Source organism: Rhamphochromis sp. 'chilingali' (genome assembly GCF_963969265.1).
Source record: "Rhamphochromis sp. 'chilingali' genome assembly, chromosome: 5".
Taxonomy (NCBI): Eukaryota; Metazoa; Chordata; class Actinopteri; order Cichliformes; family Cichlidae; genus Rhamphochromis; species Rhamphochromis sp. 'chilingali'.
The window spans coordinates 19,126,149-19,198,237 of NC_137932.1; the positions used below are offsets into that span (position 1 = coordinate 19,126,149).

The window sequence follows — 72,089 nt, forward strand, 5'->3', positions numbered from 1 at the left end:
TGTGTTAGCGCACTTGACAGATCCGGTCTTTGTTATCAGCGTGTGGGTGGCTTTTGTATATATATGAATAAAAGGTCCTGAAAATCAGTTATTTTTCCATTTTGTTTCCTGCTTTTTCTGGTAAGTTTTCAGAGCTGCCCTTGTCATTAGAGAACACCCTTCACTACAAACATCTGTGATCACCTACTTATTGCAGCAGGACATGCAGTGGGTGCGCTGGGAGGTTAAATCGAGGTTGTTCCTTTGGAAAAAGCCTGCATTTTAGTTAAAAGAACTAAAGCAGCAAGCCTTGGGTTCAACTCAGCACTTTCACAGCTCAGTTATTCCTCCTACCTTCATCACACAGGTTGAGTTTGGACAAGTTGTGTCCATCATAGGCCTCTTCATAAAGCGAGACGTTCTCTCTCTCTTCATTTGTGCTCAGATACATGGCCTTGTTCTCCATCTCCTCCTGAGAGAACAGAGAAAATACATATGCTTATTTTAGGATTGTAATCTGTCTAAAACCAAAATAAATATTTGAAAGTTTAATCTAATGTTGAGTGAGTTTACACGCACATGGAAACCAAAATCTGGATCAGTCCGCTTCCTGTATATTAGCTACATTTCAGTATTTTATTTTGGTTAGCCTCAAATGCTAATATTTAAAATGATCTGCTCAGAAACCATGCTGTTATACAATGTTCAAGCAGAGACACAGCTTCTTCATCCTAAAAACAGCATGTGATGTTAACTGAAGATTAAATGTACAGTTTTCACTACTTACGTTGTGACTGCAATGGTTGCAGTTATTGAATGTACTTTTTCAGTGACTGTCAACCACTGTCTATATGCAAAATATGGGCACAGCCACCTTAGAGTCACCTTTTGGTTATTGAAGTCCCAGTGGGAAGCTTTTTCTGTTGCCACCTTTGTGTGTTGAAACCAGAGTGCATTTCTGCTAGTAGGAAACTAAAAGAGCCATGCTCATACAGGATTGATTTGTCAATCACAAGGTAGGCATGCACAAAACCAGACCATTCTTTATCATACCTTTTGACTACAAGTAAACAGCAAACTGTCTACTGAGGGCATGAATCAAAGGAGTCGACATTTTTCCCCCCATAGATTTCCACAATCTGACTTTAACTTCCATCTTTCTTTCTACACAGTCCACACTGTCAGCATCTCACAAGTACAGGTGGTCCTTAAAAAGTAAGTGTGAGCTACTGCCTTCTATTATGGGCAGGGATAGCTCAGTAGGTAAAGTGGTCGCCCCATGATCGGAAGGTCGGCGGTTCGAATCCACTTAACGGCTACCCTGAGGTACCCCTGAGCAAGGTACCGTCCCTACACACTGCTCCCCGGGCGCCTGCTTAGTGGGCTGCCCACTGCTTCACTGAGTGAATGGGTCAAATGCAGAGAAAAACAAGTAATTTCCCCATGGGGATCAATAAAGTATCCATTATTATTATTATTACTGCGAATGAGGTAGAGCAGCTGTGGGAGCGCTGATCAGCTTTAAACAACAATAAACACACATTTCCAAGCTAAACAGAAGGAAACGCTTATGATATGGCAGTCTTTAAGCCAGTGTTATGCGATTTGTTTCCTCAGCCAGCAGAGATGGAGAGAAGTCATGTTTCAGCCCAATTACATTAGTCTTTTTGCTTTTAGAAAGCAACATTTAGAAAAGGTATGAATGAAAACACATAAAACATTATGAAAGGTCAGTCATAGGCCATGAGAAAAGGAGTTATTCACCTTTCATACCAACTGGCAGTGAGCAGTGTGTGGAAGTGGCTTCTGCTTCTCAAGCAATTTGGTTTAACTTCTGTGCCAGTTTTCCAAAACATGGTGGAGTATTTGAATGTCAGCCCAAGTGGAAATGGTAAGTGAGTAAATATAGAGCTGGTAGCCATACTCAATTTTATAAATTATCTGATGAACAGTGTATCTAATTAACAACCACTTTCTGAAATATATTGAGTCTGCAGTGGCAGCAGAATAAGAAATTTTGCCCACAAAAATAAAAAGCAGTTTTTGCTCTGTACTTTCTGGATGTTGGATTTTTGGTTAGATGGGATACTACTGTTGAGAGATTTCCAGTTTACACATATGCTGTTTTCATATCTTTAAACATGTGACAACGCAAGTTTTAAACATGGGAATGTACTGTGTTAGATTGTATTAGCCAATTAAGTTTTCACTTACATGTTAATACTGTAACCAGTAAATAATCACTGTTTAATTACACATTTTTTCCAGACACCTAGGTAAACACAAGTACTTGGAATGAGAAGGATCCATGTTGTAATTCCAATTTAACCCTTGATTGAAAACATGACTTAATTACCAGTAACTAAGCTGGGGATTACAGCCAGTTTAGCATCATATGAACACTACCATTTCTAATTTGAGATTCCAGCAATAATTTGAAGAGTAATAACTTATGATAACATTAAAAATAAATGATTTAATTAATCATTAGCTCAAGTGTATCTTTGAGCTTGAACAACTAGAATCCGGCAGACTGCTCAATATTTCCAAATATATTGGTGGAACTAAAGAAGAAAATGCGAAGAAAAAAATTCTAACACTGTGAAATGTAAAAAATTATATTAGCAAAATTCATTACTGCATTTTGTTTGACTTTCTATTTTCTCTCAAATACCCAAGGTGAGGAATGCAGAGCATTTTAACAGATTTATTTATGGATTCCAGTAGATCCTTCTCTTGGAAGCAGTAATCCCACCTTGAGCACCAGGTTGACAGTGTCATCAAGCAGCTGAGTTACATGACCTCTTGTGTAACTCAGTTTTAATAAAAGCACACAGAGGTTTACATTTTATTTAAGTCTTAAGGACTTAAATAAAACGAGGAACTTATTAGCATGCATGTTTAGGTTCTAATAGCATGAACTCGTTCACCAGACTGTTTACTTTACGTCGAGCATGTTTACTTTTCTAGCTTGGGCAGGGTTTCCCACAGTATGCATAAGGCAAACCAAATATGAATAATATAAAAGGAAACACAGGACAAATAAGACAGGGATAGAGAGGTTATGTCAGACACCTCGGAGGGATAAAATGAAATCTGCTGTAGTACGGAGTCGTGGGTTTTAAACTTCCACAAACCCTAGTGGCAGATCTGTGAGTATTTGAGAAAGTCATTAAAAAGCGTTCAGTCAAGTCTCTCATTAAAGATAGGATAGGGGGTCAGGTTGACATTTAGACTAAGACTAGGCAGAAGCCATTAGGGTTGCTAGGTGACTCCACTAAAAACTCCACACTCCCATACATGTGTTTGTGCGTGTGGGGAGAGTTATCTTCTAATTACACTGCGTCTGGTGGGATATAACACTTTTAATCGCTCAGTGCCAACAGAGGATGGTGGGAAAGCCAAGCAGTTAGTGTTTTACCTCTCCAGCTCTGCAACTACAGACCTTTGTTTTTTCTGGATTTGATCATAAAAAATTAATTAAAATAAACACCACATGAATATTAGAGAATTTTAAGCATGAAATGAATGAGATAGCTACACACATGCCCATACTACAGTTTTGTTTACTGTGTGTGTTTTAATCGCTGATTATGTGGTTGCTAGGCAACAAAATGATGCTATAATATAAACATGCACGTTGCAGTGGATACAAATTAAGATGTTAGTGTTGTGAAATTCAAAGGCTACAATGCTTTCATAAGGTGTTCATTTATAGGTGGTTGCTAGAAAGTGTGATGACATCATATCTGATATAGATGAGAACCTTCAGTGGCCTAAAACATGCCTGTTTGCCAGTTTTGATTGGTTGATTCCTGACATTCTTGTATATGCAAACCAACAAAGATTTTGTGTATTATAGTAATATAAAAGACAAATTTTCAGAGTTCTGTGGTACACATACAAGGTAATTACAGAGAAATTAGAGCAGAGAAACAGCAATCAAAGAATCCTAAATAGAGATTTATGTGAGAATTTCCTAACGTCAAAAATGGCCGTTGTCGCGGCCCTCCTGTTGTTAGCTCCAAATTGCAGTCTGTTTGATGTCTGATGTCCATGTGAGAACAGTGCGGGTACTTGTTGGCGAATTAATACAGTAGCAAAGCACATTGGTATCCTGTCTACTTCCTGTTGCACATTCTGCTGAGGCAGGGCTCAGATCTAACCCAAAAGGAGAAAATTCAAGTAGTAACCAGGTCATGCCATGTTGTTGCTCCATGAGATTGGGATCAGGGGCACATCTACTCAATACACATACTTGATCCTCCTAACACCATCCACAATTATGAGTGAAAAGGCTTGTTTTGGGAATCATCTTACATTTAAGTAGATATATATTGGGGGAAAAGATGTTAGCTCCCACAGGATAATCATACTGCTTTTCATTTTGAACTACAAAGATCTTGTAAATCCACTTTAGACAAGCACTTTTGCATTAAAAAAAAAAATCTAAAATCCAGCAAGTTCTTTCAACCAATACCAAAAAAAATGTCTTCGTAGTGTCATAACAGTGACCAGTACCTGCTTAAGTGATTGGTTGCAGGGCAGATTCCAAAGCACATTTGTTTTGTCATAATCACTATAGTATGTCTATATTGTATTTTGGCTCTTGGTCTATAATGCACCTGGCAACAAAATGTAAAGAGACCACTAATTACATGCCTACTGGCCACAGTTTGAATGAAAAGAAAATGAAAAGCTTTGCTGTTAATAGCAAATTGTTGGGTCTGATAAAAGTAATAGAAACAAATCTAGTTACCTTGCCATCATGACTGTCTCCGCAACAGCCAGGGGATTTATTTGGACATTTATTTTGAAACAACACATAAATTATCTTTACTGTTTAATTAATTACCTTTTTTCAAGTGTTTTGTGATTTGTATTGAATCACCATTCAAATAACATGATAAGCACCACTTAAAGCATTTACTGACTTGAACCTGTGGAATTTATATTTCTTATTTTTGCTGATTTTCCATAGATTTCAATCCAGGATTCTCTGTGTGTCTCTTATAATATCTGCTCTGGTCAACTTCACTGAAGATGAATGCACAAAGAGTGAATGGGAATTCACTCAGCACAGCAGGCGGACCACTCTCAATTCTAGTAGCATAAGAGGAAGCAATTATCTTGTCATGCACTGTCGCTCTGTGAGATTTGCCCTCAGCAGAGAATCTGATCATCTGCGAGGTCAGAGGGACACGACGCGTGTGGTCTCTCCTGACAGTCTAAGTACATCGACAGAGATGAATGAGTGCATGTGTAATTGGAATAAATATATATTTTCAAAACATTACATAACACCCAATGTCAAACTGCTTTTCAATACGCAATAAATAATCACTACAATCAAAAACAATCCCTGTGATCAAAACAAAAGCTCACAGCTCAGTTTGTTCCATAAAATCTGAGCTTGGATCCCTTGAAAGCGTCACAGTAAGGCAAACACTCCACGCCATTGTTCAGTCATCCGTGTGCAACATTAACCCATTTTTCTCGGTTAATTAGCAGAGATACTTCATCCATGACCGCGGAAACACAAAGCAACAATTTTCTGAGGATGAGTTCCATTAAGTGTGGGTTTCCTGTCCTTGTGTAGCGCTGAGCTCCAATAAATTGTATGCAGCAATTCAGCCTAATAGTCTAATAGCAATAAAAGTGGAACACATGTCAATAAATCAGCAACTCTACAAAGGTCGAAACAGCCCAGTTGGTGGTTTTACAGATGAGGGACAAACGTCATTAACCTATGAACGCACTAATTAACTTACCAAGCCTTGGTAAATCTGTTACTCTTACGCAGATTTCCCGAGAGCCTACTTATGTGATTTATACTAGGGATCCTCTGTGTGTACACATTGCATGATACCCTTTTTCAAATGAATGACAGACCAGACAGATGCATATTTAAGTCAAAATTCGTTACATATTTTCTCAGATAATGCTAAGCCTGTGCGACATCCTGAAGGAGAGAAGCAGCACGAGTCCTCCTGTCTCACCTTTTCAGCTGTCAACGGGAAATAAAATTCACTGCTCCGCGTTTTTCATAATTGCCCTCAAAATTCTGCTCTCGCTTCCTTTTTTCAGTGGCTCAGCTCTCAAAAAAATAATGAAAACTACAAAACAAAAAGTAATCGGTAAAGTTTCTAATAGTACAGGGACATGCACAGCCTCTGTCAGTGCTGCGGAGACAGGCAGCAGCTCTGTAGTGGAGCGCAAACTGTGACATTTTGGGGTAATATACCCATAACAACGTCATGTGACCATCACTAAACTCCAGCTGAAGTTGCCGAGCAGCTGGGACAGAGGCTGGGAGGTGAAGATGATGACACTCACCTGTTGTACACGAGCGCCCTCTGTGGGATGGAGGTAATAAAACAAAGTGAGTTTGTGTCCCATCTTCTTCCACTTTTGGTTGCTTCCTTTAGGGGTCGCCACAGCAAATCACCTGCTTTCATCTCCTCTGTCTTCCATCTCCTGCATCCTCATCTGGCACACCAGCCTTCTGTATGTCCCCCTTCACTACATCATCGTTCATATCTGTAGTCTACCTCTTTTTTTCCTGACTAGCAGCTCCATATTCAGCATCTTTTGTATGCTGAATATGGAGCTGCTATTCACAATACCTCCTCTGTACATGTCCAAACCATTGCTGTCATGCCCCTATAACTTTGTAAACAACTCAAGCCACTCATGTTGAGTGGTTTGGAGACAGAAGTTAGCACCATGGATGAGTTGCCTCGTTTCAACACTAAATACATAAAACATTTTATGTCTGAATGAACAAATGCAGTGATAATAAAAGTGTTTGCTCACTTGATTTCACATTTTTTGTATGTTTGTCACACTTAAATGTTTCAGATCAACAAAACAATTTAAATATTAGAGAAATATAACACAAGTAAACATAAAATGCAGTTTCTAAAAGTAGTAGTAGGGGAAAAAATCCAAACCTACATGGCCCTGTGTGGAAAAGTGACCCCCCACCCCAACACCCATAATTTTAGCATAAATTAACTGGCGTATCCCATATTTGGAAATCTGAATTCAATTTCTCTAGCAACACCCAGGCCTGATTACTGGCACACCTGCTCTCAATCATAAATCTTAAACTTAAATAGAACCTGCAAGTCAGACATCATGCTGCAATCCAAGGAAATTTAGGAAGAAATGAGAACCAAAGTAAGTGACATCTCTGAGTCTGGAAAAGGTTATAAAGCTATTTCTAAAGTTGCAGGACTCCAGCGAACCACAGCGAGAGTCATTATTCACAAATGGCAAAAACATGGAACAGTGGTGAACCTTCCCAGGATTGGCTGGCTGACCAAAATTAACCAAAGAAGTCACAAAGACCTCCGAATAACATCCAAAGAACTGCAGGCCTCACTTGCCTCAGTTAAGGTTATTGTTCATGACTCCACCATAAGAAAGAGACTGGGAAAAAATGGCCTGCGTGGCAGAGTTGCAATACAAAAACCATTGCTGAGTATAAGGAACTGAAATGTAAATCTTAGGTTTGCTGAAAAAAATCTTGATGTTCCTTAAGATTTTGGGAAAAAACTGACTGACGAGACAAAGTTGAGCTTTTTGGAAGGCGTGTGTGTCATTACATCTGGCATAAGGGTAACAGCAGTCTGCTGTCTACCAAAACATCCTGAAGGAGAATGTCCAGCCATCTGCTTGTGACCTCAAGCTGAAGCGTACTTGGCCTCTGATCCAAATGATCCAAAATACACCAGAAATACACCTCTCAATGACTTAAGAAAAGCAAAATGAAGACTTTCAAGTCTAGTAAAACTCCTGACCTGAATCAGATTGAGATGCTGTGGCATGACCTTAAAAAGCTGGTTCATGCTCAAAAACCCTTGAATATGGCTGCATGAGTGGGCCAAAATTCTTCCACAGCACTGTAAAACACTCATTGCCAGTCATCACAAATGCCTGACTGCAGTTGTTACTGCTAAAGGTGGTCCAACCAGTTACTAAGTTTAGGGGGCACTCACTTTTTTTAGAAACTGCATTGTGTTTACCTGTATTCTCTTTGCTTTCAGTACTGAAACTGAGTTTGTGAACTGATGCCAGAAGTACCATCTCCAGATCAGTGCTGGGAAAAGTTGGTGGACGACTGCTGCAGGTACAAACCTTCTCCTTTACCAGAGAACATCCAGTGAAGAGACACTGAGATGAATTCTGAGAAGTGCCTGGGGGTTCTTTTAATAATAAGCTGAACTGGTCATATAATGGAAGAGAACTTTAAGAAAGGACAGAGAAAACTGCATTTGCTCAAGAGACTCCTTGTTTTAAATGCCGATAAGACTGAACTATATCCTAAAATCAGTCAGGGACTGGCTTCTTTTTCTTCAACTGCTACATCAAGCATTCAAAATCAGAGTAATATTGGATTCGTCTCTGGGGTTTGACTCACATGCATCAAACATTTTGCGACACAGGGTTTCCTTAGCTGAACTTAAGAATATTATTCATACATTACATTGTTACATTGTTAGGTCTTTCTCAGTTTTTAACACATGAACAACAGTGTTATACACACAATTACCATTTGAGTTTGTGTCTTAAAGTGTTATAGATATTAAAAAGTGACTGCATGTATACTAACACGATATAGACAAAACAAAAAACTGTGTAATTTTAGCTGCAAACAAGCTTTTTTAAAGTTTCTCCAGTTTGGTATTTTATTTTCTGCCTCACTTCCATCTATGTCGGTCAATTTTGGAATCCAAACCAAATTCAGTTTCTGTTTTAGAGTTAGAGGGTCTGCGAGTGCTGAATTAGTTTAAATAGTTTTGTAAAGACATGCATAGTTTGCTGAGAAATGTTAATATTGAACAATTCTCCAATAAACACAATTTGTATCCCTTGCTAACACTCGGAGGGCTAAAACAATGTATTTTCTTTCCCTCTTGTTTTCTAATATATGTGAAGTATATAATCATAGATTATAGGATTTTCCATTGTCCATAATATTGCTTTTCTTTTACATAAGTTACATTTCTGTGTAGCTAAATTGTTTTTGCAATATTAATTAAACTTTTAAAATGAATTAAATCCTGTATTGATGAACTGCATCAGAGTCAGCTAGTTGGTGTGGATGCTGGACATAAAAAGCATTCAGCTCCAATGCCAGAGACACACATTCTGGCTTTCAATCTGTGTATGTTTCAGTCTATGTATGTTCTGTTCACTGAGAAATGACTGAGATTTTTCTTATTTTTGGCGTGAGGATGGTGGAAGACTAATAGCACCTGCACCTCTCAAGGCCATACTGGTGGAGGGCACGAAAGCCTGCAGGAATCTCTGGCAGCCTGTGAGAGTCAAAACTTTGATAAGTCATAGGTAATAAGTAAATATTCAGTAACAGCACATATATGTTGTTGTTCACAAATTACAGACCCATTTCTCTACTCCCACAATTATTCAAAAATACTTAAATGATACAATGGAAAGACCTCGTATTAGAGGGGTGGCGCTAGACTGGGTGAAAAGCATTTAGAGAGCAGGGACTCTTCAACATTCAGACTCTTCATCTTATATGCAAATGATACATGCAGATATGTCGAAGTTCATTTTTATTTGCGGATGATACATATATTCTTTGTCATGGAGAGAATTTGCAACAGCTTTTGCAGGTCACGACACAAGAAATGACAAAACTAAAAAGATGGTCTGAAAAAAACAAATGATCACTTTTTAAGAAAAACTCAAATTATGATATATGGAAACCTCAGAAAAATATGTACACTCAAAAAAACCATCAAAGTCCTGAAGAAAACAAAGCTTCTGCTCAATCATAAATCACTTCATACACTTTATTGTTCTCTCATATTGCTATATTTAAATTGCTGTGTAGAGGTGTGGGGTAACACATGCAAAGGTGCACTGCAATAGTTATGTACACTTCAAGAATGAGCAATAAGACTAGCTTCTTCCCAGGAGAAATAAAGACGTGAATATCTGGCTTATACATGAATAAGATATGTGTAATTAATGGAGATGCTATAAGGATTTAAAAGACAAATTTTAAAGGATTTGAAATCATGGGAGACTACGGAAAAAGGATTAAACTAGCACAATGTGCTCACTTGTCACTTGGTCTGCTGGCTGCACAGTCTGGAGCTGATTTATAGATTTTAAGCTGAGTCAGGTGAAACCGCTGCTGAAATAGTGAAAGGAAAAAGCATGTAAGTACAAAATACTCTTCAATAGAAAATACTTTCCAAACAGTTGATATTAAATGCATTTCTAAAATGTGTCTAAGACAGGAAAGAAGGAGACAGTCTTAAAATGCCACTCTTTTCTCCTCCTCAAGTCTTATTCTCCTAGATTGAATTCAAACTCTAAAACACGAAAACATGTATAAACATGCTTATTTATCCCAATATTATCTCAATAATTAACACGTGTTTAGAGCACTTGGAGCTGATCAGCATCTTTAAATGGAGCAGCAGAGAGAGAAAACAAAATCCCCATTCCATACTAAATGCAATGTTTTGAGCAAAAATAAAGAGCTTTAATGAAACCCACTGACTGGATTGGCACCCATTTGTGTCAGTAACATAGTTCTGCAACTGATCTGCTCAAATAACTGGATGTCAGCCTTGTAGACGTGATCGTGATTCAGGAAATGCAACCATGTTAAATGACCTGAGACAGCTGATTGTTATTGTGTAAACAAAATCTGTCAAAGGGGGTCAAACTGAACTCTTGACACAAACACATCAGATAACAAAGAGACAAGAATGGAAGGGCAGAATAGGAAATACAAAAGGGGATTAAATATAACAAAGTGGAAGCAACTGAAAATGACAGCAACTCAACAGTGAAATTGTAGGCTATGTAAAATCACAGAGTGGGTTCAGCAGATGCTTAGTGCACAGAGTCATTAACTTTCTGCAGTCAATTGCTATAGCCCCTTAAACTTCATGTAACCATCAAATTAGCTCAAAAACAATACGTAGAGAGCTTCATGGAATGGGTTTCAATGTCCGAGCAGCTGTATCCAAACCTTAAACTATCAAGTGCAGTGCAAAGCCTTGGATGGAGGGATGTAAAGCATGCCACCTCTATGCATTTGCATGAACTGGAGAACTGGAACCTTTTTCTCTAAGGGTCTTTAATCTGGTCAAATTACATGATATACCCACAGAAATCTTTTTTTCTTTAAAAAAGATGCAATGCCTGCCAATCACAGTGTTGAATTGTTATTTGTAACTTTCTTTTGTACTTTTGTAATAGTATTCCCTGAGTTATCCTACCCTTTTCTCCTCTGAAGACATGCTTATATCTACATTTAAACTGGAGAATTGGATGATACTGAAGTCATTCCATTTTGTTTTAGTGGATATCAACTGACTTACTGGTTATTTTTCATTGTTATTTTACTACGAGTACTGAATAAGCAGGGACCATACTGTTTTGGCAGAGAAGTGATTAAAATGTAAGAAATTTTTAGTCATACCTCTGTTGCAAAACAGACCTGTCCAGTTCATCTCACAGTTGCACTGCCAGGGCATGTTGCAAGTTCCATGGACACATCCAGGATAAGTCAAACATTCGTTACAAAGTTCTCCCTGCCAGCCATAATTGCATCTGCCGAACACAAATATGTAACTATGAATACATTCCCTTTGTCATCGCCTTAAAATCTCTTCTTTGTTCTAATGCTCTGTATCTGGTGTTTATTTTTCCTCACTTACTTCCACATGATCGTGATCCAGAATAGCAGCTAACCGATAACAGAGGTAAATAAACCCTCTTTAGTGTTTCTTTTTTGTTTGACAAAGCTTTTAAATGACTTCTCAGAAGCTCACAGCAGAACATCTCAAACAAATCTGTAGGTTATTAAAAAATAAAGATAAATATCAACATTGTGATCCTTTCTTTTTGTCCATGTGTCTTACTAAATAAAATCTCCAAAAGTTGATTCTGTTCATCTAGATGTAGTGTTTTGTGGGAGAAACGTTTCGTCACTCATCCAAGTGACTTCTTCAGTCTCAGCTGACTGCAGGTCAGTCAGCTGAGACTGAAGAAGTCACTTGGATGATTGAGAATGCATCAAGACGTACTAAATAAAATGTTTGGGTTCTAGAAACTGTTTCTATAAATTAAATCTCACAGAAGGTTTTTGTGTCTATTTGTGCCATAGGAATGGGTCATCAGTTTGGAGGTCGTTTCACATTTTAAACCAAAAATGTAGATAAGTGAGTGGACATGGCTGACAAGCTCAGATGAATGTTTTAGTGTTGGTCATAAGCAAATCTTATTGAGAAACTGCAATAGAAACTGCATTGGATGTATGTGAAGTTTTGACTTACTGTTGTGTGTGTTGTTGTCCCAGTCCCAGGCCTCTACAGTCAAAGTGTATGTCCGCTTGAGGAAAAGGAAAAACAACCAGTCACATGACATTTAGGACTTAATATTTCAGTGCATACATGTGTTCCTGAACGAAGTGTTGAAGTGTTGCCCATTTAATGATATAGTCACAACAGCCTTCACCATCACTCAAATTTGGGATGAACAATAAGGATAAAATCACTGGGTCTGTTTAAGGAAAACTAAAAATCCACAAAGTAGAAGAATATGGGCACAGCTAAAGACTTAATCCCATGAGTCCCATTGGATGTGCATGATCCATGGCATGCAATAGAATTAAACATCACTGCACATAATTCATAGATCCAGTTCATTAGAGACACACAATGTTACTAAGTTCAGCACAGAGAGGAGCAACATCATTTGTGTGTTGCTTCCTTCTTTGGAAATCATGGTAAATTAGTTGTTGGAAAATCCAGTCCAGGTTTTGAATCCTCCTTTTCTATATGACAATAGTGCAAGTAAACAGGAAATTACCCAGGGAAGATTGCTATAAAATAAAAATGTAATTCAGTGTTTTTCAATTTTAAATACTAAGGTAGAACATATCAGAAGTGGTTTGGTCCCATCAAGCAAGAAGAAAACCAAGAAAACCAAAAACCACTCAGCAAAAATGAAGAGGAGTTGTCCTTCTGGGAGTGAAAAAAGAGGAAAAGGAAAAAGCAAGACAGTGGTAAATGAAGCTGATAATAATGATGACTAAATGATTAAAAGCATAGAACTTACACCATTAACACCTATTAAAGAAAGAGTCTGCTTGATCTGAGCATTGTTTCTAAAATAAACATGGTCTGTCTAATGGAAACATTTGGAGGTAACAATACTTTTTTTGTTAACTGATGAAAACTGCAACTGCACTGTCGAGCTATTAATGCTAATTTATACAATTTACTTGTAACAAGCATTACTCTGCAAGCACATATACTTATTTTGCTATATGAGAAAACACTCACAAAACATGGATAAAGCAGTCAGGTTGGAAAAATTTAGCCAATGTGAAAGTGCCTTAAATCTCTATTCTATCTGAAGGCCACCAGATGGCGATAGCTGTAGTTCTAAAAAAGACTTCATTCCTATAGTATAGAAGTAAACGGGAAAACAACTTTCTGTCTTGACCTTTGCACACTGTTTATTTGCACACTTTATTTTAAAATTTAACTCTAATTCTTAGTCCAGACTTTACTTCTTAGGCTAAATTCTTAATTTATTCCTTATATCTTTTAGACCTTTCTTTGATGTTCATTTTTTAAAATCTATTATGTAACTATTATTGCTGTTTTTTTGTAAATTTTTACTGTAGTTTTATGGTTGGGCATTGCACAGCAACAAGCATTTCACTGCATGTCATACTGTGTATGATGGTGTATGTGACAAATAAAATCTGAATTTGAATTTGACCTAGGTTATGTTTGCATCTTTTTTTTTTCCTTTTTTTTTTTTACTGTTGTGAGATTATTTAATGAACTTCCCTGTAAATTTTTTGTAAAGAGCTCCAACAGACTGTTGCCACCATTACGACATTATTCAATTATTGATTAATTACATGTGCATGTGTACTGAAGAGCAAATTCTCACCTTCATCCATAATGTAAAAAACAGGCATACATTTAGGAAGCAATCCTAATCCTGTTGAAATTTCGCATGCCTCTGACTAATTAGAGTGACATGGAGAGAAAAGGGGGGGGGAAAGACAGCCACGGACCCGACAGCTGGTTCCTACTCTTCAAACTTGCAAAGCTGAAAAATTCATGTGGGTTGTCTCCACCATGTATGTCAAGATTTACTGATGCATTACATGCATTTACAATTGCAGATACCAGGTTTCCTGTAGAATCTTTCCACACAGTGACTGAGATGTTTGCTTGAGACAGCCAGGTATCTCTACAAATAATTGACAAACCACCCTGTGAGCAGTTTCTGAGCCAACTAGGAGCCGGACAATATTATAATACTCCCCTCCTCATCCTCTTCAGCATTCTCCTCCCAAAATTGAGTCATGTTGGAAACTGCAATACTGGAATCCCGTAATGCATTAAAAAGGTCAATACATTTTATTGGGATTTGGGACTTCAATAAAAACTCTGATACCATATCCCAAGACTAAGTGCAAACTAAAATCCATATTTATTTATTTTCAGAATAATCATGGGAGGTCTCATTTACTGAAGTAATAACATGGCGTGTTGTGTGTTGAGTGCAACCTGTTGTGTTGTGGTACTGTAACCTTTGATGTTGACTGAGTTGCAAAACTCTGCTCTGTACAAACATGTGTATCCAAATATGGGACTTTTTTATGTTCAGTAATGATGTTGTTGGATATTACACAAGTGCAATAACATCTTTGTAACTCACATTTTCTTTGGTTGTTTGTGAGCATGACTTTTATAAAAACAAAAAATGATAATGCTGTCATGCAAAAAAAGTTTGACACAATTAGTAATGAGTTCAGAATGTTTTTGTATGGAAAAATAGGGAGGTAGTTTCTCTCTATATATAGGATATAGGAGATATAGGAGATTTCCTGTTATGCGTGTTGCTTGCTTAACAGTATTTTCAGATGTTCGGCTGGCTGGCTATGGTGCTATAACATGCAGCACAAATTATATTGTGAAAATTGTTATACAGAAGTCCTGTAAGGGGTACAATGCACTTTACTAACAACTCAGTGGTGCTTTCAATAAAGAAAGAAGCTCAATGAATGACAGTTTTGGTTTTAGGATTAGTCATATATTTCCCAAAGCTGTTTTGGTGGGGTTACTCTCCAAATGTTTGACTGCAATTCTTGGATTTTTTTCCCCATTAACATAGAATTCCGAATTCCACGGGTTATCAGAAGATGTTAAAATAAGTCATTTTCCTCTTGCATGAACCATTTTAAGCCAAGCTTTGAGTTCATGGTTAACTCAATGTCTTAAAGGTACCAAGGTCCTGTTGTTGCAAAACAAGCCTAAACATCGTCCCTCCATCACTGTGCTTGACAGTTATGCTGACATGCTGTGTTTGGTTTTCACCAAAACATGGTGCTGTGGATTATGGCCAAACATCTTTACTTTGTTCTCATCTGAGCAACAAAGAAATACTTTGTTTGTTACTTAAATACAAAAGCTCGCCCGAAGTTTTTGACTGAAACATAATTTATTTTTCACATCCTTCCACTCATTTTACAATTAAACACAAAACACTATGAACAGAAACATCCCCTATGGTATTTATTAATGGAAATAAAAGCTCACAGCTTATTTTATTTGATAAAGTCTGAACTTGGAGCCCTTGAAAGCATCATAGTAGGCAAACATCCCATGCCATTGTTCAGCCAACTGCGTGAAACATAAGCCCATTTTTGTGGGCAAATTAAAAGCAGAGATACTTCCATAACAGCAGAAACACAAAGCAACGATTTTCTGATGGATGAGTTCCTTTATGTGTGGGTTTCCTGTCCGTTTGTGGCACTGCACTCTAATTAATTGTATGCAGCAATTAAACTGTCATTCAACCTAATAGCAATAAAAATTAAACACATGCAACGTCGAAAAGTCATAGTTAGTTAGTTCTACAGGTAAGGGAGAAATGGCATTAACTTATTATCACACTAATTATACAATCATGTGCGTCATACTAGGGATCCTCTGTATATACATGTTACATAACGTCCCTTTTCAAGGGAATGACAGATGAGCCAGATGCAGATTCAAGTGAAATTTTCTTCATTTAGAGTATCATTAAAACTACAAAAAAGTAATGGCGAAATTGCCCAGCCTCTGCCAGTGATATGAAAAGAGTTAGCAGATCTGTAGAGCAGAGCAAACTAATAAAATAACCTACACTCAAATTAGTAATATACCCGTAACAACGTCACGTGACCACAAGGCTGCTCCACCTAAAGTTGGGAAGCTCCGAGCTGAAGATGACTCCCACCTGCTGTAGACGAGCGCCATCTGTTGGAAGCAGTTAATAAAACATAATTATTTTTTGTAATTTCTTAGAGTATAATATAACAAGCTTAATTATGTAACGTATATAAAATAACAATAATAATAATAATAGTTCTATAAATAAAAAAGGAGTATTTGGACAAATAGGGGAAGGTCGGGGGAACTTATCAGTTAGGTAAAGAATGTCATGTTAAGCACATTTTACATACCAAAATGTGCAGCCACAAACTGCAGCTGTATACATCTTTATTTCTAGATTAAGATGAATTTTAATGACAGTTACTGTGCGGTAATTTGCGAAAATTTGGAGCACCTTGTACACTCAAAAATCTAAGACCTGGATCTCAGACTGCTTATGAGGCCCTCTTTTGTCCTTTTCTCCACCGCAATGTAGTTTTTATACTATCACTATTAAATTATATTCTGCAAATAGATGAATACACTTCTGTGCAGTGGATTAAGTTAACAAATATGGATTTGCAGGACAGGTGGCCTCACAGCTAATTGTCTGTGAACCATATTAACTCCATACCGGTACATAATATAAATAAATGGGCTAGGTATACATGTTTTCTTTTTAATGCACAGATACCAGTGTACCTGGAAATACTACAGACTTCATTAATAGTATGCAGCATTATGTACCAAACACATGTTACCACGGCACCTGAATGCATCACGTGGCAGGGGTAATGGGCGGGGCCTGTGAAATGAACTTACCTACTGTAACACTTCAGTAAAGGTACGAATAGGGTCGCCATTTAAACGTTACGAACGGGAGCGGGCTGGAGGTAAATATCAACTTCCTACTGAACTAAACACCTACATAAAGTTTGTGTAGATAACCAAGTGTTAAAGCGGCTTACCTACAGTATTGTTGTAGCTATTTGACGTTGTTGAAAGACAGTTGTTGTCGATGGGTTGGGCTCAGTCCTGTACAACAGCCCAAATTCTACTCAAAATATTCATATACGCTTAATTGAGGTCTCTTAAATTCAGACATACATACCAAGCTGGTACAAATTAGTACATAACCTTTAGGTACACTGCTTTAATTCGGCATCAGCCTGTCAACAAGAAAAGGCGCCTAAAACAAGTAAACATTTTAACACTGTAACCAGTCTGCGTATTCTGCTGAGCTTTAACACAGCTGAGAAAAACTGCAGCGGTAAATATTTTTTGGCAAGGTGATGCATAATGAATCTGTGCAATGCTGTGCAAAACTCTCAGTGCGTTTTTAGGGCATGCTTTACCATTTGCTGAAAGAAAACACACAATAAAGCGCCAACTGTTTGAATAAAGAACCGAAACGGCTGCATTGCATAATGTAAATGGAGCAAAGCTGCGGATTAGAGAGCTGAAATCTCTGTGAACTAGGTTATGGAAAAGTTGGACCACTTATTTCTTCCTAAAACAAACTTTAAAGCTTGTTCAGGAGAAGATGTACTTCTGCAAGACACCACAAGGTGGTAGGATTATATTTACAATGTATGAAGGATGCTGCAGCCTGCAGCTTGTGTATGTGTGTTTGACCATTGACGTTTTCTTTATTCCTTGCTGTATTTGATCATAATATCATAGGTCTGGCATAAATCTGCAGGCTCTCTTTCCAAGAAGAAATACAGAGAAACATAATGTATGCATATAGATACTAATAGGCAATCGTTTTCTGACCATTAGTATGTTGAATGTAAAGATTGTCTGTCTAAAATTTAAGATCAACTCTGATATATTATGAAATCCTGTTATATATTAAGCCAATTTCCAGACACCAAAAAATAACTAAAGATATAGATAATAGTCGTCCATCAATTTACAGTTCAAGATCTCCTGCATGCCATTGTGGGTTGGGAAGATATCAACACTCAAGACAGAGTGAGGAAATTAAACATGCACTAATTGCAGTGAGTTAAAGCTATAGAATTAGGCTGGAAAAATATTTTCTTTGGAGGATTGGTAGAGTGAGTCTGGATGTATAGAGTATATGCTGAGTTGGGTTTTGTGTGATGCACACCTATTTGGGAATAAGAGCCAAGTACTCAGTTAACATGATGCATGTGAAATAGTACAACACAAAACAATATGCTTGATTATTCTCCCCACATGTTATGCTGTAGACTACATTAGCTGTAAACTCATGCAATTAAAATTGTTTCGCTTTAATAATGTCAGTGTAATTATTGCAGTATGACTATTACAGTATAAAACAAACAAAACGTCTAGGACTCCCATACATGTTACACCATAACAAAACGTAAAACAACTATTAACACTAATATGGACTATGGACATCAAATAGGCAATGATCTATCAATCAATTCAATCTATTTATTTATGAGGACATTTAAAAACAACACAGGTTGACCAAAGTGCTGACTAACTTACCGAGTAACAAGACCATTCAGTACTGTCTGAAAAGCTAACAAACTGAGGCTACATGAGAACTAGCTTCACCTGAGCTGAGTTCGGCACACGGGCTTGTGTTCGCAGATCAGTGAGGGCATACAGCTAGAGAGCAAACCTCACTTGCACTGCTCAAAGCTAAGCTGTCACATAACAGGGTACTAATGGGAGTTTTACAGAGTTTAGGATTTTCATGGGTGTTAGTTAAACAGTTAAATCTGTGAGTCCAGTGATGTTACATTATGATTGCAATTTGTAATTTTTAATCTAATATTTAGTCATTCTGTATTTCATACACACTCATTTCCCCTAAGAAATACTAAAAAACCTCAGATGGTCAAAGGAAACTTCAGTCCATCTGTGAAGTTCCTCAACAATGGGAATTATGACAGCATGACACATCAAAGGCCTCAAATGAAAGGTTAATAAGGGTGAAAGTGATTCAGTTTTTTTGTCTGGAGCAAACTATAATTAACTACCAGTGCACATGATCTACAATCAGCGCTGCGCCTGAGTAAACTGTCTGTTGGGAGAAGTTGGGTATTGCTAATATGGGGCATAGTGAGCTAAAGAGGCACTTGGAAATCAAACAAATCCTTTGGAGAGAATCTTGACCTACTTTAAAAAAGTCTGAACCCGAGGCAGCAGGAGTATATGTTAGATTGTGTGAAAGTGTTTGATAAGGTGACACTGATAATATGTCAGATGGCATAGAGGCTGTTGTTTGTGTGCCTTTAAATTCTGGCTATACACGACTGTGCAAAAGTCCTGACTTGTCTCTCATTTTTTTACAGTTTTCTTTTAAAGGAGCCAGACATTCTTGTAATATTGTGCAGCAGTTCTCCAGGATACAGTTCTCAAGTCTTTCAAAGTTTTCTTTGGACATTGGCTGCTTTTGTACCTCATTTCAGAAGAATGTTTTTTCTTTGTTAAGCTGCTGAACTCTGACTTATGAATAATTCAGACACCTAAATCAAAGGATGAACAGTGAGTCCGTATAAAAAGTCTCCTTCATCATTATGTAATTTCCAAAAACTTGGCATGTCTCAGCATGGTGTGCAATCCTTAAAAAATCTTGCAAAAACCTTGTGAAAACTGAACAAGTGCAGGACAAAAAAAGACATGACAGGTCTATAAAAGTATTTATAGTAGATAATCCGTGTATGAATCTTATATTCTTAAAACAGCAGACACCTGTCACAGCGCATGAGATGTTGATCTGGACCTTGGATCGAGCCATACGGTCCACATTGTTTAACAATGTTAAACTGAAGCTCAATGAAATGGTGATACTAGATGCAAAAGCCGGGAGCTGAATAATAAAAAATATCTGGTCAGCTAGAGAGAGAGAAAAAAAGTCTTGCACACAATCAGTAATTTACAAAAATCCAATTTTTCACCTTGCTTGTCACTGCATATTGCTTTTGTTTACAGGTCCTGGTTTAGCTGTAACTTGGCAGTATGAAACTAAATGAAATGGTTCAGAGCAAATAAGACAAGCTGTATATACAGTCATTTTATGCCACTATAAAATCTAACCACTGGGGCCCAATTCAGGAGCTGTGTGGCTTAAGAGCTGCTGTCTTCAGGCATAAAACCCACATTATTGTCCTCAGTTAGATTTCTTTACTCTCAGCTCACTCTGGCGCTGAAGGGAACTTTGCTGTCTTTTTACCTCGGTCACTCTCTGTATGTCAATTACTCCACTGGGATCTCGTTACCGCCTCAGCCAATCACGCATCCCTCTTAATTAACTCAGGAAATTACATTCCTATATTTACAACCTAATAACTAGACTGGCCTGCTGAAAAGGTCACATCAACTGTTTAGCAATTTTTGCCCTATTACATTGCAGCCCAGGAGGATATGGCTAGGAAAAAAGCCAAATGAACAGAAGGCAGCTTTTTGAAAAGTGCACAACTTTTTTTGACCTCTTAGTGTCATACTCGGTTGATTTCACCTTGCAGTACAAGAATCCATCGGCCATTCAAAACTATTTGTCATCATGTTCAGGGGGTTGTTGAATTAATCACCGGAAAATAGGCTTATGTGAAGCCAGTAGGTGATCCAGAGCGTCAAATATCAAGAGAAAATAACATTTTCTCACATTTGAAGGTCTACTGCAGACAAAAATGTCCTCAGCTAATGTGCCAGGAGCAAAACTTCATTGAGCTGTTGTTAAGGGTTGTCTGCATGTCCTCAGTGATGGCAGCTGACTTGCTGAGCTTATTTTCTGCTTTTAAAGGAGACATGTCAAATCCATTTTCATTTTTTTAGAGTAATTATGTGTCACCAGTGTGTCTAGGGGCCCACACAATTTTAAGAAAATCCCCTCATTTCTTTTCATTCTCAGTCATTCAGAGCGTGTGTGAACATTTGCAGCCTATTGTGACAAACAAATCCACGTACACGAGCCCTCACCACATCATATTTTAAGGTAAACTCTGTTTTTAAGATTTTTTACCACTCAGCCATAAAAGGTTGATAGGGTATTGTCATTGCCCTGCCAAGCAGGTGGGCGGTGTGGACACCCAAGTTTGTGAACTCGAGAATGAGGTGATGTAAGATTTTCAAATTGATACCACAACAACAAGAACAAGAACAAGATAACCTGAGAACTGGGTACCGTATATAAACGTAAATAAATATAAAATACAAATATAAAATCCAATCTGTAATGTAATGGAGCCCAAATGTTGCCTCACAAATTGGTAAAGGTTAGTGCCAGACAGAGATGTTGCTGTCATATCAAGCATGCATTTGTCTCTTTCTTCAGTGTGAAGACTGAATTTAACTGCATTTGGTACAGTGAATTATTTTGTACTGTAAGACAAAAAGCTAAACATTTACTTTTTCTGCACTTCTCTTAATTTCTCTTCTTATGTTTTATTGATCAGAGGGCGATGGGACTATCAAAGGGGCCATCATCATGGTCAGTGGAAGAAGTGCTGGAGTGGATTCAGGAACAGTATCCGACTAAGATGACCCTACTCCACAAAGCCGTAATCAAACATGACATAACAGGTACAACACATGCATGGTATTCCTGCTTCAGTGGCAGGAATTTAACAGGCCAAGTCATTATTAGCTTTCCTCGCATTATTTTGAATCTCTTTTTATATACTTGAACAAATCACTGGGATCCTGTTTAAATCTGCAGGCCGTGTGTTGCTGAGACTAAAGGACTATCAGCTGAAGCTTCTTGGGGTGGAAGATGAGAAGCAGCAGCAGGAAATTTTGCAGGACCTCCTTCTTCTCAAAGTTCAGGAAGAAATCAGTGAACTTAGTGACATCTGCTCTGGTGAGCCTGCCAAATGACTTCATCTTCAGTTCACGGCTGAACTATATATGTAATAAAAAAGTCATAAAGTTGCATTGATAAGGGCATATTTGTTGGAATGCAACAATTATGCATAGAAACAATGGTGCAGGATTCATTTTAATTAAAACTAAGTCATAAATTTAAGTTTGTTCAAAGAAAAAAAAGAATTAAGAGTATTACCATTTTAATTCCTGAAAATAGTTCCTAATTTTTGTTTTATTTGCTTTCTTATATACTCTCCAGAGTTTCTTTCTCCATGAATCACAGTGAAAATCTTCAGAAAGCCAAAGAAAAAAACAGAACCATGGCTGACTTTTTGTTATTTTTTTGAATTTCCCAACCATCCATTCATCCACGTGAAGGAGACAGAAAGGTGGAATTGATGGAAATAACAAGAAGTGAATAGAAAGAAGGATCGATGAGGAATGAAGAGAGAAGGAAACCCATTTCCAGTGTGAAATCTGACCTGTGCAGATGGATGAGATTAGTTTCTGTCTGAGTGGCTTTTTCTGATCCTACTGTCCATTAATCTCCGTGTTTTTTCTGTCCCTGCACTGGGTTTGCCAACCATGGCATTATAAAACATACGAACAAAAGTTTTTATGGACCAAATATGCAGTCGCAGTATGTGTAGAGGTTTAGGATATAAGCCAATCAGCAGATCATTTAAAGCCAAAATGAAACAATCTGCTCACCGATTTTCCCAGGGGATGCATTCTGCTGAGTTTGTTGGTTTAAATTTGTGTTTTTGACTGCAGTTTTTCAGGAAATTTAAGTGGATTTATGAGAGATTTTTTACTTACCTTCTTGACCCCGTGACAAATATCAAATCCTACACACATTTTCATCCTACTAGTATTGTAATAGGTAGCTTGCTCTCAAAATAGGAACAGATTGTATTTTAATAACAGATACTGCTTATCCTCAGTATTTCCTGGGTGGAAAGGTTAAACATTTCACACGTCTGATCAGAAGAGCTGAGTCAAAGCTGTAAAACTTTGTCATGTTGTTTGCTTTTCTCTCTGACTAAAATTGCTTTTCACAAACCAGATGTTGGTGTGCTGCTGTTTCCTTTCAAGTTCATTGTTTTTTGAAGTGAACTGTCAGTTTGTCTGGATTTGATTGTGATGATGCAGTTTCATTAAATCTGTTTCAAGCGACTGCCACTTTGAGATTGCCTCCTTTAAATGTGTATTGTAGGCATCGCTAAGACTGCACAAGTTTCCTACTTCTGACCATCTCTTTGTTGTTTGGTGCACTGAATTTAAAGTGTTTTTGTTAATCATTTCTCTTTTTGGTAAAGACTACTATGGTGTAAACATAGTAAGGAATTTCTGTTTTTACAGCTGCAGCCTGTTAATATCCATGTTCCTCCTAAAAATCTTCTTTTTACTGTGTGGAAAATCCCTCTATGACAGATCGCTGTGAAAGACCCAGGACTGTTAAAACTAAAGGCTATAATCATAGGTGTGTCACCTTCATGGGTATAACCTGGATATATTATGATTAGCTGGAATCTATTGATCTGTAATTGCAGTCACGCATTAACACATTTGAAAATAATTGTTGCAAGCAGGCTCCTCTCTACATATCGCAGCAGTGTGGTTGTACCTCTCACTGCTTGGCAGTTGCGCATTTTCCTTGAGCATCTGAAAGTGCATTGATAGTAATAGGCTACTGCTTGCAGCTAGGCTATATATAGTTTTTCGCATAGAAATGGGGGGGATGAAGGCAGCCAAGACTTTAAATCAGTCCTGTTTAATATCTTATGATTCCTTCAGCAGCTGTGTGATTTAACGAAACTGTGACCTGATCTAAGATCAAATCCAGGATGCTAATATTATGTATTATATTAGTATTATTATCTAATATTATAACCTACTGAGCTGATTAAAGCAGATACCACACTGCCAGGAAGGGGAGCTACAAAGAAAACACACGCATAATTGTGTTTTAAACACAATTATGCATAATTTTTTAATTAACTGAAAGTAAAAATCTTAGTTTAAAAAAGTAAAAATAAAAAAAATCAGTTAAAAGTCAAAAAGATGATAGCATTGTATAGACTTCAGCATCACAGTATGTATGTAATTACACGTATACACTCATACACTGGAATGCAAAGACTGAATACTACTCTTAAAGGCATGAAATGCTTATGAAAACTTGAGGGCTCGTGTGACCTTTCCTCTCTCTTTCTTTATGTTTCTGGGCCCGACAGTGTGTGTTTGTGTGCCGGAGTGTGATTAATACCCCAGGAGATGGTGTGACATTTGATTTGGCAGGGCGTGGCTGTGGAAGTGCTTACTCAGCACAAACATAAATCCACCTCTCTGCTAGACTGAAGCAGATGATAAACAACACAGCTGACCCCGGTGACAGGGCCACCAAAATGAGAAGTCTGGTGGAAAATATCAAAATGCAAAATCTTTTTTTTTTTAAAGAATCTACTTATATTCTTATATATGTTTGATAAAGCAGGTAAAATAATCTGATTTGTATACCTTTTTCAAATTAAATCGCAATTTCCGTGTTTACACATATTTATCATCGTGTTTTTTTGTTGTGGGTAATACTGATATATATCAGTACCCATATCCAGTCTTGTTGAAGCTTCAGATGATGCTCCAGATATTGATGATAAGTGGAAGGAAGGTAGTCAGAACTGAGGGGATTGAACTACCAGAACGCAACATTGCAGACATTGCAGACAGCTCCAAGCACCTGGGAATCCCACAGGCAAATAGAAACCATGAAGAGGACGCTAGGAAAGCCGCAACCATCAAATACCTGCAGAGAATAAGACAAGTCCTGAGGAGTCAGCTGAATGGGAAGAACAAGATCTGGGCAATCAAGAAATCATCAAAATGAGACAGCTCCTCACCATACACAGAGGGTTTCACCCTAAGTCCAGCACCCTGAGACTGTACGCTGGGCAGGAGGAAGGAGGTCAAGGACTAGTGAGTGTCAGAACCACTATTCAGGATGAAATGGCAAAGATCCAGGAAGATGGGCACAACTGATTATGCGCTTAGTGAATATCTCAGACAGCAGAAACACAAGAAAAAAGAAGAGGAATTCCGGAATGATATCCAAGATGTCTGCCCAGAAGCTCTAGGAACAGCAAAGATACTGCTGTCAAGCTCCCAGGCCTATGGCGTAAAAACTATGAGATCTTGCTGTCTGGTGGCTTTTTTTCCTATTTTATTACTTAGACATTTGCTTTTAAAAATGACTTATGGTGTCAAAATATAAAATAATCATAGAGAAAAAGTAGAGAAGTTGCAGCTGTAATAATATGCACGAAAGATTACCCTTCTATGTGTTTCAGGCAGGAATAAAGTCACTGATGTCAAAGTCATCCCACCTCATCTATAGATAAATCCAGTTGGATTTTATTCCCATGAAACATGCTGAGAAAAGTAAAAATGTGAAAACGCCTGCTTGAATTGATTTACTAGCACTTGGTGATGGTTTCTTTTACAGAGAAGCACCACAAGAAATTAACCCTCATTCAAGCACAGCTGTTATATTAAAAAATGTCTAATGTTTTCCCCCATTGTTCCATCTAACCAAGCCAACACTGCAGCTGTTATGGCGACCGGGTGTCTCTTGCTTCAAACAGCCCAGTTTAAACTTACTATAGCTGAGAGCCTCCTCCTACTCTTCAGTCCTTCAGCGTCTGCCAGCCACAGCAGTCCCTTTGTCACGTTTGTGTGATTTATTCATAGCTGCAGCGGGTAGAGAAAGATCAATACTTTGTGAGAGAAAAATGAGTTAGCAGCAGGCCACTCGGACAGGAAGAAAAAGAGAGAAGTTCACTGTAAGTTCAGAGGGTCATGACAGAAATCTGCTGCTCACTTCACAGCAGTGCTGAGATACAAACAGCAATAATTCAGAAGCCAGCATTACCAGCTCTAAGTATGACGCCCTGAGACAAGTGATTTGTCATATTATGTTTGTCTTATGCTATGAAAACTGGCATTCAACATATCTTTAAACATCAGCCTACTTTTTTGTGAACAATTTATGGATAAGAGAGTTATTTATTCTTTCGTTTTAGCTATCAGCCAAAACAGTCAACAGTAGTGGAATTGAGCTGTTAGCTACTAGCAAAAGCTAACCTAATTGACATTAAACTCATACAATTCAAAGAGACAATATACAACATGTTTGCTCAGTAGAAAAGTCATAAAACAATGGTGTTATCATCAGCTTTAACTAATTTATTCCTAGAGGTAACTCCCGCTGCAATCTATGCAGATTATACAGTGGGGCAAAAAAGTATTTAGTCAGCCACCGATTGTGCAAGTTCTCCCACCTAAAATGATGACAGAGGTCAGTAATTTGCACCAGAGGTACACTTCAACTGTGAGAGACAGAATGTGAAAAAAAAAATCCATGAATCCACATGGTAGGATTTGTAAAGAATTTATTCGTAAATCAGGGTGGAAAATAAGTATTTGGTCAATAACAAAAATACAACTCAATACTTTGTAACATAACCTTTGTTGGCAATAACAGAGGTCAAACGTTTACTATAGGTCTTTACCAGGTTTGCACACACAGTAGCTGGTATTTTGGCTCATTCCTCCATGCAGATCTTCTCGAGAGCAGTGATGTTTTGGGGCTGTCGCCGAGCAACACGGACTTTCAACTCCCGCCACAGATTTTCTATGGGGTTGAGGTCTGGAGACTGGCTAGGCCACTCCAGGACTTTCAAATGCTTCTTACGGAGCCACTCCTTTGTTGCCCGGGCGGTGTGTTTTGGATCATTGTCATGTTGGAAGACCCAGCCTCGTTTCATCTTCAAAGTTCTCACTGATGGAAGGAGGTTTTGGCTCAGAATCTCACGATACATGGCCCCATTCATTCTGTCCTTAACACGGATCAGTCGTCCTGTCCCCTTGGCAGAAAAACAGCCCCATAGCATGATGTTCCCACCCCCATGCTTCACAGCAGGTATGGTGTTCTTGGGATGCAACTCAGTATTCTTCTTCCTCCAAACACGACGAATTGAGTTTATACCAAAAGTTCTACTTTGGTTTCATCTGACCACATGACATTCTCCCAATCCTCTGCTGTATCATCCATGTGCTCTCTGGCAAACTTCAGACGGGCCTGGACATGCACTGGCTTCAGCAACGGAACACATCTGGCGCTGCGGGATTTGATTCCCTGCCGTTGTAGTGTGTTACTGATGGTGACCTTTGTTACTTTGGTCCCAGCTCTCTGCAGGTCATTCACCAGGTCCCCCCGTGTGGTTCTGGGATCTTTGCTCACCGTTCTCATGATCATTTTGACCCCACGGGATGAGATCTTGCGTGGAGCCCCAGATCGAGGGAGATTATCAGTGGTCTTGTATGTCTTCCATTTTCTGATGATTGCTCCCACAGTTGATTTTTTCACACCAAGCTGCTTGCCTATTGTAGATTCACTCTTCCCAGTCTGGTGCAGGTCTACAATACTTTTCCTGGTGTCCTTCGAAAGCTCTTTGGTCTTGGCCATGGCGGAGTTTGGAGTCTGACTGTTTGAGGCTGTGGACAGGTGTCTTTTATACAGATGATGAGTTCAAACAGGTGCCATTCATACAGGTAATGAGTGGGGGACAGAAAAGCGTCTTACAGAAGACGTTACAGGTCTGTGAGAGCCAGAGATTTTCCTTGTTTGAGGTGACCAAATACTTATTTTCCACCCTGATTTACGAATAAATTCTTTACAAATCCTACCATGTGAATTCATGGATTTTTTTTTCACATTCTGTCTCTCACAGTTGAAGTGTACCTCTGGTGCAAATTACTGACCTCTGTCATCATTTTAAGTGGGGGAACTTGCACAATCGGTGGCTGACTAAATACTTTTTTGCCCCACTGTAACTGTGTCAGTTTACTATTTTATATGCAGTTGCAAAGTTCTGATGGGAATTCTCTGATATTTATGTAAATGTTTGACTCATCGCAACATTGTTGCCAACCTACATGTTGCCACGCCCACTCATGAAGCTACAACCCCTCAGTGGCATAGGCAGTGTTGGCCTACCCAAGCAGAATGATGTTTGGTATCCTTCCAGGGTAAACCAACTGTGGGTTAAAACTCTGGCTTTGACAAACGCTCAAGCTGTCAGTGCAGCCACCAAACCCTGTCTCATTGTATATATGCAGGGTACATGTATGGGTGGTTTGATCAGTGCGGGACATTGGGAACATACGTTATATATTCCCTGTGTAAAATACTGACTTTGCTTTTCTGATTTTTGCTTTTAACTTGTGCAAATTAAGGCATCATTTCCATACTATCTGGCTAGTGTTATTAGTTATGCTTGACTGTGAATAATATTGTACAAATATTGTGGAGAAACTGTACTCTCATATAAAAAAAAAACCTTTCTGAATTATCAAGAACATAAAGGACTGCATGGTTACCTGAGAGTAAAAACCAGAACGGCTGCTCTTCTGAAATTTTGCACAAAAACACCACCTTTTGCTTTCTGTTTACACACTCTGGCATATGTAAATGAAAATATGCATCTGAGCAGTAAGTGTGCATATATCCAAACATCTTGCCCGGTGTGTGTAGGACTGCTTCGTGCTCATGCAGCTTTTTTCTACAATAAAAGTGGAACTATCACTTGACAGCAACAAAACACCACATCACATTTGTTAAATATTCCCTCAGTTTGTGTTTGCCTATAAGGTTACTACTTGGCCACAACAGCCTCCAGGAAAACAACCGTAGAGCTACAAAAAGTGAAACATGATGCCTGACAAATATCTGCTTTCAAATATACATTTATTTGTTGCCTCTCTCCAGTGAGAGTGCAGAATGCGTAGGTGGTGGAGTAACTTTGGAAAGTGAGGCTTTAGCTCCCAGAGGTGTCAAATCCTGATACGAAGTTGTTAAGCACAACTATTTCTACCAGCTATAAGGGGGAGGCTGCAGCAGAGCTGACCCTACCCTGGAGAAGACAATAACATTAGGAAGACCCAAAAGTTATTTTTATTACAGCAACAGTTTGACATTTAGGGAATTTTGATTATGCATTTGATTTGATTTTCCTTTAGTAGAGAAATGGAGCCAGAGCCATATGAAGGTCAGCTCAGCCTATCTGCTTAAAAAAACAAGGAATTAACCTATTAGCCTATTTTCTGCCTGAATTGTAATATTACAATTACTAAAGTTGCACTATAAAAGCCGAGATTTTTACATCTTTCTTAATTGTTTATTCAAACTGAACTATAGCACAAAAACTGGAGCTATTCAATGCAAACCGTATCTGGACAATCCCCTTGGTTGGTGCTGCACTGCCAAAACTATGGCTGCTAACCTCCTTCCCCTTGATTCCAGTCTCCAGTTAATCCCCTTCTGGCTCCAGCTTCATATTTAGCACACAGACATGGGACTAGTATTAATCTTCTCAGCAAACTGTGGACTTGAAAGCCCAGTGTGGTTCCCCAGATATCAAAGCAAAAGAACATTTCTATTAAGTATACACTCTAATCAGAGATTGGATTAGAAACATTTGACCCTGTAAAGTTTTTACCTCCACCAAGGAAGTTATGTTTTTGGTAGTGGTTGCTTGTATGTCATCATTCTGTTAGTAAAGAAAATAACTAAAATACTTTGAATTAATTCTGATAAAACTTTGTAGGGGTGTAGAGTGGGGTCATGTTAATAGTCTATTAAAACCTGGCTTACATCCACTGAGGTCTTAACTTCATGATTTGTTGGTCCAAAATTGATATGATTGCATCATTATAAAGATTTAAAAGATCATGTCACATTTAACCTCTGACCTCTTCTTCTTCGGGCCATTATATTGATCTGAAGGTCAAATTATAATTAGGCTATACAGAGCTATTTAAAACTATGTTTCATACTGCCATTGTTTGCACTGACAACATGCAGGCATGTGGGGAATGATATATGGGAATGTTAAATGTCACATTGCTTTGGATCTCTGACCTCATGTTCATGTTCAAATGAGGTCAAACATTCATAAAATGTCTTTTATTTTTTAAACTATGCATACAATTTTGCTGTCTTTATTTGTATTGACAACATTTAGGAAATCATTCATATGGGGATATCACATTATCAGTGGCATCCAAATATGATGTAATATTTGAGCTCTGACTTCATGTTTACATTTTACAAGTTGACCCAAGAATGTGTTACACTGTTAAAGAAAGTATTGTCAGGCTAAACAGAATGAGCTTCCTAGCTAGTTAGAAATATACTACAGTATAATTTTATATAATAAGCTCAAGTTATTCATGTTGATATTTACAAATCGGTACCTATTATCCATTTCCTACTCCTACATAATGTTTATATAATTAGAGTAAACATCTGTCATCCTACCTTTGTTTGATTTTTACTGCAAATTTTTTAAAGTACTTTAAAGATTAACATATATAATTAATATATGAATTAATATAGAACTACTGCCCAGAGAGAGAGCTGCCTTGGTGGAGGTTTGCACTCTCGTGGCGCTTGATGTTTATTATTGATATGCATGCACATACATAAACAACTTTAATTTTATTCCGCTGTGGCCCTCATAGTGATTTGTTTTCCTCTGGATTCAAACTTGTGTTCTTAGCAATCGAATTACAGCAGAAAGAGAGACATCCCCCTCCAAGCTTCCCCCTCCTGAGACTTTTTGTATTTCAGCAGTGATCATTGGCTTGTAACCAGTAAACTGTCTACACATTCATTCAAACCACCCCTCCAGGTGACAATGGATATGCATGGACAAAAAACAAACAAACAACAACAAAACAAAACAAAGAATAGTGTTAAGGCAGGAGGAGCAGGATGACATTTCCTATGTACGCCTCGTATACACTGTTGAAATGTACTGACACTGATGGATGCTAATGTTTGTTCTAATTACACTGGTATTTGTAACAGCTAAATCATGTTGTGATTCAGATGTGATTTTGGAAACTCTGGAGTTAATTATGGAGGAATGGGAATCAAATCTTTGGCTTAGAGTTTGAATGCCTCTGGTTAAGAATAAACAAAGAGGGAGAGAAATAGGTAGTAGGATAATAGAGACAGCAAAATAAAAGCAGATTCACTGGTGTGTTGGAGTTTATTAGCAGAGCGCACCTGTTCACCAGCTACACCAGGTGCCTCAGACATGGCCAGACAGAACATAAATGTTTGGATGTGTGTGTGTGTTTGTGTGTGTGCACAAGTTCAGTCAGCATGACCGCTTGCTACCGAACACACTCATTTGTCAAGACAAACGAGTGACACAGGAAGAAAGGCGGATGGGGTGGCAAACCTCCAGCTAGAGCCAGAAAAAAGTAACACAGTGTACTTTATTACCTGGAAGTGGGAAAATGAGTTTTGTCAACAAATGGCCCATCTATTTCCCCTCACATCAATGGACTCGTGGCACTTGATTTATCTTCTCTGTATTGGAAGCAATGGAGTGAAAAAGGGAGGGAGGGCAATGAAAGTGGGGAGGATGGACTCCTGCTGCCTTTACGTTTTGTGCGAATAACCACAGAAAGAGCATAAATGTTTCACTAAATGAACCTTACATAGGGGCGATTCTGATCAGAACAAAAAAAAATCAAACAGTAAATGCAAAAAACTGTTCTCAGAATGACAGATGGTGGCTCTCCATCATCTGGGGTGCATTTTAGTACAAACATTTATCTTTTGATCCTCTGAAGGGACCTGTCCCGGGTGTTTTTTAACAGGAATCTACAACCAAAATTATTCCAACAGCTATGCTACCAACAGCATAATTTCTGATTTAAAAACAAGTACATTAAGTTCAGTAGGGATGCTTGTTTCTGCCCCAGAAAAACAAAATTTTTGCTATCCATGAGTCAAAATGTGGGATTATTATCTCAAATGTTTGAGCCAGAAACTTAATGACTTGGCCTGTGGTTTCTGTCGTTTTGAACTTGGCCCTCTGACCACCACCAGTAGGCAACGGGTGAAGTGTCTTGCCCAAGGACACAACGACCAAGACTGTCGGAGCCGGGGCTCGAACCAGTAACCTTCCAATTATGAGACAAACACCTAACTCTTGAGCCACGATCGCCCCGAAGGTAATAGTGATGAGAGCGGTGAAGACAGTTATTAAGGAGAGAAGGCTAACAAAAACAGAAATGAATATAAAGCATCAAGCCAATTTCTTCATTAAGGGTTGAGAAAGTCTATCCCATCTGTCACAGTGCGAGAATGATCAGGTGATCAGTCCATCACAAGAACATCTCAAAGATACCTACAACAAGTTAAGCTCAAATTTACAATTTATAATCATAAATCAATCCCTGCATGGTTTTATACTGTGGACTGGGCACAGGATGAGCATGCAGACTCCACACAAAAAAGTTTCCACATCCACCACAGATACTGTTACCTGCCTATTATCAGGTAACAGTATCTTATAGTCTTTTCACTTGTGATCAGTGTTTTTGTTAAAGTTGCCTGACTGTATAGTAGCTAAAGTTATAGCTTTGGCTAGCAATCAATCAGCCCTTAGCTTTCAAACAACATACTGCAAAGTTTGATGCTGGTGAGAAAACTGAGAAAACATTGAGAAAGGAAATGAAAGAGAACATGAGGAGTAAGCTAATTACGGTGAGTGGAAGTTAAATAAGTGTTTCTTGGCTGGAACCGATGCTCATTTGTTTTTAAGACTAATTTATGGTTGGAGGGGGCTGAGAGTGGAGATGTATTGTGTTTATGCTCATTTATTTCTGGTTACCTCCTGTGGCTTTAGTTATTATGTTCTGCTCACTGGTCGATACTTTTTCTGCTTTTCTTATTTGAATTAGATTTCTAGGAATGAATGCCATCATATGTGATGGATTCTCTCGCATAAATGCATATTTTCTTCCTATGTGACGAACACAGAAGCAGTTAGGTTTTTTTATTATGTAGTTTATATTTATATTAGAAAGGACTAGGGTCCCCCTGTACTGCCGACCCCAAAAGTTTCCTAGAGCGCCTGCGAATTGTGAAAAACCTTGATTTTCGAATGTGGTTAAAAAATGTATTTAAATGTCTATTTATATAGTTTAAACCCTAAATATGCCCCCAAACACTTTAATTTCATTTCAGTCAGCTCAAAAAATATATTAAAAAATGTAAAGGTAAAAACATATATGTACTGTACTGAAATGCTATGTGTCAAGCAGTGCTACAATTAAAAATCCGAACTCTGAACCACAACTTCAAGAGTGTTCACTGTATCATTTTGGTCACTTAACCAATGATACTTGAAGTAGTTCAAATATCATGAGTGAAGGCATAAGTAACCGCTATGTAAATTCAAGTTTAGGATTTGAACCCCAGCCTATTAAGCCTAAAGGTGCTACTGTTACCACTACACTATCCAGCTGCCTAAACTTTATGCTTATGCTTTTAATCATCATGTGGAAGCCAAATGCTCTGGTTACTGTTAATACTCTTTTTTTTGTCATAGTTTGGATAAAGAAAATGTAAAAAGAACAACTAATAATAGTGTGAAATGAAAGTAGTGTAATTGTAGCTCTTGTGTTGATCAAGCTGATCCAACATTATAGTTAACATCAGTATTGTGATGCATGGCCTCCAAATGCCTGCTTGCTCCTCAAATGGATTACCTACTAAATTATCCCTCTTCTCAGACTCACTTGAAAATGTATGAGACCGTCACTCATTTGACTTCACATAAATATTTTAGTCTGGTTAGTCGCTGAGGCATAGCTGTGAGTATAAATCAATATTTGTGTTGGTGCAGTACGTGCACTATATGTATGTATTGCATTGGTGCTTGTGTGTGTGTTTGTGAGCAGGCTTTAAAACAGAATATTAAAACATTAAAGTTGACAGAATGACAGAGTGTACTGCGCAGGGTGTTGTGGATAATTGAAATGCCAAAACCTCAAGATGGCTGCTTCATTTTAACTTGAATTTACAACTTCCATCACAAGCCATTAATGTTGAAAATATTTTATGAGGAAGCAGTGAGGGGATTCATTTATCTGAGAAAATATTCAACTTAACAGTCACCTCAAAGTCGAAAGAAACGAGGTCTCAGTGCATTCACTCAGACATGGCAGAAAAAGGCAGGGGATTTGCATCACTTGTACCTGTAGCTCTGTTTAAACAAAGATTTTCTCTAAAAGCAGAACATGGTCTTGACAACTCCTATAGCGTAAGAGTAGCTAGAGTATATGGATGGGGTATGGGCTTAATTGCCTTTTCATGCCTAAAAAGGTGTGACACATCCCCCTAGTTCCTATCTTACCACATGCATTAACTGAAGTAAATCCCTGAAGTCTGGTGTCAGTGTCCATGTTGTGTTACAGAGTCATCTAAGATAAATTTCAGAATATGGTATCTTCTTGCGCAACTTGCCTAATTTCCCATGAGTCTATACAATAGAGATACAACATCACCTGCAGTTACCACATAAATATGACATAGGCAAAGCAGTGGGAGCATTATTTAGCAGACATCAGCATGATGTATACTTCAAAATGTTAATTGGATATGTATATATTCTTATGATCCTTGAACTAAATTGAATAGTTTAAAGATCACAGTATTTGTTTACGAAGGAATAATTATAAAAAAAAATGGAGTTCATATGCATGAGAGTGACACTGGTCATGTTTATACATTTACTGGCTTAATGTTAGTTCCCTGCTTTCACTTTCAAAAGAGCTGAAGAGAGTAGTTGATCCTGTTGATCTGCCATGTTTTTGTGTTTTGGTGGTTCATAAATAAAGCTGAAATAAGCTTTTACATAACATTTGGGCTGCTGTTGCGAAGTGTTTGTGCTGATTTTATTGGCAGAGTTGGAACTCTTCAGTTGAGTCAGTGTGTTGGCAACGTTTACGCACTATTGCCCTCTGCGACACTGCTGTGTAACTTTACCTGGTTTTCAGCTTTATGGCTGAGTTGCTGTGGTTCCTAAATGCTTTAGATTCTAAAGAATGTGTCATTCTAAAGTTTCTTTCACAAACATGCCTGTGGCAATGGGACTAAAGCCACCCGAATTCAAAGCGTAAGAGGTGTGGCAAGACACAAAAGACTGCAAGAAATGTAACTAAAGCAGCCAAACTTCCACAATTAGACAGTTTAAGTACATCCTAAAATCTAAATAAGATTATGGTGTTAACAAGTCTCAAAAAAAATCCCTCATCAATATATTGATGATATTGCCTAAGAGAAGCATGTATAATGTAAACAGAATTGGCCCTAATACTGAACCAGGCGGAACTCCATAATTAACATTAGTATTTGAAGAGGACTGTCCATTTACATGAATAATTTGGAGTCTATTAGACAGATATTATACAAACCACTGCAGCAAACTATTTTTCTAGGCTAAATTTTCCTTGATGTAAATATGTAAAAATTGTGTATGTTTCTGTTCTGTGTCTTGTGTACTGTTTGTTTGTATATGTGTCTTTCTTGCTGCTGTTACAACCAAATTTCCCCTTGTGGGACAATGAAAGGATTCTTCTTCTTCTTCTTCTTCTTAAATGATGATCTTCTAAATTTTTGACATGCCATTTCCTTTCCAGTTTACGAGTCATCTGCTTTAAGGTGTGCATTTCAAAGTTATACCAGGAAGTCAAGTACCTCTGATTTGAGGCTCTCTTTTGTACAGGAGCTACAGTAAGACAATGCGATAGTCAACCTCTGTTGGAATAGTGTTCAGGTAGCTTCCCTGCTGTATGTGGTGTATGTATGAGACATGAGAGATGATAACAATAGGTGTATAATGTTCTTAAACTTAGTTACAGCAATTTCAGAAAAACATCTACTGTGATGAAATATACTCTCCACTGTTGTGTAATCCATTAAAGGTTAAGCATCAGACTTTCAAATGAATTAAAACTGGTGGTTTGGAAAATTGCTGCAACAGCGCCCCCTCGGCCTGTGCTTCGAGGATTCTGATAGTATGACTCGGGGGTGTTGATTCATTCAAACTAACATAATCATCCTGCTGTAACCAGGTTTCTGTAAGGCAGAGTAAATCGATTTGTTAGTCAATTTTTAAATAATGAGCTAATAGAGACTTGGAAAAGAGACCTAAAGTTTAATAATCTGCATTTCACTGTTTTACTCTTTGGGGCAGATGTGGATACTGTATTGTTCCTTCTTTGTTATTTTTTATGTCAAAGTCATTTTTTGTTGATTTTCACTTTGTTTTTGTCTGTTTGGGAGCTGACACGGTCTCTAAAGGGGATGGGGTTTGGGGAGGATAACAGGGGGAGAAAAGCTGCAGAAAGGCATGTAAGATTACAACTCTGCTTCCTGTCCCAACTCTGGATAGTCACGATAGTCACAAACATTTTGTCTTTAAAAAGTATCTGCTGATGTTGACTATAATGTCGCTGAAGACACTCTAGTTGGCAAGATCTAGAACAAGCGAGGAAGATCAATGTCATCTTCCGAGGTCAGTCAGCTTGGACTCAAAAAACCAGTGTAGGTTCTACACTTCAACAAATAGGGCATACTATCAGTGTAGGTATAGATGTGCCGCTAGGTGCATTTTGTGAGCTTCTTCAGTCCCCTGTTTGCGTCAACCTCTGTAAGAAAAAAACTGTTTTTTGCTGCTGCCGTCAGATTGATGTACGCCTATAGCTTCAGTTTTCACAGGAACTAAGAGCAAGAAAATTAATAGTTTCTTGTACTGTTTTTATACTGCAATACACACGGGAAATACTGTTCAAGGTTAATATAAAGACACATGTATTAAAGTTTTTTTTCCTACCTGGCCTATCTGGATAATGATATATCTCTGATAATACTTTTGTGGATATTTAAGGGATAATGGAAACAAAAATATACCAGTAACACTGTTTTAAGAGTCCATTTAAAAAGACAGCACAGTTCACTGCAGGCACAGAAAAATCATGATGAAGATCCAAAAGTTTCAGTCAGAATGAACTTTTCCAGATGTCATGGGTTAATTTCTCACATTTTTATCCTAGCATTTTTTTTCTATTATTATATATCTGATGCTAGTTACTGCAGTTCAGGGTGAAAAGGCTTTATGTGGGACTCTGCTGAAATGTTTCTTCACAAATTAGAAAATCCTTTGTCTGGAACCAGAGTCACCCATGTCAGATGTCAGCTGCTCTGCTGAGCCTGTGGTTACATTAATTTTGTAAGCTGCTGCGTGGCAGTAAAACATGTTTAAGATGCAAAATCTTCACTGACAATAGTGACATGTGCACAAGGTTAAAGCTGCATTGGGTTACAATGGCCATATCAGACGAAAACTGGCAGAGAGACAGAATAATTACATCTTGTCAAATAGTCTAACACTCTGCAGACAGCAGCACTTCATTCTAGCACTGAGCTTTGTCACAAAAACAACAAAAAAGGAACAAAATGTCACATGACGTGAACAGTACTTCTCGCAAAGACAATAACACAGCTGTGGGAAGAATTTCATTCTTCTGAATTATGCAAAACTATCATCCATGGCGAATTAAAGAGTCCCTTCACCAACAACAAAATCATTTTTTCTGCTCGTTGTCAGTGCATCAGTATATGGCAGTTTCTAGCTCGCAGATTTCTTTGATAGTCATAGTTTTTCAAACTGTTTTCTGTAAACCATAGCGATGGTTGTGGGGTAAATCTCAGTAGATCAGCAGTTTCTGAAATATTGAGCAACCATGCCATATTCCGTCAGTTAAATCACCTTATTTCCCATTCTAATGTTTGGTTTGAACTTCAGGTGATCTTGACCATTTTACTAGCTTGAGCAGTTGAACAGGTGTACCTAAAGAAGTGGCTAGTGTATAAAGTTCTGTTTTTGTTGAAAGTGGTTGGTGTCCATTTTTTAGCCATTTTTCCTATTCATGTAAGAGTTTCAGTATTATTTCATTATAAATTTGGTTTGGCTGCTATTTTAAATCCCAGCATGTTTCCTAATAATATAGCCGTCAATACAGGTTTTACTAGCTATCCCAAATGAGTCTTGACTTATGATGTCTTTACTGTCTTCATGGTGTATTCTTGGATCAGTCAGTTTTAGTGTCACAGAAAGCTGCGAGGTGAACTCTGTGCTCTGCCTCTGTGCATCTGCAGTGCAAATAGATTTTTCATGTCACTGCTGCTCACTGTCAGTGTGTGTGTGTGTGTGTGTGTTACTCTGTAGGTTTGTGTGTGCAGTGACAGTGTATGTAGAAGAACTAGCAAACATACTAGGGTCAATCAATAAAACGCAGAGTCACCTGGACTCAGAATGACTTCCAAGACTTCCAGACTCTCTTACTGTACCTCCTTGTCCATCTGTTTCTTCTCCTTCTGCACTTCTTTGTTTTCTTCTCTAGCCCGGGACTCATGACCTTTTGCCCGAACAGCAAAATGTCAGAGGATACTAATAATGTCAGCTCATCAGGAAAGAACAGGCTGTTGTTATAGAGACTGCATCACGCTCACAGGTTTGGTGGGAATTTTCTGGCTGAGTGAGAAACACTGACCATCATAGTGTAGCCGAGCGGTAAATTTATAATGACATTTTCCACTTTAGTGAAATAAATATCACTTTAATTTCTAAAAAGAGTTCTTAAAGTTTTGATTACTGTGTATGTTACTGCAAGTTATTGAGTAATTTTCATCTTATTGTTTGTGCTGTTTTGTTTGTTATCTGCGTGTTTTGTGCACGTCAATATGTTCATTGCGTTGTTTGGTGTAGTTGCAAATTTTGATCACCAGAGGGCATTGCTCAGGAGTTGACTGCAGTTTCACGACACTTCGCACAAATGCATCTTCCTGTTGTCTATGCTTGGATGCTCGGATGTGAAACGTTATCACGAGGTGATATTTTTGGCAAGAAATTGAAGACCTGCATGTGCAGCACATGGTGGTTCTTTCCTGCGTGTAGAGGATAAGTTGTAAGTTGATAAGATATTGTTGGGGAATCCAAAGTAAATTGCCATATTTCTTTTATCTTTTGTATTCCTCTGGTGCATTTTTTGTTTAATTGATTTTTTATTCTGTTCATTTGCCACATGTCGTCTCTTGTTGCCAAAGTCAGGTACAAGTCCATATTCCTGTTGTTGGACAAAAGTAAAGAGAAAAAAGACATTTGTGTTTATTCTGTCTTCCTGACAATAAAAGACTGCAGATTAAGAGCCCCAATAATTGTGTCCTGTGAGGCTACACATTTCCTGGGCTACAACAGTTTATTTTATTTAACCTTCCCCAAGTTGCATTTGTGACCGAAGAGAGTGCTGGAAAGAGTGTTTTTTAGACTTTAACCACTTCCACAATATCTAGAGCTTTTGGTCTAAATGAAAAACAAGAAACAATGCATAATGTGTCGCTGTGTTATGGCAAAAACACGTTTTACTTTTTACTTTGTACAGCACTTTGGTCAACCTGCGTTTTTTAAAAATGTGCTTATAAATAAATTGATTGATGTCTATGTTACAAGAAAACCCTATAAAAAGTTGTAATTTAAAGGGTTAGGAACCTCCGTGTTAAATAAATAATAAAAACCTTGTCGAGAACTTTGCTTTGATTGTGTGAGATTTGAGCTGTAATCCTGACTGACATGATTAAGTATCATTGTTAGGAAATGTTCATGGCACTGCTCCTTCGACAAAGCTTCTGTAGCTTATCTCAAATTGAAGTTCTTAATATGTTCCTTCACATAACGGAAATCCTATTTGACCACTGGGATAATATGACATGTAACAGACTGAGGAGTTGCCCCTGTGGGGATTTATTCCCTCTCCCACTGCTCTATGTCTTTCCTTTTTTAGACGGCGCACTGTGGAGATGGGATATATGTCATACCACTGATAACAGCAAGTCTGTTGCTTTCCCTAGGAAAAAAAATGTGCAGGAATAGCTGTCGGATATTTCTTCAGGAATGAGTATCAGAGCTGCATGTGTATATAACTCTGCTTTTTTCTTCCACATTACGTTTTATACATCTTTTACTTTGTTTCTGTCATTTGGTCTTTCTTTGTTGAGTGGATAGAATTTTTCTTTTGACTATTTGACTGTTTCAGTTTTTTAGTAAACACAGATGGATGTATGGTAGTTTATCATCTACACCACAAAATAAGACTTTATTTCCTCTTTTAATGGGATTAGAGGCTATTGTGTGTGGATGTGTCTCAGCCATGTGTGTGAGAGCGATAGACAGAGATGGAGGGCCGTGAACCTGACAAGAGGTTTACACCCAAATTCCATTACATGGCTAAAACAGCTTCACGATGAACTGGCCGTTATTAATGACATTGAATGTGAGCAAATGCCAACTCCCAGTCAGCCATCTATGTATATAAAATATGGCTTGACATTTATGTATTTAAAATTAAGATATCCCATCCGTCCATCCATGTGTCCATCTGTCTGTCCATCCACTTGTTTGATGTTGCAAGGGCAGCATTTGAGGAAGAAATGCCCAAATGCCCCTCTTTCCCTAACCACCACCATATATTTCAATTGATTTAATAATAAAAGAAAAGTTTATTTCATGTAAGTTATTCTTTTTTTTTTTTTCTTTTTTTTTTTTTGTGTCCCGTTTGGATCTTTAGCCATCAGAATTGTTGTCTTAAGGCCAAGAAAGATGCCAAGCGGATTTATTTTACCAAGTGGATCATCATGGCCTTGCCATATTGGTCCATTTGATTGACCTTTATTATAATTATGAATTTATTTTATTTTCAGTTGCTACAAACGGGACAGACATGACTGGGGGATAGGACAGGGAGAAAGAATGAAAGAAAGAGAGGGAGAGAAAGAAAACCAAAGGGGAGAAGAGACGGTGAGAAGGGGGGGAAGAAAAAAAAAACCAAACAAAAAAAACAAAACACCTGGGTCACCTGTATGGAGAAAAAAAACAGAAGAGAAAGCAAACAACAAAGAGCAACATAATAAAAAAAAGAACGGCACCATCACAATAAACTAGCTAGCAGTAGATATCAGTAGATACTAAATAATAAACGATATTGTGCAGCATGCAAGATAGACAGCGCACAATGTGCTTTGAGGCAGCAGCCAAGAAAGCTGTAGTCCGCGTCTGTGAATACCCGTGTGTACACCTGTGTGCATACCTGTGTGGATCAGCATGCTTGCATTCCAAAGGTTTCTCCATGTAACGATCTGCTAGGGAGTGTGGGGAGCCACAGCCCCGTCCTCCATGGTATGAAGCAGGTATGGAGGAGATCAAAACTCCAGACATCCAGAGACCCCCAGAACACAAGAGACCAAGGAAGACCAACAGAGGGGCAGCCGCGCCACTGTCCCAGAAAGAGCTGAGGAGAGTCTCAGATGAGGGTTCACTCAGCAGCCACCGAGCAGAAGCCAGGGGGAGTTGCAGTGACGCGCCCGTGAGCTCCACCGGCAGCCAGCTGTGCCTGGGTGACCGAGCCCCAGGCCGAGAGGCCGGGGGCACCCCACCTCCGAAGTGGCCCGAGCGAGCCCCAGGGTCCAGGCCCCGATAAGCGGCCGCCAAGGAGTGAGCCGGTGTGTACCCGGATGCCCATCCCCAGACACAAAGAACCACCAACGCACCGACACCTGAGGGAGTCCGCCACTGGCAGGAGAAGTGATGGTGGGGGGAGATAGGCCTCCAAACCTTGGAGGGCCTAAGATGTCCCCAGAGAGGTGGTGTCTGATACCCAACCTGACATATAGACACAGACATACAGGCACACACAGATACAAACATCCATTCCCACCCCGATGCTCTAATATGCACTCACTCCACACTCAACCAACGTGGAGACAGACATAAAGAGACGCTGTACACACAATCACACTCCCCAAGCGTACTCTCCCCAAGGTACCCTTGCCCCTGGAGGGGGGAACTGCACCCAGACCCAGGTGGTGTTACCCTTTTCCCTGCGGTGGGGAGAGGCAGACCGCCCCGACTCCGCAGCAGCAGGGAGGCCCCACACTCCAGACCGCATGTAAGTTATTCTGACATTTTGCACTACAAAGAATAAAGTAACAACTCATTGATTTTTTTTCAACACAGGAATCTCCAACAAATGTTAACAGAAACTTTCACACAAATTCCAATTCAAAGTTGGCCGGAGTCGCTCACTTTGACCAGCTCAAAAAGCAACATTGATTTACTGTCACAAAAATAATACAAGTTGCAGTTAAAAAAACAAACAAAACATTGTTGTTTCTATTTACTCCAAGAAAAACAACTAAAATAAACTTCTGATTTCAGACACTAATATGCTTTATGTTCTTGCCCTCGTCATGTTATTGATATTAATTAAAATAAAAAATCTTTTACTCTAATTTCAGTATCAAAACTTCTTAAACATGAAGCAGTCTGTCCCTCCAAAATAACCCCCATCAAAATGTAATTCAGTTGAAAGCACTATGTTTGGTTTCACGACAGGAAGGCAGTAGTGTTTTTTCACCCGCTTCTCTGGGTGTAGAAAGCTCCAGTTGTTCTGTTGGTTTGTTATGATTCTCATATGGAGAATAATTACAGCAGCTCAGCCTCGCTTTGTGTTTTGTGTGGCACCAGATGATCTGAAAATGTGGATTGTTTGTAAATTGCGTTGCAGCTTCAAACCATGAGCTCGAGTGTCGAGTGAACAGAATGGGACTACGTTGAAGCAGCACAGCTGGCTTTGTGTGTGTGTGTGTGTTTGTGTGTGTGTGTGTGTGTGTGTGTGTGTGTGTGTGTGTGTGTGTGTTTGTTTGTTACATTATGAGTTAGCTTTAGCCATTAAATTTAAAAAAAAAAACAATCACATGGCAGGACAGACCCACTGGATTTTACAATTTTGTGCGTGGGGATGGTCGACGTGCTCTCAGACGATGGTGTGACTCAGTCCACATTCTTAAAACATTTTTGCACACACTCAGGAATGACTTCTCTTGGGTCTTCAGGAACAAACCGCAGTGAGATTTAAAACTTTAAACAGCTTCTTGTCTCTCAGTGGCAGGCAGGCTGCATAAAATAATTAATCTAAACTCAGTATTAATCTGCACACAAATTCTGGATTTCCTAATCAGAAGGCAACTGGACTTCCTTAGAACCTAAAGAAGTCCAGTTGCCTTCTCTTTATGTATGCAAGACCTCCATGAGCTGGATGATTGAAAACCTAGACAGATCATTGATGAGGTACCGAAAATACATACAACTGCTAAGTTTATCTTCCTGGAATTAATGTGAGTAGAAAGTAAGAAATCAATTTTTATGCTTTTATTCAATAACATTCAGTATTATTGCAAACCTCTGTGTTTTTGAGGAGCCAAGTGCAGGATACAGAGACACATAATCATAAAGTCAGTGTTTATTCCTCATTGTCTGAAAAAAAAGAAAAAAAAAAACTCAGTCCAAAATCTTTGAATCCACACAAAGATGAGTATTTAAAAGCCTGGAAATCTTAAAATCCAAGCATGAAACCAGGAACACGGGGACTACACAGCCACTGAAAAAAGAGATGACAGGAATGTTTATACAAACACATACTGATAGGGGACTGAATGCAGAAAGTAGACGCGACTGAACTCAGTAAAGAGCAGGTTAACACACTCAGGGAATCAAGGGAAGATGGGAAGTAAACCTGAAACAGGACATGCAGAAAACAAAACACAAAGTAAAACAGGAAACAAGCAAAGGATTTAAGATGGGCCTCGATATAAATGCATGACAAACAAGGAAACACAAAAGAAGCGAGGCAGTGGGAGGAGGTTCACAGCAAAGCTACAAATACTAAACACCGGAAAGCACAATGAACTAACCAAATCTCCAGCTAAACATTAAATAAACAATAACAAAACAAGGTCACAATAACAGGAATACAAAGCAGAAATTCAAATTCTAAATACTGCAACAGAAACTCAAAGCTAAATATATTCACTAAAAGTAGAAAAAACCCCACACAAATTGTTTTTTTACTGGAATACAGACGAGCACAGAAAGGATAAAGAAAAGCAGTACGGACAACAGTAACAAAGAGAAAGTCCATTAAGACAATGGAACCAAACATAAAACACCTAAGAACGAATGAAAGACGTCTGCTTAACATGCTGAACCGTCATCATTAACGTATTTTATTAATACTTTTGTACATCATCTTTTTTTTTACAAACTTTCAATTGAAAGTAATTTATAGGACAATGTAAAAAGACCGAAAAGTAAATAATACAATAAAACACTTAAAAAACATATTTAGTAAACTATCACAGTCAAAGGAAATAAAAAGGATTCCACCCATCAGAAATGTAAAATGAAGCAGAAACACACATTGACCACAGTGCTGGACCTCTTTGTCATGCAGATACGAGTTCATCAGAAAGGGATCTAAAAAATATTCTGGGGTAAACCTATTACTACCATTTTCAAAGCTGAATATCGGTGAGAAACATCAGACAAAGCTGGAACGACATCTTCCTTCTGCTGCCATTTTGCCAAGATTAAAAATATATATAAATGTTACTGCTGCAAATTTCATTTAGATTAGATTTTTTGATCTTTTTAGTGAAGAAGTTGGACATACATGTATTTTTGTTTAGTAAAACTGGTGGATGGACAAAACCAGACATTACACTTTTGTACATTTTGTCCTTTTTTTTTGCTGTCTTAGCTTTTCTTGCTAAACGCTTTTCTCTCCATGGGCCGATGACAGAAACTGAGTGTAAAAAATGTTGATACACTCATTAGAGTAACTACTAACTGCAGATCAGCTTCTACTGGTGCAGTTATTTTACTGCTGTGGGCTTCACATGCCAGGCTACATGCAGGCTTACTGTATGATCAACGATGTGAAACTTGCAAACAGCCTGAGAGGAATATCTGCCAATACTACTCAAGAATAAAATGGAAACAAGCTCTTATTTAAAAGTGTTGCAATTTAATATCATAGACACAGAAGAACAGAATGAAGATCTTTTAATGTAAATAACAGAGACATGGATGTGTTAGTTTGGTGTGGAAGAACTTGACTGGCCTGCAGAATCCTGACCTGATAGAAGAACTTTTGGATGAATTAGAATGGAGACTGCACACCAGACCTCAACCAATATCAGTGTCTCACCTCACCAAAGTACTTCTGGAACAATGTTCAGAAATTCCCATAAACATTCTCCTAAACTTTGTGGAAAGCCTTCGCAGAAGAGTTGAAGCTAATATAGTTGCAAAGGTTGGAATAACAATCTTAAAACCTATGGATCAAGAGAGAGACATCACTCAAATTTATATGCATGAGAAGTCAGACAAGTGAATACTTACTGGCAATATAGTGTGTATATATGATAATACAATACAATAAGAACAAAGCCTCTGTATATGTGTGAGAAAATCCACATGAAACACATGAACCAAAATACAAATACAGACAGAAAAAGTCAGATTTACTTCATCAAAACTGTGCAAAAACTGAATATTTAGAGAAGACATGCTGTGTGCGTGGTAGCCAAAGAGAAGCTTCAAAACAGATTTATTCAAAAGCTGGATCACAGTCTCTTCTCCAACTGTTGGCACAGGTGAGTAAAGAGACTTCAGTACAGCTGAACCATCCCAGGATTAATACTAAAAATGAAGAAGTGAAGGAAGTGAAGCGATGGACTGAGACTGGAAAGAAATCAAAGTTGGCTCTCTCTGCGAACACCAGCAGGACCTCTTCAAATTTATCATCCCCTAATGGACCGTGAAGCCATCAGCACCAGCGAATGCTTCAGAGTTATCGCATTTCCAATAAATTAGAGGCAAACTCTGTCATTCAGAAAGAGGCTGGTGCATCTGGCGGTGTTTTACACGAACATCCAAAGATTAACAGTTTGCAGATTAGAGGTTAGAAATTCTTTCGTATTATTTTTCAAGTTCTCAAATAAGTTACCACCTGAAAGGGCTGCCCATTCTCTGCACATTTGAGATCCAGGATTCATACAGCTCACAAGTCATGGCAAGGGTCCACAGAGCAGGAAAATCCCATAAAGGTGCATCAATGACAAGGTGTTTAGTGACGGCTTTAGAGGCTGTTGAGAGAAAAAAGGGGCTCATCTGAATTTTTCTATACACTTCAATTAATGCGGTACATGAAGAAGGGGGGGAAGAACTGATCAAATCTAAGAGTAAAATCCGCAAACCACTCTGACCACTAAACTTTGAGCACTTTAAGAGAATGTAAGAGCTAAGAAATATAAATTTACCAAAGAAATGAAAAGTAAAAGTCTGAATACCTGATGCATATTGCAGCATGCACAGCAGAAGATGCAAGAGAGAGATGTTTACTGCATTATGCTCTCTCTGTTCTTCCACGACTTCTACATAAATGTCTCTATCACCGCTCAGCATCAGAGGGAGTGTGGATTAATATTAAAGTGCCATATGCAGTTATAGCTAAATTATTTGTCAGACATGTGCCTCTTCCTGCCTGAAGGAGTCTGGCACAGCTTTGAAAATCGGTATGCAGAGCCTCTGCAGCGTGGATGCTCCTTTCAACACGGTCCATTTATGTTCCAAAACGGCAATAGTTTGAGCTGTTATTTTGAAAAACCTGTTTGACATGCCTCACTGTAAAAAGCTCACTTGCCTTCCAGTACTGTTTGGTCCCGAGAAGATCCAGTTATTTGGTTTTTATCATTACAAAGTTCTACATTTTTGCCAGATTTATATGAATAACACAGACCTGGAGCTGCTTTTAAAAATGTAGGCTGAAATAAATTGCCACAAGATGGCGCTGTTTGCTGCACCAACCATTTGTGGCGTTGCGGCTTCACAACATCTGTATAACCCTAATTTATGAGATAATGACATCTATTTAGATCCTTTGCAAATTAATTTTATTCCATCAGTTGCATCAATACAAATTTAAGCAGCTACATGAATTAAGCGCCAGACACATAGATTAGTGGACCAGATGGTCAAAGTTGAATAATTGGGCCCAATATTGGACTCACTGAGCGATTCCACGAGTTAATTAAAAGTTCTCATGTTTGCAAAACACCGAGACGTAACTAATCCCTGCGCGATTTTTATACGCCATCTTAACCTTAAGATGCACAGGTATAGCGTAAACTCGCACAGACTCCTCAAATTACTGCCTGCAATTTCAGCGTGTCGTCAAAATATAATAAATGAGCGCTAAACAGAACTCAGTGACGTTGGCTGAAACAGCTACAAGATGTAAAAGACATGCATCCCACATGGTTAAACTGTACTATTGCAACAAGTCGTGTTTTACAACTTTTTAAAGTCCAACATTTGCAGTTTTCTGAATGGAGTTTGATTTGTAAAATGAAAGCAGGAATGACCCAGAGGACCTGTGAGTGCACCTCTGGGACTTCCCCGTGATCTGTGATTTCAGTAATTTCTTGGGACGTCTTGTGTTTTTGTTGCACGCTCCATTAACCAGATACAAACACATTTACAAATGCAAACTGGGAGATCCTGAATTATGGCGGGCTCCTGCACCTTATCGGAGCAAACAGACTCCCCGTGCATACTCCGATCCCCCCCCCAAGTCTGCCAGCCTGCTACTGTCTGGCTTATCAGCGCTGCTGCTGCTGCTGGATGCTGTACAGTGCAGCAGCTCGGATCCAGTTGAGGATTTCAGGATGGAAACGTGAGGATGGAAATGCTACTGGAACCCCGTATTCTCGTTTTGATAGCCCAGAAGAACACCAGTGTTCTCTTGTGATGCTTATTTGATCCATTTGCTTTACTCCATAGAGAAACGCTCCCGCCGGTCGAAGACGCTCCTGAAAGGATTTTATTGATACGCATCTCTCCAGATCAGGTGCGCCGGCGTCTCCTTAACTTACCTGGGATGATGATGATTTCTGCTCATTTCTGACTGTGAGCGGCAGCGCACAGAGGGGGGGATGTGGATTTCAATTTCAAAGTTTGGGTCTTCTCTTGCTGTGGGTTTCTGAGAGAGGGGGGCATGGCTTATGCTGATTGGAGATGCACGCGCCTTGTTTAACCGACTTAATTCTGGATGGATGCTGTCGCTGTGATCGCGGCTCTTCTGGCAGATGAGTGTGCATTTGAATTCTCACTGTGGGAACCTATCGCGTTCACAGCTCGCTGTGTTGTGTTTTCCGCCGGGACTGTGGTCCTGTCTCGCGGAAAGTTTGTGACTGGGACGCGGCGGAACATGAAGGCAGCGCACAGTGGATCTCTGTGAGCTCTGTGAATTTCCTTCCGCACGTGGTTTCAACATAGCGTGTCATTTGCTAATGGATTTACAGTTCGAGGGTTCATGAAGAATGTGTTTCCGAAGTGGATATTCCTCCACGAGCTGGAGGGGAGAGCAGCGGACACTTCCTGGAACCACAGGTGTTCTATACAAACAGGTGAGAGGATTCAATTAGGAATTACGCTTACTAAAGAGTTATGAAATATAATTTGTAAGGTGGAAATTCCTAAAGAGTTAATAATAGAGGTGGTTTTCCTGGCAAAAACAGCCCATGTGTTGAACGCGTAGCTCGCTGCAAACTCCCTTCAGAAATGCTGCATTTTAGTGGCGAACCTGTCATCAAGCGACACTCTTTCGCCCCTAACGAGACACCCTGCGCTGTGACGATGATGTCGAAACAGCCACCGTTATCAGGCAATTCAGTTTTTAAGCGAACACCGGGCTCTGCATACTATTTAAGAAAGTCAGAAGCGCTACTGAGCCGTCCATGTCACATTTAGCAAAAAACAAAAACTTTTTGAAAAAGTTAAATATCAAAACAAAATTAACGTGTACAAATCAGCTTGGGCTTTTATTATTTTAATGCCGTGTCTTTAGGCACATTTTTGTGTATTTATGACATGTATTGTGTTGAGTAAAGGTGCTCAGATATGGTTTAACATTTTTCACAGAGCTTCTACGCTGTTATTCTGATTTTTTCCGTGCAATATTGTATCAATTATTTATTTAAAAAAATGTTTGTCTCAGAAACTCCGATATCTTATTTCATTGATAATTTTCTATTTATGTTTTCTTTTAGTGACGCCAAAACCCAAAATGCCGAGTTGTGGGTAGAGAGCCGACCTGCATCTACCTCCCTGCAACCCCTCTCCTCGTCATTTCCTCGTTCCCGTTTCCCTGCTTTCTTTTGGCATCCTTTTGTCAACATTTTTACTCCCTTTTATTAATACTTGTTTTATTTTAATCTCTAAGTTGATCCGTTTTCAGCTCCATCACTATTCTCACACCTGCTGCCCACCTCGTTTTATTGTGAACCTCCACCCTATTCTCCTCTCTTCCCTCCCCAGACCCACCACCTCCTCCTTTTCCTCCCCCTACAGCACACATGCAGGCCAAGAAGAGGTACCTGCTTGTGTCTGTGGGGGCCGGTCTTCTCTTCCTCATATATCTGTGGGGTCTGCAAATTGGGGAGTTCCAACAGCAGCCATACCAGTATCATCAGTTTCCCCAGTACCCCCTGTATCATCAGTACCACCAACAAGAATACCAGTACTACCGCCAAAGTAAGGAAGTGTACTACCAGCCCCAGCCATTGCCCCAGAGAAATCCATCCAGACCACCCAGACACTGGCCGGAGTCGACCAAGCTGCTGGAGCCGTATTTGGAGGGAGGAGAGCAGGAGGTAGACTGGAATGATTTATAAGAAAAGAAACAATGAAAGCTCTTTAAGTAAAAACAAAAAGAAGTGAAAAAGTCCAATTTATAAGTGTTTAGTGATCAAAATGAAAGTCCAACAACAGGACAGAACAGTAAAACTGAGTTAAGGAGGATGGTTTCAAAGCTTTTGTGATTGTAAGCTGTAAGGGGGGGGTCACAAGATCAGAATCACAATACTTTATTTATCTCTATGGGGAATTATGTAATGATGATGATGATAACACTATGATGTTGTTGTTTTTTTTTTAGTATTTTCTCTACCAGTGAAAAAAGATTCTTTCATTCAAATCAAAATATCTGCAAACGAAACATCTCTGTTTGGCTGAGCTCTTACCAGGCATTCATGCTGAAAATAGCCTAGTGTTAAGCGTTGGCGGTGGTAGGTGTTATAGAAAGAAGTGAAGAGAGAGGAAACTTTTAGGAAGGCAAAAACACTTTAAAAAGAATTTTAAATTCAAGGAAGTTACAGCGATATTCAGAATTAAGGGGAAAATGCTGTGGATATTGCGAAGTGAGTACCAATTCATGGCATCAATGCAGCGTGTCACGTTGTGGCTTTTCTGCATATCCAACTACACTGCTTTACTTTGTTTCTTTTCACATACTGCTGTCTAAGCAGATATGCAAGTTCTTGTGCATAGACATTAGTTTGCTTTAAGGGATTACAAGCATAGATTGCTAAGCACCATTGCTTTGGGGAAATCAAGCACAAATTACCAGCTGAAGAATTCAGGATTGCAAGTAATGCAACAGGCCAGTCAGTAATGATGAGGGAGCAGTTTCCAGCCATGAATTTTCAAAAGCAGTTTTCAGCAGGAGACAACTTTTAAAAGCGTCACTATCTAGAAATCCCATTAGGTCAGAGATGCAGTTTTGAGTGCAAACTATTTATTCGTTTCTGGGTTTTTTTTGGAATTTGTTTTAATGGAGAGTTGACTGTACTGCACAAACATTGGTGTGATGTTAATAGATACATTTGTTTCTGTGGATACAGGAGGACACCCCTCAGCTCCATCATCAGCACACCTCCCCTCGTGAACGACGGGCGATCCGTGACAACATCTACAAGAACAAGCGCTGCCGCATGGAAACCTGCTTTGACTTTGCTCGCTGCCAGTCGGGATTCAAGGTTTACATCTACCCTCAACAGAGAGGCAGCGAGATCTCAGAGACCTACAAGAAGATCTTGACCTCCATTGAAGAGTCCCGGTTCCACACCACAGACCCTTTGAGGGCCTGTCTCTTTATTTTAGCTGTGGACACATTGGACAGGGACCAGCTCTCAGTGCAGTACGTCCAAAACATTAGATCGCGTATCCAGAACCTACCCACGTGGAACGATGGCAGGAATCACCTCATATTCAACCTTTACTCTGGGACTTGGCCGGACTACACTGAGGATTTGGGCTTTGAGGTGGGACAGGCCATGCTGGCCAAGGCCAGTGCAGATGTTGTCAACTTCCGACCTAACTATGATATTTCCATCCCTCTATTCTCAAAGGATCATCCGCTAAAAGGAGGGGGCATAGGTTATCTGACACTTAACGATGCACCACCTTCCAGGAAGTACCAGCTGGTTTTCAAAGGGAAAAGGTACTTAACTGGTATAGGTTCGGAGACCAGGAATGCTTTGTATCACATCCACAATGGGGAAGATATTATTCTGCTGACGACATGTAAACATGGCAAAGACTGGGAGAAACATAAGGACTCACGCTGTGACAGAGATAATGAAGACTACTCAAAGTAAGATTGATTTGTGATGTTTCTTTCACCTTTTTGTAGTTTTAAGTGGCTTTGAAATCTTTAAAAGTCGATTTCTTGGTCTGAATGCTTTTCGTGCTCCGTGCATTAGCATTCCATGCAAAGAGGTTCTCACCTTTAAACTGTAATGTCCTTGCAGACTTGGATATTTTCATCTGTTAATGCAGTGCTTATTGTGTTTTGAAACAGATCAGCTAGCACACACTTTAGAAGAAGTAAGTTGTGATGCTATCTCATTATCAGCTGCTTCTTGCTGCTGGTTATTTCAAATGCAGCGAGTTTGTGGATCATTACAACTCCTCACAAGTGCTTGTTGTGTTGTCAGCTCAGCAGTTGGTCGAGAGAAAAGCGATCTGAGCCGAGAAGTTCACCTTTTGAAAGTTTTAGCTTGAGCTGACAGCTGAAAGAAGAGACTCCATTGCACTTAGAGTGAAACAGACGCACCATTCTTGACTCGTCTCACTTTGTTAGTCCGAGTCATCTGTTGCATATTTTAGGTTTAGAAATTGTCGAGGTCCGAAGGAAAGCTCAGTGCTGTCAAACAGCAGCTTAAATTTTACAGTAAGAATCTGCATACAGAGGAGTCAGCAAATATTGCATCTGAGACATTGTTCAATCAAGAACAGTAGTTTGGACTTTTTCTTTTCTTAAATAAAATGTTCCAATGGTCCCTCACATACAGTTAAGGTTGTAATGGGTTTAATGTTGAAACTTGGTCTGAAAATCTGATTTCACTCATAGTGAATTCGGGGTTTCTTGCAGACTATAAACTTTATTCAGTGGCCTTCATTAGGACTACTTTGAATCCACTTCTGGGAAATCTGCTAATACTTCGCTTGTAAGATCATCAATACATTACTGATATGTTTTGGCCACTTAGTGAGAACAGAAACAAGTTTCACAGTCACAGCGAGAAGTCTAACAACTGAATTGTTTTTAGATGTGGTTTCACTGTGGCCTAACGGCTGATTTCGACTTCTGTTGTGAGTGTTCGCAGAGCCTACTCTGTAATCGACGTAAGTGGCTGACACGCTTGCCAGCATTCATGCATGGTGTTTTATGTGTTAATTAACTTGTGATTGTCTCTTGGTGCTTTTTATGCAGTCCCAGCTAAGATGGAAACGAATAAAATGCTGACATCAGTGAGTCCTTACATTGAAGCAATGATTGTTGTTTTCTCACTGATCTTCCAAAACGACACCAAAACATTATCGGGAAATGCACAGGAGCAATCAGAGGTATTGAACAGGCCAATCACAAGTTACATTTCCAGACAGGTTGTAACACGGGTTAATTTAGAGGGGTTTGCTGTTACAACGTATCAACGGCATACATTTAAGTATAAATTTGCTGGGACTCTCAAAATAATAAGTGTCTTTAGCAGCTACATGCTCTCCTATGTTCAGGAGCTACTTTCAAACATCTAATTGGAGTTTAATGCTACAAAGGTGACTACTGACTTTGCTGGAAAATGGACATCTTCTGTAGCAAACCTGTTAAGCTGTTTGCTGTTTAAAATCCAAACAACACGGTGAAAGATGCTAAAACACAAATGGAGAAAGAGGGCAATAATTTGATGCGTCTTTGTCACCACCAATGATCCTATATATATTATATTGGGCAAAATTATAAGGCCACACCTCTTAATCTCTGAACTCAGGTGTTCTTAATCCCGTTGCTACAGATATATAAAATCAAGCATCTCTCCATGCAGTCTGCTTTCACAAACATTTGTGAAAGAGTGAATCGAAAGAGCTCACTGAATACAAGCAAGGTACTGCAATAGAATAAGCTGCAGATTAACTGCCATTAACATATATAACATATAATAAAAAAGCTGGGACCTTCATGTCATGAGTTTCTATTGCTGAGCAGCTCCTGCAGATGTAATGTTTAGGTGGCTCAGTCCTTTTCTCCATGGAGTGTGTGTGTGGTCCTCTGATCCAGCATAAAAATCCTCTAAAACATTCACTGTTGACATCGCTTGGTATATTTTTATTTACTGGAAACATTTCACTATCTGAAGTTGGAGGTTGTATATGAAAAGTCAATAGATGAACCCCTCGGTTTCTCTTTCATTTCAAATCGAATGTGCTGCAGTACAAAGCCAGCACAGCAAAAGAAAAATCTGTCAGTGTCCCACTGCTAATGGACTGCGGTGTGTTTCTGAAGGTGCAATGACTGTAATCAGTGGTACAGGATCGCATTTCTTGTTGCTTCACAGGCCGGTACCAATACTTTATCAGCAGCTGACGGCATGCTGAGAGCACATGTCTCTAGAATGCAGACAAAATATAAAACTATCTCAGAAAATAAGAATAACAAATTGGAAATGGTATACGTGACCACTGTGTTCGCTGAAAGCCCCGTTTGTCTTTAATAGTCACTTCATTTATTATGTATTGGAACATTTTCCTGTAGGTGTGTTGTGTGGTAGGAGGATTGTTGCTTCAGACGAATCTAGACAATACAATACAAGAGTACATTAAGACTTTTATTTAACTTGAACTTGTTCATGACAATGTGTTGATTTAATGAAGCTGGCTGGTAAAACTAGTGGCTTTATGAGCAGCTTTTAGGGAAGAAAAAAACCCAACATAATGTATGTTAAAGGTACTCGAAAAGAAATCCACCATGTACTCAATGCTGAATAAAGCACAAAAGGCAATAATCCATATGCTCCTGAACACAAAGTGCTTATAAGCCTGCCTCACTAATTAAATAGTACATTAATCATTTTCTCAGTCTCGGTGTGATATCAGGCTGTTATTAAATACCAAATGTTCTGCTCTAAGGTGCTCTTTTGTTCTTCTTTCTCGTAATTTGACTTAACAAGACATTTTAAGGAACTTTAAAGCTTGGTGTCTGTCTTACTAATAATAAAAGTGATTAAGTGTGAAGGGGAACTTACTTTGTCAGATGAGACACATGAGATGGTATGTAGAGCTCTGCTTCATGTGTGCTTTGCTGTTTAAGAAATTGATGGTTGATGGTAAATTCTAGCACGCTGTGGGAAAACTACAAGTATGCAGCTTGTACAGTCTGTTTAGCCACTGTTGTTTTTTGTTTTTTTTTTCTGTGCAGAAATTATTTAAGACTATCCAGACTGAGCACTTGGACTAATAATTGACAACAACGCATTTAGAGACTTTTGTCTCATTAGTGAAAAACATATGGAGCACAGACTTAAATACAACAAACAAAGGGTTTGAATAAAGGTGTGTTACGTAACCTAAATTGGCTTAATCCAGCAAATATTACAGAACTGATAATTATTTTGATCATGCAAAAATTCTAAATACTTCCATTTTTATTTAAAGCTGGAGAAACTCAAACTTTAGTAAAGAAATGTGTCCATACTTTTTGTAGACTGAGATCTGAATGCAAGGTTGTGAACTAGGGCTGTTCGATATAACAATATATATCGGATGACGATATAAAAACATCTATCGTTTCATGTTACGCTATCGTTTGTTTCGTGGTGTCGCAAAATAAACTGTTTACAGCAATATTTTTTCATTATTTTGATGGTCACTGTAGTGGCTATATTAATTTCTTAAAGTTCTCTCTTTCTCTTATATTTAATATAATCACACTACAGACAGACAAGCGCTTGTTTTTATGCGTTGTCGTTAGCAACAGCGACGGTAAAACCACCGCGTGTCCACTCGTTTATTTTCCACATAAACCTTTCACAATAAAGCTCAAGATCCTGTTGAGACTTTTCAAAATAAACAGAATCACGTGAAAAATGCAAAGTATTTACGGATGAGAAGCAAAAAAGAGCCGTCAGGTGCTAAAAAATAAACCTTAGACTCAAACGTTAGAACAGGCTTTTTGCCCGCAGCACGCTGTGTAATAAATACTCACAAAGAAAACGGCGGCCGTTACGACTTACGTCTAAAAATGTATAGTTTCATGTATCGGTTAAAACACTGGACTCCAGGTACACGACGCGCAGCTGGAAACACTTCACGCAAGTCGAGCTGCCCGAGATTCACAGAATTTACAGAAAATGTTACATTTTTGTGATTTATATCGTTATCGGACGATAGATGTCTTGATATCGGGATATGAGATTTTGGTCATATCGCACAGCCCTAATGTGAACATTAGATTTTGTGTTAATAACACCATTTCTCTTGTATAAATGACCATATTCACACGGTTCTCTTTTTAAATGGATCCAGTTAGCCAAAATATTCAAAAATGCAAGGTGTGATCAAAGAGTTTAGGACTACACCCATAAGAATAAATATGTCTGACTAAAATTTGGCAAATCCACCCTTCAATGTGGTCGTCTTTTGGACTTCTGGACCGGTGGTAACTACTGGTTCCTTGGTAAAAATGTGAATTGCCTGACTCGTTGGTGAGGGCTTGCTGTCCTGTACTGTCTCATTAATACAAACTGCAGGACTACTTACGAATCACTTGTGAAACTCCAAAAAAGTAAAGGAAAAAAAAAAAGAGCTCTTAGTTTGTAATTTGCATCACACTTTTTAAATTTTCATAGTTAACTAGCAGATTTTTACAGAAGCTGGGACCTTCTATTGCAATCGATATGCAGGTTTAGAATTTGGTTTTATTTCCAAATTCTTCTCAAAGTACCCGCCAACATTTGTCCCTTGGAACCATAGGTTTCCATGGGGTTTGCAGCAGGTCTCTGTGCCTGTGCGAGTCAGACCTAAGGTGTGCAAAGTTTGCATTAAGAATATTTTGTCCAAAAAGTAAATCACCAGTGCCACTTCAATGTTTTTGCTCAGTTTTATTTTTGAGAGGATGTCGAACTCTGCATTTAGCGACAGTCTGACCCAGAGGACTAAATTGATAAGGCAGGTCAGTTTGACACAGATGTTTATGTTTGTGGTTGTTTGCGGTCTTGAGCAATGAGTCAACAGCAGCAGTGCTGAAACTAGTCCAGGGATGCACAAAAACATGAAGTCAGAGGGTAAATGGGCCAAATTTAATCACTTTTCATTGTTACAGGTGCCATTCCAGATCATGTTAACTAAAAACATGGCTCCGATTTCTGGCTCACTGAAGAAAACAAAATGGGAATGAAATAATTAACTGTAGGCTAGTTGGTTTTGTTGATATTTAGATTTTTGTTTAATGAATTTTTGAGCTTGTTTTTATTTTCTGGGTGTCTGTGGCAAAATCTGTCATGTGGTAAGTTTGATGATTCTTATTCCAAAAGGATAAAAGTTTGCTGTTTAAAGCTTCATGCTGTTAAACAAGTCAGATGAATCCAGCTTAAGAATCTTTTGATTCTCGAGGTTGTGACTGAGAGCGCCTTCCTGCCTGCTTGCTGCTGCTTCCTCTGGTGTCTTACACACAGCACATCGATACAGACATCACCCAGTGCAGTCAGGGGGGATCCTACACTGCGAGACTCCCTGATGGGAACAGAAACCAATGAGGATCTTGAAGCCTTGGGGCGGTCGATAATTGCCCTCCAATTGAATTAAGCTGTGAATGAAGGGGATAGATAGAAATCTCACCTCCCTCTGAGAGGCACCAAATTGAACTCACGCTGTTTTACTGTACATAGATAACAGCCAGCTGAACCAATTAGAGCTTTGCTATACAGAAGAGTCTCCCCAAAGACAATTTGATATCATAGGCTCAGGCTTAATTTACAGAAAAGCAGATTAAATGTTTAATCCAGATCACTGTCACATCTTTGATGATAGCTTACAGGATCAAAACAGGAAAGGAAAGAAAGAGTAGTGTGGAGGCTAGCCAGATGTGATGCGAGGTGTCCTGTTCAAGCCATAAATATGTTGTTTCATTTCTTTTCTTCCTGCTCATAACCTCCTCTCTTGTTTTGTCTCGATTGGCGGTGGTAAAAGTTGAAATTGGCAGTTTGGGAAACCTTGAAATCCAGCGTAGTGCTGAAAAAAGAAAGAATGACTCACCTTAAAAGTAACTCCAAAATTGATTGTATTGTGCGCTCCAGTGGGCTTGTTTTCATTGAGGACAGACTAAGTTATCACATGACCTGTTCAAATGCTGGTTTACTGCTCTTGCACATTTAACTGTTAAATCTACCGTGCTAGCATGGGTGTTTTTTTGTTTTTGTTTTTTTTCCCTATGTCTACCTATAGCATGAAAGTGGAACTTGCTAAGAGACACTTGGGAATATTTTATCTTTAATTCAAATTGATAAGTGATACTTTAACCTTTCAGTGAACAAGGACAGCATAGGCTCTCTCCATCAGGCTACATTAGTCCATTATTCAAAATTTTATCACAACACTGCAAACTATGCAACGTGCACATGTTTTAACTGTCTAGTAATCTCACACAAGCTTAAAAAAAAATCATAAATGGTTAACTTACTGTCAAAAATATCACGTACAGATTCAGTTTGTTGAATTTCTTCAAGTCTGAGTTTCAGTTTATGAACAGAATTATCACATTTCCTCTGCTTCTGTCTACTCCATCATTTTTATCTTTGAATGAAGAAATCTGACATTGTGACAACATATTTTTAAACTCTTAAATACACCTAGCTAAATCAGTGGCCAAGCTGCACATTAAACAGGTTGTGTGTGTGTGTGTGTAAGTGTGTGTGTTTGGTGAGAATTGGCCTACTGCAACCACAAATTTATCATCTGTGCAGATTAACACAGTGAAGAATGGATGAGAATTGGAAAATGTTGATTTCGGGGGAGGGACTGTGGGCTGGCATTTCTGTATGATTTGTTGAATATGAGGATTGCACCGGCCGAGAGGAATGCCAGGCTGGAGCACACAAAAAAATACACAGTATATGCTGAAGTGTTAAACTGCCAGTTACGTTTTATTTTCTCATTAATTAAAAGTGCTGAAACTGTGGGATCCCATGTTTCTCTAAAGGAATTAGTTATTTTTACAAGAAAATATAAAAAATGAGGCCAATAAAACTTTTTTCTTCTAAATTAAGTTAATTGTTTTTCCCCCTACCTGAATAGTTTTTTCTTTATCATTTACTTCTGCAATTTTAAATATTTGCATAACTTGCCAGCAATTGTGTTTTTGTATAACTAACCAGGATCTGTTTTAAATCACAGTATGTGCTGTCAATGCATTTTAGACTGACAACACACTGACAAGGATAAGCTCCGTTTTTCTTTCTGGCCCCATCTCAGCTTTCTGTGGCAGTTCAGTTATCGATGGCCTTTAAATGCCAACGGCTGCATTTTTATACACACACACACAAAAAATATTCCATCTTTGCTGTAAATGAAGCGATTATTTATAGGAGAGTGTATTTACAGTGCTTAACAAATTTATTAGACTCATAAACCACTCAGGTCAAGGTTTATGCCACAGCTGCCCTAAATGATTAATGTTTCCATAATGTTTAATCCACCAATAAGTTATTTGATCAAAATTGTGTTTTTATTGCTAAAATAAAAATCTGATTGTTGTTATGCACAAATTTACAGATTTACAGTTTTTATTAAAAAAATTCTTTTTTTTAAAATTAAGATGCCAATTTAGAATTATTTGCTAGTCCTAAACAGAAAAATGTTATTTGCCTGAATATTATGCTTAAATAAATTCTAGTTATAAATAACTTTTTGACAGATCTTTAAAATATTTCTTCTTGTTTTAATGACAGGTGTTCTAATAAATTTGGTCAGAACAGTATAATTAGAATTTGAATTGGATATAAAGACAGTAAATTTACCAGCATGTTGTAAGCTGTCAGTATCCTTCATTTTCAGCTAATAGCAAAGATTGATCAAGTCATAATAAGTGAGGCAACAACAGAAAAGGTGTGAAGCTAGTTAAGACCCGTTTCATGGTGCTAAACTGGCAATAACATGAAACAGCAGCTGGCACGCAACTCTGAGCTAAATGTGCCATAAATGAATTGGATATACAAGTTTTCCACTTTTTGCACAATGTAATTGGTTTAGCTAGTAGCCTGCACGCTTGTGAATTCAGGTTTTTGTCACCATGCTTGGTCTCTCTTTGGAATTGAACTGTAATTACCCTCCTGAAGGTTTCACCGAATGCATCATTTTACAGCTTCAGTAAATCTTTCAGTAAAGATTTCATAGGCCAACTCAGGTCTTCACCTTTTTTGGAGGTATCCTCTGCTTGCTTTATAGCTGTACACCTACACTTGTAGTGAGGGTAGAAAACACATAAAAACATTGTTGAATTGAACTTAACAGACTAAATATTTTATTTACACTATCTAGAATAAAATGTGTAATGCCATGTTAAGACTGAAGGATTTCTTTATGGTTGCACCAGATTATGAGTGAATGTAGAGTCATGTGTTATTAAAGAAATTTAGCCAACAGACTTGAGAGACCTGTTGGTCCAATCATAATTTGACATTTTTCATGACCTGTGTTGTTGTACAAACAGATGTACTGACCAAAGTGCTGTGAGCGACTCTGTCTTGTATTCACAAAAACATGGAAAATTTAAAAAAAACCTGACAACTGATTAATTTGTTGGTCTCACAAAGAAAAGAGTGTGTTGTCTATCCATTAGCCTCTCTTTTCCTTTTCTAAGCTCATAGTGCTTATACCACACATTTCCATATTTGTCCGAGCAGGCCACTCTGACAGGCTATTGTCTAGATGTCACAAAGTGTCCAAAGTGCAGCATCACTTTTAGTTCTGACCCCCTTAAGTTGTTTGAATCAAGCTTTTATTGTGCTGATAATGTGTAGCCTGAATGGAGGAGAAATGTAAGAGCTTTGGGATGAACTCTCACAAAACATTCAGCAAAGCAAAGTTAAACCACCAACCAGGCATGCGCCGATGTGAATTGATTGGCCAAGTTTGGTGTAACACCCTTGTATTTTTAATACATCACATAATTTTTTCCACGTTTTCAGTCCAGTCCATGTACCTAATCATTTTAAGAGGAAAGGTGTTTGTTAATCTACTTTACACAGATCTATAAATCATTCAAGCATAAAGAAGGCACTTAACTCGAGGGATAAACCAGTTTTGTTTCTACACATATGAGACAATTTAGCAATTTAATTTAATTTAATTGAACACTTTTAAATGGTGTCTTTACGCACTGTGGTACTGGCAGCCTGTTGCAAAAACACAGTTTGTTCTAATTTTTTTAAGACAGTTTGACAGGCATGAAATAGTATTTTTGTACCAACGAGGTGATTCTCAAACAGCTATTAGACAAAAACCTGGCTTGTCTTCTTATGGTGTGCAGTGTTCTGAAAATATTTCAGGAAACTGGAACAGGACGACAAAAAAAAGAAGTGTCAGGTATATCTACGTGGTAAGCCAAATTACACAATAACTGGACTGAAAATCAGTGGGAGCAGGTCTTATGAAGCGATGAATCCAAATTTAAACCAAGGGGGTCAGGAGTTTTTACCTTTACCTTACAATATGTAGTATCTTGAGGCAACTGCCATTGTGATTTGGCACTATATAAATTGAGTTGATTTGAATTGAATCTGTAAGACATAGTGGAACCTCTGTCACAGTTTGGGGCTTTCAGCTTGGGGATCTTGTCAAAACTGATGAATTTATGAACGAAGAAAAGCCATCAGATTTTTTCCACAATGCAATGCCATTTGGAAAGTCTGACTGGCAATAGCTTTATTTTTCAGGACTTCAATAATATTTGAAGCAGAGAAGGATCATCTTGACAGAGAACAGAAGAAAAGGGGGCAAAAGAAGAGGAAGAGCTTTAAATGTCCTTCAAGAAGCCTGAAGGACAAGTCCTGAAAAGTACTTAAAGAATTCCCAATAAACCTTGCCTAAGAGAGCTATGTTGAAGAACAAAGGCGGTCATAGAAATTGCTGACTTTAAAACTTAAATGTACAAACTCTGCATTTATTAAGGTCAAAAACAAACTTGTATACAAGTATGCATTTATTTCCGTTCATGTTTGCATGTTTATTTCAGTAAATTGCTGTAAGTTCTTCCTAATTTGCTGGGAAAATATTGAGAAACGAGACTTTTTCACAGTACTGTAGAGTAGGTAGTAGTCAAGGTCTGAAGAGATCACATGTCATGAAAATGTCCCTTTTCTGCAGAATTTGCATGTACTAAAGAAGTGAAATGACATATCCTGACAAGCTGATAAAGACACACAAGCAGCATCTCTAAAAGCTCGTAATGGACAAATATTTGACCCCAAGCATTCGCATGATACTCTGTCATCATTCACCAAATGTGCTTTCATCACTAATTATTTCATCAAAAGAAAGTAAAGATTCTAAATGAATTAATTATAATGGGCTCTCACTGTTCAGTGTTTTTAATTTGATGCGTCCAAGTATGCATAAATATATTCAGATGGAAACACAGCTGCTGTCACATCTGTGAATCTCTGGCAGCTGCAGAATCCAATATGTATGATGGGAGAAAAGTGTCTGACTGTATTAATTGAAATGTCAGCGGTGGTCATGTGGGTGGCCTGCTGTCACTGCGTTTCTTTTAGTTATTTCTTGCTGGGCTTGTTGTGAGTTGTTCTGTTAAAACACATCAAAAGCTAAAGCCCTCTTCCCTTGTTGCTGCTTATCTTCCTTACTCCTCACCATCCTGTCTCTTCACCTCTCATTCTTCTCATCTTCTCCTCCATTTTCCATTCCTCTCCTGTTCTCTCCTTTATTCCCCTTATCTGTACTCTTCCTCACTCCTCTGCCTCTTGCTCTTTTCCTCACATCTTCCTGCTTCGATTGCTGAGCTAAAGTAACCCATGGAAAAGGTTTTACTGCTGTCTTAGTGCATCTTTGATGCAAGTCACGATGAAGAGCTCCGTGAAGAATAACAACAAACTCTGTCAGTTTCAGTGAAGGAGAGAGACAAGTTAAGGACTTCTAAGACACTTCATGTGTGACCACATTAGAAACCTAATTAAAGCAACAAAAAGGTGGCTAAACCGGCCCGTTTGTAACGATGCACTTGCAAACATTCAGAAAATAAACTCTTTCAATAACAGTCGCTGCAGTAAAGTACATGAAAATGAACCAAATAAACAGTTTAAGTAATTAATGAAATCTTTAATATCTATCAAAATGAGGTTCAGTTACCCAACAAGAATGACAGAAAAGATTAAAACTGTTAGAATAAAGTCAAAGAAACCTGGTGATCCCGAGCAACACAATCTGAGCCCTGTCTCTTGAAAATCGCATCCCCGTTCAACTAAATTGCATTTTGATTTGCAGTTAAATTGCTTGTAATCAACATCCGTGCAACGAGCCATGGGACTGAAAGAGTTTCTAATGTGGTTGGTGTCTTTAAACGGTCTATTTTAACTCAAACCACAATTGTTTTCTCTCTTAAATGTGTCCAAAGAGTCAAAATAAAACCTTCAAGTCACACTAAATATAAACTGAAAAGGTCCCTAATCTTTTTGATAATGCCTCTGTCAGCCAGCCTGTCTGATGGATTGTGTGAATTTTGATATGTTCAATATATAAATTCGGACTTTTTGAAACTTTTTGGCAACAGGCGTGTGAAAGAATATAGTGAAATAAATGATTTCATGTTGTGTATTCAGAGTCTGATGGATAACTGACAGTTTCCTTTTTTGGTGACACCTTATGTAGTTTATTTATTATTTCTAAACAGGTGTTTTTTCTTTCTGTACGTTTCTTCTCTTCCGATAGGGGAAAGAAATTTGGCTGCAAATGTGCTGCGTAAATAATGACCTCCTTTGGCCACAGCTGGCCGATGAATACAGTAATAAGAAATCAATATAAAATCTTATTAGAACTTCTGAAAAACAATCATAACAAACCGTAAATACAGATGAAAAATAATTCATTTTGACAAACAATATCCTCTTCTTATTTCCTACTAACTCAGACTAATAAAAGTTGTGGAGACACGATTCTTTACTGGCTCTTTGAGAGTTTCTAGGGGCCATTAAATGGCTGCAGATTTCTCAGCCAGCAGACAAGAACAGCTGAACTTGTCAATGCATTGAAGGCTTCTGCCAAGGCTGGTTGGAGGGTAAAAGGAAACTCTATTGATCAGCTTTGACTTCACTACTGCAGCCAATCAGAAGATGAATAGAGGTTAATAGTTCTTGCTGTGTGAAATCCAAATATAGATTGGCATTTAGTGCAACGGGGCCTTGGCATTTATTTTACTTGACCCACTGTCAGTCTTATTGGGAAGAACAAGTTAAAGTATCAGAGGCCAAATGGTCACTGTGAGGAACACAAGCCAGCAAACTGTGTGAGTTTAAACATTTGTCTGATTGATTGACTTAAGTTTTTGTCTGAGCTCTTGACTGAATTTGCAAGTTTAAAGTAAACTGCAATCAGCATTAAATTTGCACCTGACCTTTCCTGGCAGACTTTGTCATGCTGAATGGCTGTTAGCTGTTTTTTCAATGTCTCGTCTTGGATAAAAAAAATCTAAAGTGAATGACTTGAGAATTAATGTCTCCACCTCCTGGAATTCCTTCCAAAGTAAAAAAGACATTATTGTGTAAAGTGTAAGAAAGTTGAGAGAAGATGAATCGGTGCCTCCCATCGATTCTCAAACTTGTGACTGCACTTCCTAACCTACTGACAAACATGCTACATGCAAATAATTATATAACGTGTGTGTGTGTGTGTGTGTGTGTTTTTCTGGATTTTTTGGTTAATATTCTTTCTAGGAAACTACCATGAAAATAAGAGGCTGTTCATTTCTTTGGAAGTGAGTAAACTTACAAATTTACTAGTGTTCACTGTAAGAAAGAACATAAAATAACTCACATGTGCTTTGTTGCTTCACCTATTTGCATTTCCCATTGTTTACTGGACCAAACGAGTTAGGTGTGAAATCGTGAAGAACTAAGTGCCTTAATACTGCCTAATATAATATAGTTTAAAATGAATAAAATGGTAAAATATAATAACTGTATATTTTGATCATTTAAAATGGGAAACATACAATAAATTAAAATAACAAAATGTTATGCTACTAAACTTTTTATTATAAATTCTTAAAATTGATTTTATTTATTTATCTATTGTTTTCAAACACAACAACTGTGGAAAATAACATACTTTTCCCTTTGTGCCTGGAAAACACTTGACAGCATGCACTCCATTAACATAAATGAAATCACATTCTCCAACCAACTGTAGCAACAACTGTGCTTTTGCCTTAATGTACTATGACTCACAATGTGAATCAACTTGCTACAACTTTTATGGTATAAACATTGCAGCTGCTCATGAGCAAGGCAGTTTTGTTCTTCTTTAGGATGTAGTTGGGTAAAGAAATTTCTACCTTAAACTCTTAAGGAGACCGGTTTGATGGCTGCACTCGGAATTGTCAGGGCGTCTCCTAAGTTTCCTTAAAAGTAAACTTGGAAAACGGTAAACCTTCTGAATGCGGGTTTTCTGTAAATATGCTTGAACTTTACACTTTATACCAGAATAAAACTCAATTTATGTCTCGCTTTTCTCGAACAAACGGTGAGTGCCCACTCTTCGTCACGTCAGTTTGACAGTAACAATACATGCTGAAAAAATGTCTTTGTCTGGGTATATGTGATGCTATGCTGTCTGTCTGCAGAAAGGATGTCATTTTCTGCAGCAGCATGAAATGTTGCCAGCCCTCTCACTCGACTGCACATCACTTTCTTTCCTTATGTACCCAGAAAATGAGCCAGGAACACAATTCGACTCAATCACAGTATTTTTTTTTTTCTCTCTTCTCTTTTGCCATCTCCATTCGACCTTTCTTCCTAACTCTGATTTCTTTGCCAAAGTTTGCTGTCTTTATTTCGTCTTCTTTTTCTCTCTGTGCATTAGTGTGGTGAGCAGTGACAATCAGTTGAGTTGAAGTAAAGGTGTGTGGGAGCTTAACAGGATGTTTGCCATCCATCCTCACCGAGAAAGACCAGGAGGACGGAATTAGAGAGGTGGTAAAATAGTGGAAACACTGCCTGGCAGGATGGATTGCAGTGTGAATCCATCACGTTTCAAACACACACACGTGCACAGCAACAGGAAAGAGAGGAAACTTTATCAGAGAGGAAACAAGAAAGTGTTGCTCTTGTATGATTTTTCATTTGCTGCATGTCACCCTGTGTATTTGTTTTTTCTGAGCGGAAACAAATGGTCCAAAAAGCCGAACAGTTTTCTCTACTGCTTGGTTTCACAAACATTTGCAGCCACAGATCCCTGAACACACACACATTACAGCAGAAGTGTCCATCTTTTTCTCTTTTCTACTTCCCGAAATCCATATACTGTGGGACAATTTTAGCTGTTGTTGATTTAGTATCAAGTATTTTTTGTATTATGACTCCCTAAAGCATTTTCTGCTGTATTGTTGATTCTCCAGCTCAGTGAAAACTGCTCCGATTTCTTACATGAGGGGAAGATTGGACTGAATACTTTGCAACTGGATACTCTGCAGGCAAACTGGATGAAAATCTCTTTATTAACAATTCATATCAGCAGCCTTTATGATTTATTACAAAGTGAGACGTGGATACTAAACAGGAATATGAGTTGTCTTGCATGGAACATGGGCACATGCACATCCTTGCTTTTGCTCCAGAGTATCTTTTGGAGTTTGATTTTGCTGTTACTACACATCGAATAGATGCACCTTGATTATTTCTGCAATAATCAGCTAATCATCCTACATATTAAGGCCTGGAGTTTTAGTTAAGTTTGTATCAGATATCAGCATGTTTGGTAGCAGCAGACATGGTTGAACTCTGGAAAAATTTGTCCCAGCACATAGAATCTGGATTTTTGTTGTCTCTCAGTTGTACATGTCTAGAATTTGTTGCTATCAGCATGCCCTTTATACTGGTTTGTAGTGCAGACTGCTGGTGGTGGTGTAATGGTTTCTTGGCACACTTTGGGCCCTCAGTACCAATCAGTTCTGAATGTTGTTGCTGACCATATGCCTCCCTTTATGCCCCAATCTTCTAATGGCTACCACCAACAGGATAAGGACCCATGCCACAGCAAAGGCTGTCTTGATTCAGTGTCAGGGGGTTTGCTTATTTGTTTGAGATATGAAAAAAGAGATGTAAAAAGAAAAATTGATTATTTGTAAAAACAAGCACGAGTGCCTTCCAGCTCATACACTACACTCTGCCAGTTCTCATAAGCAGACACAACAGTACATCCTACTATAGGCGTAACCAGCAAAAACTTTGCAATTAATTTGTTTTAAGCATTTGCATTTATTACAATTTTCTGCAGGCAAGACAACATAGAGGAAAAATATTTTTCCCAGAGCAAAAGCTGGAGTGTCCTTGAATAAAAAGCTTTTGATCTCTGACAGCACCATGGTGAATTCAAGGATCGATTAATAACCATTATTTTGACTTCTCACAAATTTACTTCCACAGCTTTTGTTTTCAGTGTCAATTTTTATTTTATGAACTAGTATGAGGTAGCAGGAAAAAATGATCGAAAATACATGGAAGGGGTCAAACAAAAACGACTACTGCTTTGTGGAACATCTTTAAGCAGATGCCCCTCATTCTCCTTCAGTCTCTCTATTTTCTTCTTTAATAAGAGCTCTTAAAAATCCAATACATGAAAAAAAAAAATTCTATTGCCAGATAATAAAGAAGATCTTTTAGATTTAAATGAATAATAACCTAACCATAACAGTAATGTACTGTATTTTTGGCAAAACAATGTACCTGCACAGTTTCATATTTTCATCTGTTACGTTCTTACACATGTTACGTATTTTTAATTGTTTTTAAAGATTACAGAAAGGATGCTGGTTCAGTGCCACACAGCGAGAAGGCCTTGGATCAGATTGTTGCCGGCCTTTGTGTGTTGAGTTTGCGTTTCCTCCCTGGGCTATTGTGGATTCTTTGTGAACAGGTTTTCTCCTTCAGTCCAAAGACAGTATGTTTGATTTACATTAGATTGGATTCTAAATTGGTTGTAAGCTAGAATATGAGAGTGAGTGGTTATCTGCCTGGGTGTGAGGTGGGATAGGCTTCAGCCCTCCCATGACCCTGAACTGGATAGATGTTAAGGAAACGGATGAATATATGGGAAATGACAGAAAAGATTCAATAATAAAGAAATACAAAGTTATCAGTGTTTCTTTTAGTAATGTATTTATTGTACGTGTAGAGCTTTTACAGCACTGATTCTGGGAAATAATGAAAACCCATGAAAGATTCAGTTTCACAAAACAAACTTGTCCAGCTCATATAAGCTCCTATACACACACACATGCACACACACACACCCCTAGACCAAGGCAATGTGGGATTTGGTTAATAATAAATAAAAAAGTACAGCCTTTAAACAATATGTTCCTAAGTATCACACTGGGAATTTATTCCTGAAAAGGCACATGCAACTGTTTCTTATTACCGCTGACAAACACACACATACATTTACATGTTCACATTCTCACACACACAGAGACACACACTATACCTAGCACCAGAGGAAGGCAACTGTTTAATAGTTTCAGTATCGCTGCCATAAGCTCTTCTCGCTCCATAACCGTGTCAGCAGGGATTTACAGCTCATTGGTTCTCATTATGAAAATGTGATATTGCACTTTGAAGCCCTGCGGCTATTCTTGGCCTATAGACTTCTGCAGTGTCATGGTTTACAGGCGGAGGGAAGCAGCCAGCAGCCTCATCCTCATCCTGCAGGTGCACAGAGGTGAAAAGACATCAGTTTTTACAATATGGTTTATTTGGCATTTTCCTCTTTAAAAAAACATACATCACATCATCAATAGTAATAAAAATGATACAATTTACTTCCTATTAACATTTAGTTGTATGAAGACAGAGTTACCAGCAAGAAGTTTAGTTCCTTTTTGACCCAAATATGTATCTACTATGTTTAGTATGTGTGTGTGTATCTATAAGAAAGAAGCAGGACTACAAACATTTCTGCATTTATGTTGCTTCTATTTTTAATTATGAGACTAATAACTGTGTATCTGAGTCATCTTCATCAGGCTCCAGCTTTTCCCAGTTTGATATCTTTTGCATTTACCCTTTATTAGACAGGATCATTTTGACGTGTGTGTGTGTGTGTGTGTGTGTGTGTGTGTGTGTGTGTGTGTGTGTGTGTGTGTGTGTGGGGTGGTGTGGTGTGGAGTGTGTGTGTGTGTGGGGGGGGCATATGCGATGCATTAAATTGTCTGCAGTTAATGTGAACCTAAACCTAACCTCTTGACTAGAATAGAGTAATCCTTTAATTGTCCCACAAGGGGAAATTTGGTTGTAACAGCAGCAGGAAAAACACATACAAACAAACAGGACACAGAAGAGAAACATTATTAAAATTAAATACAGATAAGAGGCAAACCCAGGTTGTAGTGTGAATCGGTTGATAAAATAGTGGAACTTACAGCGCTGATGTAAACATCTATGTTTGTTGGGAGCAGTTTTGATTGTACAATCTGACAGCTGCAGGGAGGAAGGACCTGCGGAAACGCTCCTGCATGCATCCTATCAGCAACTGACACGTTTATTAGAAAACGAGACATTTAAATTGCACTCATTTAAAAGACAGAGTTTGGATGTAATGCCCCTTTAAATGATCCAAACTTATTGATGTGGATAACTGCAAAACACATTGATATATTTATACATACATACATACATACATACATACATACATACACATATATATATATATATATATATATATATATATATATATATATATATATATATATATATATAAAAAAAAAAACACCCAGCACGCCCCTGCGGGCGGTTTATCCTTCAAGCTCGGGTCCTCTACCAGAGGCCTGGGAGCTTGAGGGTCCTGCGCAGTATCTTAGCTGTTCCCAGGACTGCGCTCTTCTGGACAGAGATCTCCGATGTTGTTCCCGGGATCTGCTGGAGCCACTCGCCTATCTTGGGAGTCACCGCACCTAGTGCTCCGATTACCACGGGGACCACCGTTACCTTCACCCTCCACATCCTCTCGAGCTCTTCTCTGAGCCCTTGGTATTTCTCCAGCTTCTCGTGTTCCTTCTTCCTGATATTGCTGTCATTCGGAACCGCTACATCGATCACTACGGCCGTCTTCTTCTGTTTGTCTACCACCACTATGTCCGGTTGGTTAGCCACCACCATTTTGTCCGTCTGTATCTGGAAGTCCCACAGGATCTTAGCTCGGTCATTCTCCACCACCCTTGGGGGCATCTCCCATTTTGACCTCGGGACTTCCAGGTTATACTCCGCACAGATGTTCCTGTACACTATGCCGGCCACTTGGTTATGGCGTTCCATGTATGCCTTGCCTGCTAGCATCTTGCACCCTGCTGTTATGTGCTGGATTGTCTCTGGGGCATCTTTACACAGCCTGCACCTGGGGTCTTGCCTGGTGTGATAGACCCCAGCCTCTATGGATCTTGTGCTCAGAGCTTGTTCTTGTGCTGCCATGATTAGTGCCTCTGTGCTGTCTTTCAGTCCAGCTTTGTCCAGCCACTGGTAGGATTTCTGGATATCAGCCACCTCCTCTATCTGCCGGTGGTACATACCGTGCAGGGCTCTGTCCTTCCATGATGGTTCCTCGTCTCCCTCCTCTTTCTTGGGTTTCTGCTGCCTGAGGTATTCACTGAGCACTCGGTCAGTTGGGGCCATCTTCCCAATGTATTCTTGGATGTTCGTTGTCTCATCCTGGACTGTGGTGCTGACACTCACCAGTCCCCGGCCCCCTTCCTTCCGCTTAGCGTACAGCCTCAGGGTGCTGGACTTGGGGTGAAACCCTCCATGCATGGTAAGGAGCTTTCTTGTCTTTATGTCAGTGGCTTCTATCTCCTCCTTTGGCCAGCCTATTACCCCAGCAGGGTACCTGATCACGGGCAGGGCGTACGTGTTGATGGCCCGGATCTTGTTCTTACCATTCAGCTGACTCCTCAGGACTTGCCTGACCCTCTGCAGGTACTTGGTGGTTGCAGCTTTTCTAGCGGCCTCTTCATGGTTCCCATTCGCCTGCGGGATCCCCAAGTACTTGTAACTGTCCTCTATGTCTGCAATGTTGCCTTCTGGTAGTTCAATCCCCTCAGTTCTGACTACCTTCCCTCTCTTTGTTACCATCCGACTACACTTCTCCAGTCCGAACGACATTCCAATGTCATTGCTGTATAGCCTGGTAGTGTGGATCAGTGAATCGATGTCTCGTTCACTCTTGGCATATAGCTTGATGTCATCCATGTACAGGAGGTGGCTGACAACTGCTCCGTTCCGTAGTCGGTATCCGTAGCCAGTCTTGTTAATGATCTCACTGAGGGGGTTCAGGCCTATGCAGAACAGCAGTGGGGACAGAGCATCTCCTTGGTAGATCCCGCACTTGATGGTGACTTGTGCTATGGGCTTGGAGTTGGCCTCTAGTGTTGTACGCCACATCCCCATTGAGTTCCTGATGAAGGCTCTTAGGGTCCCATTGATCTTGTACAATTCTAGGCATTCCAGTATCCAGCTGTGGGGCATTGAGTCATAGGCCTTCTTGTAATCAATCCAGGCAGTGCACAGGTTGGTCAGTCTGGTCTTGCAGTCTCGGCTGATTGTTCTGTCTACCAGTAGCTGGTGTTTTGCGCCTCTGGTATTCTTGCCAATTCCTTTCTGTGTCCCGCTCATGTATTGACCCATGTGCCTGTTCATCTTAGCCGATATGATGCCTGACAGGAGCTTCCATGTAGTACTGAGGCAGGTTATTGGTCGGTAGTTGGAGGGGACCGGTCCCTTCTTGGGGTCCTTGGGGATCAGGACCGTCCGGCCTTCAGTTAGCCATTCCGGGTGTCTCTCGTTAACTAGCAGCTGGTTCATTTGTGCTGCCAGACGCTCGTGGAGTGCAGTCAGCTTCTTCAGCCAGTAGGCGTGAACCATGTCGGGCCCTGGTGCTGTCCAACTCTTCATACTGGAGACCCTTTCTTGGATATCTGCCACTGTGATGGTTACTGGACCCTGTTCAGGGAGGTCGCTGTGGTCTGCCCTCAGATCCTCTAGCCACTGAGCATTGCCGTTATGGGTTGCATCCTTCTCCCATATGCTCTTCCAGTATTGCTCCGTCTCCAGCCTTGGTGGTGCTGTTCTCTTATTATTATTGTTCCCTTGCCACTGAGAGTACACCTTTGCTGGTTCTGTGGAGAACAGCTGGTTTATTCTCCTGCCTTCTATCTCTCTGGTGTACCTCCTCAAGCGGCTGGCCAAGGCTGTGAGTCTTTGCTTGGCAGTTTCCAAGGCCTCAGGTATGGACAGCTTGCTGTATTTCTTAGGCACCTTATTCGTCGCACCTTTCTGCAACTCCGTTAGTTGGCTAACCTCTCTCCGTGCTACTTTGATCTTGCCCTCTAGCCTCCTTCTCCATGGAGGGTACTGCCCCTTATGGCTGTTCAACTTGTAGCCAAGCATCTCACTGATCACTGCTGCCGTATTGTAGATCAGCTTGTTAGTGTCGGTAATCGTGGTTGTAGGTATTGCCCGTAGTGCTGCATTAACATCATCTAGCAGACCTTCTGAGGGTACTTCACGTAATCTTGGTAACCGGCTACGGGGGATCCAGGTTTCAAGCTTGGCCATGATCCTATTTTTCAGGTCAGTTCCTCTCGCACTCAACGATCCTTCTCCTATCACACTTGGGGCTATGTACCCAATCTCGGGTGGGGGTGATGATATCTCCCCCCTGACCTGGCGTCCTGACTCCTCCTTGCCGTAGCATTTGTGTTGTACCTCGTCAATCTCTAGCTGTGAGAGCAGTCCCTTCTTTCGAATGTTGGAACACTGAGCTACTAGTTGTTTCGCCGTCATTGTGGATGTTGGGTATCGAAGAATCCATA

At 39.0% G+C, this 72,089-nt stretch overlaps 3 protein-coding genes across 4 annotated transcripts in view; 2 read left to right on the forward strand and 1 right to left on the reverse strand.

Moving 5' to 3' along the window:
* The window catches only part of scara5 (scavenger receptor class A, member 5 (putative)), a 119,555-nt gene extending 113,392 nt beyond the window's left edge, over window positions 1-6,163 (reverse strand). Inside the window, exons 1-2 of the mRNA XM_080881903.1 lie at window positions 5,979-6,163; window positions 334-451 (exon numbers count right to left, since the gene is read on the reverse strand). Of these exons, the coding sequence (XP_080738029.1) occupies window positions 334-445 (112 nt within the window). The 5' untranslated portion in view covers window positions 446-451; window positions 5,979-6,163. The remainder of the gene's footprint in view (window positions 1-333; window positions 452-5,978) is intronic.
* Window positions 6,164-16,994: 10,831 nt separating this feature from the next.
* On the forward strand, window positions 16,995-23,202 carry LOC308397445 (sterile alpha motif domain-containing protein 12-like). Of its 2 annotated transcripts, XM_080883368.1 has the most exons (5): window positions 17,017-17,092; window positions 21,058-21,141; window positions 21,602-21,728; window positions 21,865-22,005; window positions 22,270-23,202. In XM_080883368.1, exons 3-5 carry the CDS (start codon window positions 21,608-21,610, stop codon window positions 22,284-22,286), a joined length of 279 nt encoding a protein of 92 aa, XP_080739494.1. In that variant the 5' UTR covers window positions 17,017-17,092; window positions 21,058-21,141; window positions 21,602-21,607; the 3' UTR covers window positions 22,287-23,202. The 2 variants fall into 2 exon arrangements, with proteins under 2 accessions (XP_080739493.1, XP_080739494.1); XM_080883367.1 differs by lacking the exon at window positions 21,058-21,141 and having other exon boundaries at window positions 16,995-17,092.
* A 24,737-nt stretch (window positions 23,203-47,939) lies between these two features.
* LOC308397090 (exostosin-1-like) lies at window positions 47,940-51,327 on the forward strand (the record flags this gene model as incomplete). The annotated part of the gene is made up of 5 exons (XM_080882805.1): window positions 47,940-48,124; window positions 48,193-48,297; window positions 48,940-49,031; window positions 49,208-49,542; window positions 50,572-51,327. 5 exons carry the CDS (start codon window positions 47,940-47,942, stop codon window positions 51,325-51,327), a joined length of 1,473 nt encoding a protein of 490 aa, XP_080738931.1.
* Window positions 51,328-72,089: the final 20,762 nt, after the last annotated feature.

What these genes read in the sequence shown, in the direction of transcription:
- LOC308397445 (XM_080883367.1), top strand. Translation starts at nt 21,608, where the DNA reads ATGGGACTATCAAAGGGGCCATCATCATGGTCAGTGGAAGAAGTGCTG. An exon ending in AATCAAACATGACATAACAG is followed by an intron (nt 21,729 to 21,864) that starts GTACAACACATG and finishes TTAAATCTGCAG; the next exon opens with GCCGTGTGTTGCTGAGACTA.